Genomic DNA, 72,089 nt, shown 5'->3' with positions numbered 1-72,089 from the left:
TAGGTACATCTATAGCTACCTGATTGAACCTTTTGATATATGCCCGGATGGATTCTTTAGACGTTTGCTTAATTGAAAATAGACTCCATGGGGTCTTATGATACCTTTTGTTGCTGGAGAAATGATGTAGAAAGACTTTCTTGAAATCCTTGAATTTTCTGATAGACTTCTCAGGTAACCTTTTGAACCAGCGTTGTGCTGCTCCCCCCAGAGTAGTGAGAAACATTCGACACTTCACTCCGTCGGAGAATTATTGCAACAAGGCTACATTCTCAAATTTCAACAAGTGATCTTCTGGATCTGTAGTCCCGGTATATTCTCCAATTTGAAGATTTTGATATCGTTTAGGGAGTGGGTCATTTAATACACTTTGTGAGAATGGGGAGATGACCTTCTCTGGTGAACTATCACTAGTTATCATCTTGATCTTACGCTTTTCTCTGTCCGGTGCTTCGCCAGAGGACTCCTGGAACACCGGCCTCTTACCCCCTGGATCCAAAGGGGTGCGAAGGAAGGCTCGTGGTCGTCTGGTCGGAGAAACAGTAGCTGGAGGAAAATACAAATGTTCTTCTTCTTCTAGCTCCTTCCCTTTCCGGTGCTCAGTGGTTGATATTGCTGGATGGTGAGCCGTCGGCAGAGTAGCCCCTGTATGAGCTTGCAGTTGTTGTTGTTGTTGTTGCAGGGCTTTCTGAACATGAGAATTAATGAGGAGATCCAAATCCTCGCGACTGATAGTAAGTAGGTTCGACTTCCGAGCTTCTTCCATCACGTAGTCTCAGATTCAGGTGAAGTTCCCACAGACGGCGCCAAATTTGATCCTGTCTGAGAAGCTGACAGTGACGGAGATCCGAAAGAAAGGAACCCAATGTACTGAGGAAGAACAATTCCGATAGAACCTCGATCCGAGAAACCCAAAGAGGATCGAAAGAAAACCAGGATCACCGAAAGTAATATGATAAGCAGGAAGAAATCGTAATCCAAAAGGGGAGAGAAACCAAACTCCCCAGCTTCGAGGCCCCCTGCACACAAGAGACCAGCCAACACTATTGTCAGTGACCTAAGACCAGGGTGGGAATCCCTGGCTAGGCCCTCCGACGCTCAAGTTAGTGATCTCTCTTGATGTGAAGAAAGAAGAAGAAGAAAGAAGATGAACAGTAATCCGAAAATTAGGGTTGTGAAAGCACACGATGATGTGAACTTACCTAGCCAACGGAGAGGATTCCCCCTTTTATACCACTTCATATAACCTCCGCAGTCATGAAGTGGACCCCGGTTTGTTAGAGTTCGTTATGACATTAGCTGCGTACTTGGGGAAAATGATTTTTAAGGAATCTTTTTTGTACCCCAAATGTACCTTCTTTGTCGTTTAGCGCTTGCAAGACAATCTGAAAGCATATTTCCCGTCAAAATATATATTCTCTATCATGAATTATTCTATTCGATATATTCATGTATGATTCTTCTTCATGCGACTTTTGTCATGTCAAAAAATAATATTTTATTCAACATGTTTCTAAGGTATTCATTGAAGGAACTGTGTGGATTCTTTGCTCGAAAGAACCCTCTTGACCAATATTGGCCTATATTTGCTCTGAAGGTATGTCCCGACCGATATTGGCTTACCTTATGTATCGACCGATATTGGCCTATCTTTGCTCTGACGGTATGTCCCAACCGATATTGGCTTACCTTCATACGGCAGGCATGTATCGACCGATATTGGTCTATCTTTGCTCTGAAGGTATGTCCCGACCGATATTGGCTTACCTTCATATGGCAGGCATGTATCGACCGATATTGGCCTATCTTTGCTCTGAAGGTATGTCCCGACCGATATTGGCTTACCTTTGCTCTGAAGGTATGTCTCGACCGATATTGGCTTACCTTCATACGGCAGGCATGTATCGACCGATATTGGCCAACCTTTGCTATGAAGGTATGTCCCGACCGATATTGGCCTACCTCCTTTAATTCTTTCTTCTTTTTCTTTCCTCATCTGGAGACCCATAAAACCTAACCCATATCAATATCCAATACCTAATATCTAATGTCTGGCATCTGGTATCTGGTATCTGATACCTAGTAATATAGTATCTGCTAAATATCATCGATAGCAACGAGAGACTGTATAGATACAGAAACGAATAGCTCAAAGATTGAGTGGAAGTATCAAACGCAGGAAAAATAAGAGTGGAGTCAAGATAGATACAGCAACTATCTGAACATAAAGCTCATGCACTAGGATCAAAATACTAAAGAGATAAAGCAAGAAGTACCCGCCTTTATATGTCAATCGTGCTAAATAATCCCACGTCGAGACGTGTCTCCGACTAGTATCCTGCAACACAGAATACATTATACTACTAAGTTATATCATAAGCCAAATAGCTAATCTCAATCCTAATCTGATTAGAAAATTGTACTTTAACTCCATTTAACAATCCAACACTCCCTTCACAGCTAATCTTCTTATTAACATGCTCCAATTATCCAAATCAAGACATGGGCTAGCACTCCAACTAATCCATTATCTCTTATCACTATAATCGATTATCCTACCAATAAGAATGAGCTACCAATCCAACTATCGATCATAAACATGGATAGCCAATTAATCAATATAACCTTTTTGTTAATACACCTAATGATCCAAATCACATCTATCATGATCACTTGCTAATCACCCCCATCTGATAACAAATCCCCATCATCACCAGATTTATAAATTCTCAATCAATCCATGGTTATCAACGAGATGTAGATTAATCAACTAATTAATCTGTTCAGATGTAATTCGTTACCTAAATCAAACATTGGATTCCCTCTACGATGGCACATTATTATGATCAGCTGAGACACCCCTTCAGGTCTAGCTGCTGGTGGCTGTTGGACCCCGTGGTAGTTTTGATGTGATCCACCAAGTTGGTTAGGTCCTGCTGTGTTTGATCCCTGTGTCTGAGTGTGCAGGAGCTTAGGAACACAGGAAGTCGAGCGGAAGACGCAGCTAGCGAGAAGGACGGCACGGGAAGGGAGCCGACGGGCTCGGTGCGTCCGAAGGACGAGAAAGCTGCGGAAGAGTACTCCGGTGGGCGTGAAGAGCGTGCGCGGCGTTCGAGGGACGTTAAGCCGGGACGGAAGGCTGCTCGAGGAGAAGGCCGGGAATTGGGTTCGGGTGAGCCCTATTCTGGTTGGTCGCAATCACCCAAAAGAACGGAGCTTCGGAAGTTAAAGAGGAGAAGAAAAGAAGACAAAAGAGGCTGAAATTACTGTAGCAGAAATTACTGTAGCAGTAACCTTGAAGGCGCCTTAAACACATTGAAGGCGCCTTGAATGATTGTTTAAGGCGCCTTGAGCAGTCCAGTTTGACCGTTTGCGCTGCGGATAAAGTTTTATCCGCAGATCGAGTTGGAGGCGCCTTAAACCTTGTTGGAGGCGCCTTGGACCCTCGAGATAGACTTTCCAAGGGCTATAAAAAGGCCCCTGGACCTAGGAATTCAACAACAACTCAAGCAATCATTGTGTAGCCATTCCTAGCAATAGTTCTAAGCTTCCAAAGTGTAAAAGGCTTCTCCGCCTTCAGCAAAGGAGATTTTTCTACTGAGCTTTTCATTGCCCTGGATTAACAACCTCCTTGGTTGTAACCAGGTTAAATCCTGTTTTCTACTTAATTTCTATTTCCTTGCTTGGTTTAATTTTATTTCTGCCTTTACTTATTTACTATTGCATTAATTGAGTTGAAATCCGAGGAGGGTATTTTTATTTTGTGTTTTCAGCAATTCACCCTCCTCTTTCCGGCCTCCGCTGCACCAACAAGTGGTATCAGAGCCTGATCGCCTCAGAAGGACTAACCGTCAACTGAAGCACTACGATCAAGACAATGTCCGGAGCGAACATCCATCCCCCGAAGTTCGACGGAGACTTCGCCACATGAAAGCGCAAAATAGAGGTATTTTTTAAAACTGAATTTGACATTTTAATTAGCAAAGAAAAGTTTCAATGGACAAAGAAGGAGCAAGCCGATTTCGTGGTAAACGACAAAGCAGAGTTCCACCTACTAAGCGTCCTGCCGCCACAAGAGGTAAACCGGATCGGAGCTTCAAACTCCGCGAAGGATCTCCGGGAAAAATTCCTAGAACTTCACGAAGGTACCTCCGCGAAGCTTACAAGACGCGACATCCTCCGGAACCGGTTGACGAACCTCCGATGAACCAAGGTGAGAAGGTAGCGCAACTTTACTCGAGAATCAAGGAGCTGATAATCGAACTAACGAACCTTGGAGAAGAGGTAACCAACCGGGACTCTCTAAGGTATGCTCTCAATGCCTTCCTTAGAACTCCAGAATGGGCCTCCTTAGTAGATGCATACTACATCTCTAAGGACCTCGAAATTGTTACGTTAGAACACTTCACGAATCTCGAGTTTCAGAGCCAAATGGAGTAGAGAAGACCGGTCAGAACATAGCTCTAAAGGCAAAAGTAATCGGTTCTGACTCCGAAGCCTCGGGCGATGAATCCGAAGCAGCACTACTGGTAAAACGGTTCAATAAGTTTTTTAATTCTAATAAATTTAGACCGCAGAAAAAGAGGAATCAACAAAGAAAAAGGACGGTTCGCTGCTACAACTGCAACGAAGAAGGGCACATCAAGGATGACTGCCCGAAATTAAAGAGAAAGGAGAAAGAAAGGGAAAAATCAAAAAGCAAGAAACCAGAACCCTCCAAGCACAAGAATCTGAAGGCCACCTGGTCAGATTCGTCATCCTCTGAATCGGAAGTCAAAGAATTCTCGGGACTAGCACTGATGGCAGAAACGTCCAGCTCAGAGATGAGCATCGATGAAGGGGGAGGAACATCAAAAGAAGAAAGCAGCAGTGAAGGGGGAGCGTCACCAGACCAGGTAAGAAGGTACGCAATCTAACCCCAACTCAATCTTTCAAATTTATCAAGTCTCTTTCTAAAGAATTAGATCAATTAGAAAAAGAGAATGCTGAACTAAAGTTAAACTTAGCAAGAGCATGCCCGTTAGAAATGTATGATCATCTAAAATCAGAAAATGAAAATTTAAAATTAGAAATTGAAAAATTGAAAAATTGAAAAATGATGCATGCTTAAAGAAATTTCCAAAGTCAAAAATTAGAACTTGTGGAAAATTGAACTGGTATATTAGAAACCATCAGGGTCAGCTTAGAAGGATACCCAAAAATTATGTACCCCCTAAGTATCTGAATAACCCTGTAGGTAGGAACCTCTATTGGGTTCCAAAATCTGTGCTTAATTAATTTTTCAAAAATTAAAAGCTTACAGTGAGAAAATTAAATATTGAAATTCTTTATGGAAGCTTTGTCTAAGGAAGTGGTTGTTGCTCCAATAACCAAGAAGGCCTAGTGCCTCGCCACGACCTGGAAGCTAAAATATTGAAAAAAAAAATGTTTAATTAACTTTCTGAAAAAGCATTAAACTAGAATTAAATAATGCTTTAAAAGTTCTTAAATCTTTTTAAAATTCTAAAAAGTCAAATTGTGAAAATTCAAAAATTTAAATTTGACTTAGAAATTTTTTTATTGACTTAGAATTTTTTTAAAATTCAAAACTTTGACTTAGAAATTTTTTTTAAAAAAAAAAATTCATATTGACTTAGAAATTTTTTTTTGAAAATTCAAAAATTTGACTTAGAATTTTTTTGTTTGGAAAAATTCATTTTTGAATTAGAATTTTTTTTTAAATTCTATACATTTCACTTAACTTAGGTTATTTTTTTTAACCCCATTTTTTGCTGTGATCAAAGGGGGAGAGAAAAATACAAGTTTAGGGGGAGTTAGAAAATCTTGAAATTTCTGTTATTATAAAAAGTGTTGCAATTTTACTAATTGAAAAAATTATGCTTAACTTGTTAGTTTAGTAATTTTTTTTTCTTTAAAATTACTGGTTATGTCTATTTTAAACCCTAACTTGAACTTGGGTTGATGCACATCAAAAAGGGGGAGATTGTTGGACCCCGTGGTAGTTTTGATGTGATCCACCAAGTTGGTTAGGTCCTGCTGTGTTTGATCCCTGTGTCTGAGTGTGCAGGAGCTTAGGAACACAGGAAGTCGAGCGGAAGACGCAGCTAGCGAGAAGGACGGCAGGGGAGCCGGCGGGCTCGGTGCGTCCGAAGGACGAGAAAGCTAAGAGTACTCGGTGGGCGTGAAGGCGTCTGGCGTTCGAGGGCGTTAAGCGGGACGGAAGGCGCTTTCGAGGAGAAGGCGGGGTGGGTTGGGTGAGCCCTATTCGGTTGGTCGTAATCACCCAAAAGAAGGAACTGGAAGTTAAAGAGGAGAAGAAAAGAAGACAAAAGAGGCTGAAATTACTGTAGCAGTAACCTTGAAGGCGCCTTAAACACATTGAAGGCGCCTTGAACACATTGAAGGCACCTTGAATGATTGTTTAAGGCGCCTTGAGCAGTCCAGTTTGACCGTTTGAGCTGCGGATAAAGTTTTATCCATGATCGAGTTGAGGCGCCTTAAACCTTGTTGGAGGCGCCTTGGACCCTCGAGATAGACTTTCCAGGGCTATAAAGGCCCTGGACCTAGGAATTCAACAACAACTCAAGCAATCATTGTGTAGCCATTCCTAGCAATAGTTCTAAGCTTCCAAAGTGTAAAAGGCTTCTCCGCCTTCAGCAAAGGAGATTTTTCTACTGAGCTTTTTCTTACTGCCCTGGATTAACAACCTCCTTGGTTGTAACCAGGTTAAATCCTGTTTTCTACTTAATTTCTATTTCCTTGCTTGGTTTAATTTTATTTCTGCCTTTACTTATTTACTATTGCATTAATTGAGTTGAAATCCGAGGAGGGTATTTTTATTTTGTGTTTTCAGCAATTCACCCTCCTCTTGCCGGCCTCCGCTGCACCAACAGTGGCTCTATAGTGGTCTGCACAAGGCTGCAAAAATCCTTAAGCCTGCATAATGAACAACACATCCACTAATCACCTATTAATTGAAGAACTAATCATCACTAGATTAGGTTTAACAACAGAGATTTATTACCCGAGTCAAACATTTGGCTTCCTTTCTCTACTACTGCAACCCACAAAGGTAGAGTTCCTACATCTCACAATCAGGGCAGAAAGCGTTTAGGCGACAATGAAGACCAATTTCACTTGGCACCACCAAAGGGCAACAACACACAAGAGATCAGCGAAAGGGAAATGTGACGATGCCTCTCACCTGGCCATCGGTGTCGCTGTCCTAACCTCCCTCGAACAGGCAAAGTCGGCTGGGGAAGGAAATAAGGGCTGGATGCTGCTCATGACAGCGAGGTTAAGCTCCACCCTAACCTTGACGAGGAATGCCCCAAAGCGGTGGCCAACGAATGATCAGCTGAGAGGGCAGCAAGGTCAGGTGAAGGCGGAATAGGGAGCTTGCTGCGGCTAGCGGCTTCGATTGGAGTGACTTCGGCGAAGAGCGGCAATGAATCTGTGCCAACAACGAAGTGGAAATCGGGAAGAGGAAGGTCGAGTGGCGGAGGTGAGGAACGGTGGAGGAGAAGACCTCCATCGGCAGTGAACTCGCAGGCGGCTGGCGATAGGGCAGGGAGAATCGCGAGAGGGAGAGGGAGGTTCTGCCGGTGCGGGGTGAGCGAGGTCGGCGATCTGCCGACGCCGTTGCGGGCTTCGGAGGGTGGTGCAGCATGGCTTGGTCGGGCGACAGCGCGAGAGAGAAAGGTGAAGGTGTGTGGCGGATCGAGCGAGAGAGAAGGAAAGGGGAGAGGCTCGGGTGGATGAAGACTAGGGCACAAATAATAACGTTAAAACTTAGGTCTTTTCCAATTAAAACTTAGGTTACTTCCTCAATCAACTCCCACTTAAATGGTGTTCCAAACAGGCTTCCAATTAGCCCCACCGGTTCATCCCCTCAACACGTGTCATACGAACTCCGTTTAAATCCCAGAAAATTTCTAAAAATTCCTAAAAATTCCAATAAGATTATTTGTCAAATAACCTTATTATTTAACTATTATTTGGGTACCGTATTTTACATTCTCCCCCACTAATAAAAATTTGGTCCCCAAATTTACTGCTCACCTCAAGTATTCTCATCTAAAGATTTTCAACCAACCCACATACTCATAAACCCCTACATCCAACTATCAAGAACAAATATCCAGTCGTAAAAGATAACTCTATGGGTTATGTGCTCACCCTGCTTCCGCTACTCTCACACTGCTGTCTAGTCAACTGTGAGTAAATCAATCATCCAAAATCCACAACACCTAGCATCAGAAAATCCTCTAACATCCACATTAAGCTCTCAGTCTGTTCATCTGTCTAAAGATGTAAGGCGGTTCTAAAACCGAACTTTATACTCATGGTCTGCTATAAAATCTGCCACTATCGTGATGTGAATCATGAATCTCCATCCAATTCAATACTCAGAGATATACCCTGAGGTCCGGTAATCTCTCCACCGTATAATCCTGCTACTCGATCTAAAGAATCCATCCTACAAATCAATAGCTAGGGAGCAAATTTGTCAACCAATCACTGATTTCCCAACACATCCTATCATCTTTGTGTCTTGGTAATCCCACAATAAAGTCCATCATACATGAGCTCAACTCCATTCCAGTATCCGAATCTACTGAAATAATCTTACTAACCTCCGATGTTCAGCCTCCACTTGCTGACATACTAGACATCAAGCTACAAAATCCGCGATGTCTTTTTTTTCATGTCATTCAACCAATAGAAACGCTCTAAGTCCCTATACATCAGGTGTCACCCGAATGTATCACAAATCCATATCGAGGTGTTTTCCTACAAAAACTCCTCCCGGATAAGAAATGACTCAGGATCACACCTAACCTCCCACAGATATAAAGTATCTCGTAAGTGTTAAGCAACTAGCTCCACACTTTTCCACGTCAGTGGGGGTCATCTATCCAAATGTACCCTCAAGATCATCCTACCAGGTACATACAGTCCATGGTCAAAGTCTCCATAGAATAGGATACATCGATCCTCTACAAACTAGTCAAGCCAGCAATGCCATGCAGCTAACTCTCTCAATTCTTCGTCTGTACAAGTCATGAACTCAAATGTAACTTTTAGGTTATCTAACCAGCACACACAACCCAAGGACCAGAATCTCTATAAAATAGAGTGAGTCGGTCTCCAACTGACTGAACTACTGACCGAACTAAGAACATAAGAATGGATCAGTCCTTTACTAACCAAGTCAACAACTGTAAATCGAACCTCTATAGGCTAAAGCAACTAAAATAAGTCGATCATCTACTAATCAAACCAACAGAGTAAATCAACCCTACTAAGCAAGTCGACAAGGGTACATCGGTCCTCTACTAACCGAAGCAATAAGAGTAACTTGGTCAGTCCTCTACTGTCCACAACAAGAGTAAATTGATCCTCTACGAACCGAACCAACTAGGATCCTCTATTAAGCGCAACAAGAGTAAATTGGTTCTCTACGAACCGAGGCAATACGAGTAAATTGGTTCTCCACGAACCGAAGCAATATGATATTTAGCAGATACTAACCACTACTAAACTAGTGATAGCAGAAATTAATAACACTAGTGGTATAGTAAAAGAAGTCCTATGAGACTGTATTCCTTGATCTCTAGTAGGGTCAACCGTGATCAGTGATTGACCCAACACATTTGATGTATGCTACAAACAACTGGACAGTTACTAACAAAAGCATACTAATACATAACATAACTAACATAACATCTATGCATGCACTAACAGAAATGTAAGATAACAATATTCAAACATACCTCCTATAGCTTGGAGAATCCTATCACTGCCTGGTCCCAAAACCCAAAAAGTCACACCGAGAAACCAAATCACGAAAAACCAAACGAAAATAGGCCTCATAAAACCTTGGCTCTGATACCAATAAATTGTCACACCCCCAGAGGAGTCCTTACCGAAAAATTTCGACAGCATCTCCCCTGTATGGGTGACAATCTGAGGTATACATACATACAATATACATCAGCCACATACGGCTGGAATATATCTACACAACCACGCAGTTATATAACCAGCTCACTCGGCTGGAACAAAAATAAACACAACCACGCAGTTATATAAATATATGAATCAGCCCACACGGCTGTACTCAAATCACACAGCGGAAATCTCAAACAACGACCACAAAACATAAAGTAACTAACTGCGAGCTGGCTCGGCTTGACATAATAATATCAATCCAAATACAAGAGAACTCAAATACATAAACAAGTACAAACCCCAAAATACAAATTGCGTAAGAAATACCAAAATCATAAGGTCGTCCTCGAATGTGACGTGGGACTGGCGGACAGGCTCTCCTGGCGACTCCATAAATCCTTTACCTGCTACCTGGTGAAATTACCAATATACGGGGTGGTGAGTATAAAGACTCAGCGGGTAATAGACAGATAGTGCATGAGTATAGTAAATCAAACTAAAGATGCAAAGGTATACAGTCTCGTATGGAAATAGCAGATACTACAGTGATATCATAATAAGTGTCCATACCTGAAACCATATCCTAGGTTAGTAGTAAAAGGTAAAGTGTAGCAAAGTCCTGCTACAGTACTGCTCATAACTACATGGTATCGTGTGAGGTATATACATGTCAACAGTAAGCAGGTCAGTGTCTAAACACATATCACAGGTATAAATCTCAACCTATGTAAGCATAACAGCATAAATAAACAACAACATAAGCTAGTAACAGCAGCATAGATAAGCAACAACAGCATAAGTAAACAACCAGCAGGTATAATAACAACAGCGTATGTACGGATGGTCACCCCGCCCACCTCTCTGCACCATGCCCCCTGTATGGTCGAGAGGCCGGATCGATGACAACTGTACCACCCAAAGGCCGTCACTACTCTCGAGTGACCGGATGGACAGGTGCATAGTAGCTGAATAGCTACGTCTACGACGGGGGTCCCTGCTGCCCGCGACTCCAGCTATCACTACCCATGAGTGTGCGAGTGGGGGCACGACAGGACATGCGACACGCTCCAGCTACCACTACCCATGAGTGGCCGAGCGTGCAACCTAGGCCAACGACCGCCTCAACCACAAGGGAGACAGGATCGTCAGCAATGCATGAAATGACATGATGCGAACAATGCAACAGTCATCATATATATATAAACAGAAACAGGTATGCTACATGAAGCCAGCATGCTCAGTAAGGTGTGTAAATAAATAGCAATCAAAGCATGTAAACATGGTATCAGGTGTCTATATATATATCCAATACCTAATATCTAATGTCTGGCATCTGGTATCTGGTATCTGATACCTAGTAATATAGTATCTGCTAAATATCATCGATAGAAACGAGAGACTGTATAGATACAGAAACGAATAGCTCAAAGATTGAGTGGAAGTATCAAACGCAGGAAAAATAAGAGTGGAGTCAAGATAGATACAACAACTATCTGAACATAAAGCTCATGCACTAGGATCAAAATACTAAAGCGATAAAGCAAGAAGTACCCGCCTTTATATGTCAATCGTGCTAAATAATCCCACATCGAGACGTGTCTCCGACTAGTATCCTGCAACACAGAATACATTATACTACTAAGTTATATCATAAGCCAAATAGCTAATCTCAATCCTAATCTGATTAGAAAATTGTACTTTAACTCCATTTAACAATCCAACACTCCCTTCACAGCTAATCTTCTTATTAACATGCTCCAATTATCCAAATCAAGACATGGGATAGAACTCCAACTAATCCATTATCTCTTATCACTATAATCGATTATCCTACCAATAAGAATGAGCTACCAATCCAACTATCGATCATAAACATGGATAACCAATTAATCAATATAACCTTTTTGTTAATACACCTAATGATCCAAATCACATCTATCATGATCACTTGCTAATCACCCCCATCTGATAACAAATCCCTATCATCACCAGATTTATAAATTCTCAATCAATCCATGGTTATCAACGAGATGTAGATTAATCAACTAATTAATCTGTTCAGATGTAATTCGTTACCTAAATCAAACATTGGATTCCCTCTACGATGGCACATTATTATGATCAGCTGAGACACCCCTTCAGGTCTAGCTGCTGGTGGCTCTACAGTGGTCTGCACAAGGCTACAAAAATCCTCAAGCCTGCATAATGAACAACACATCCACTAATCACCTATTAATTGAAGAACTAATCATCACTAGATTAGGTTTAACAACAGAGATTTATTACCCGAGTCAAACATTTGGCTTCCTTTCTCTACTACTGCAACCCATAAAGGTAGAGTTCCTACATCTCACAATCAGGGCAGAAAGCGTTTAGGCGACAATGAAGACCAATTTCACTCGGCACCACCAAAGGGCAACAACACACAAGAGATCAGCGAAAGGGAAATGTGACGATGCCTCTCACCTGGCCATCGGTGTCGCTGTCCTAACCTCCCTCGAAGAGGCAACGTCGGCTGGGGAAGGAAACAAGGGCTGGATGCTGCTCATGACAGCGAGGTTAAGCTCCACCCTAACCTTGACGAGGAATTCCCCAAAGCGGTGGCCGGCGAATGATCAGCTGAGAGGGCAGCAAGGTCAGTGAAGGCGGAATAGGGAGCTTGCTGCGGCTAGCGGCTTCGATTGGAGTGACTTCGGCGAAGAGCGGCAATGAATCTGTGCCAACAACGAAGTGGAAATCGGGAAGAGGAAGGTCGAGTGGCGGAGGTGAGGAACGGTGGAGGAGAAGACCTCCATCGGCAGTGAACTTGCAGGCGGCCGGTGATAGGGCAGGGAGAATCGCGAGAGGGAGAGGGAGGCTCTGCCGATGCGGGGTGAGCGAGGCCGGCGATCTGCCGACGCCGTTGTGGGCTTCGGAGGGTGGCGCAGCATGGCTTGGTCGGGCGACAGTGCGAGAGAGAAAGGTGAAGGTGTGCGGCGGATCGAGCGAGAGAGAAGGAAAGGGGAGAGGCTCGGGTGGATGAAGACTAGGGCACAAATAATAACGTTAAAATTAGGTCTTTTCCAATTAAAACTTAGGTTACTTCCTCAATCAACTCCCACTTAAATGGTGTTCCAAATAGGCTTCCAATTAGCCCCACCGGTTCATCCCCTCAACACGTGTCATACGAACTCCGTTTAAATCCCAGAAAATTCCTAAAAATTCCTAAAAATTCCAATAAGATTATTTGTCAAATAACCTTATTATTTAACTATTATTTGGGTACCGTATTTTACACTATTTGTTACCCTAACTTGAACTTGGGTTGATGCACATCAAAAAGGGGGAGATTGTTGGACCCCGTGGTAGTTTTGATGTGATCAACCAAGTTGGTTAGGTCCTGTTGTGTTTGATCCCTGTGTCTGAGTGTGCAGGAGCTTAGGAACACAGGAAGTCGAGCGGAAGACGCTGCTAGCGAGAAGGACGTCACGGGAAGGGAGGCGACGGGCTCGGTGCGTCCGAAGGATGTGAGAGCTGCGGAAGAGTACTCCGGTGGGAGTGAAGAGCATGCACGGCGTTCGAGGGACGTTAAGCTAGGACGGAAGGTTGCTCGAGGAGAAGGCCGGGAATTGGGTTCGGGTGAGCCCTATTCCGGTTGGCCGCAATCACCCTAAAGAACGGAGCGTCGGAAGCTGAAGAAACCAGGCTGGAAAATGAGCTGCCAGCTTGGAGGCGCCTCCAGTAGGCTTGGAGGCGCCTCCAGCTTGAAGGTGCCTTCAACCCTGTTGAAGGCGCCTTCAACAGGTCAAAGTGACCGTTTCAAGCCGTGGATAAAGTTTTATCCACTCACCTCTTGGAGGCGCCTTGGACCCCTATTGGAGGCGCCTTGGACCCTCGAGATCAGATTTCCAGAGGTTATTTAAAGCCCCTGGAGCTAGGAATTCATAACAACTTTGACATTCAACTTTGTACTTAATTCCTAGCAATAGTTCTGAGCCGTTAGTGTGTAAAATGCTTCTCCGCCTTCTGCAAAGGAGATTCTTCTAGTGCGCTTTTTCACCGCCCTGGATTAACAACCTCCTTGGTTGTAACCAGGTTAATTGCTGAGTCTCTTTTTATTTCTGTTGATTTAATTGTTATTATTTTACTATTGCTTTTATGAGTTGAAATCCGAGGAGGGTAATTTTATTTTTGTTTTACAGCAATTCACCCCCCTCTTGCCGGTCTCCGCTGCTCCTACACTTTCGATGGGCAATCCACTATCAATTCTGAATAAGTACAAGAGTGAACTTACAATATTAAAACAACTGTAAAATAAATAATACCGACAACTACAGATCTGAAGATTCTTGTTTTAGGTCATCGGAGCAGCGTTAGGGCATTGAGAAGGTGTTTTCTGATCAGCACACAAGAGCAGAAGTCGTTCTGAATGTTGTGAAGCTCCTGGTCGAAACTTGCTTTAATAGGCTGTTCCGGGTGCTTGGAACCCCTCCGAGCGCCTGAAACACGTGGTTCAGCCAATCAATTTGCGCCACATTAGCTTGCAAATTACTTTTGAGTTCCGAGCACCTGGACCAATTCTGGGTGCCCGAACCAGCTCCGGGCACCCGGACCAGCTTTTTTCGACCTCTTATTTTCTGCAAAATAATATTAGTCCAGGCATAAAATAATGTATATAATATGAGATTTGACAGCCTCTGACTATCTGGTTCTGACTTTGAGTTTCGACGAAATTCTAGGTCGAACGACGTCTACTGTTCCCTCTTCGAGGAACGCGTCCACCTACTCCTCTCAAGAGAAGTTACCTGTTGTCAGACCGGTCCTCCACACCGACTAGACTTTTGCTCAGCGCTCGAGGCTTCCGGTCTTCATGCTAGGCATCCACTCCATGACCCGTCCAGACTTCCACCCGGTCCGCGACCACCAGGATTTCAACCAAGAGTCCCCGACTCTAGGATTTTGCCCGAAGCGCTCAACCCACTAAGACTTTCTGCCTATGGTTACCACCTTCCCCAAGACCTAGGGTTACCTCTCCCTAAGGTTTTCCACCTGCCTAACCACAACTAAGACTTTTCATCACCTAGGGTTATCACCCCTAGGACCTAAGGTTACCTCCTTATAGGGTTTTCCACCTGCCTAGAATCCACTAGGACTTTGCCTAAGATATCTTAGGACTTTCTTGCAAGCTCAATCAACCTTATTAGATAACAAGACATCTTAACTTTTGAATGCTTTACCATTATCAAAACACAGATTTGATCGTCTGGTGCTTCCTGCACCAACATATTACACCATTGGTTTCATTTCTTCATCCTGGCTTCTTACATGAAGATTGGGAGCAAGCCAGGCTATTCAAGAAAAGAGCAGAGTGATTCATCTTAATAGGGGATAATCTCTACAAGTCAGCCTTCACTCAACCTTTACTCAAATGTGTCGGTCCTGAGGATGTGCAATATATCTTACAGAAATTTCATCAAGGGTCATGTGGGAGTCATTCAGGTGGACGTTTGCTCACTTGAAAAATATTGTCGGTAGAGTATTTTTGGCCCACCTTACAAGCCGATGCCGCCTGATTGCTGACAACTTGCCTATTCTGCTAGAAACATCAGAATATCTTGCACCACCCCCATTAAATTATTGAAAACCTCAATAGTTTTATGTCTTTTTAGCTAGTGGAGTATGGACATTATAGAGGCATTTCCAATGACACCCACCCAGAAAAGATTCCTTTTAGTAGCAGTAGATTATTTTTCTAAATGGGTAGAAGTTGAACCATCATCCAAAATAATCGAGCAAATGGTCATCAAATTCTTGTGGTAGAACATTTTGTGTCGATTTAGAATTCCTCATAAGCTCGTTTTAGATAATGGGAGGTAGTTTCAAGGGAGAAAAATTTGAGAATGGTGCTCAAGCTATGACATTACAGAAGCTTTTACCTCAGTGGTTTATCCATAGAGCAACGAGCAGGCAAAAGTTACCAATAGAGAGATCAACAGAGGACTCAAAACTAAACTTGGTCATGTTGGAGGTGTTAGGATATGGCCAATGCGAGTGTATGCTAGAACACGTTTCGTAAACATACGCAGTGGAAAATAAAACAAAAATAATTCCTAATTATTACATTACACACACCACACGCATATAAGGATGCAGCATGTCAAACATGATCGCATAATTAAAATTTTACGTAAAGTAAATTTACATTAGGTATACCTTACGGATGATAGAAGGGCATCAACCGTAGCGACATTGTCGAACCTCACCTCTATTCGTATTCACGTCGAGCTCCTCAAGACAATTCCTTGAGTATAAGCCTTTCATTTGAAAGTTACTAGCCACGAGCGAAGAAGAGGGATTTCTCCCTTGTGGTGGTCACGAAAACAAGAGGGAGCACCCTCTTGTTGGCGGCAGGAGAGAGAGGAGAGGGAGAAGAGAATTGGATTTCCAAAACCCAATCAACCAAATAATGAAACATATTTTTAATTCTCTCCTAATTACATCTATATATAATCCTCTTTAATGAGTTGGATTAGAAAGTCCAAATCTAACCCATTATCCCTTAACTAAAAATTAGCTCATTAACCCCTTGGTTTGGTTCACAACTAAACCAAGTTGGTTCATGACTAATTCATAATTAAACCAAATATGGTTCAACTCTACCATAAGAGATGTAGCTCATTCGCGCTTCCATTATACAAATATTTTCATATATATTTTATGTATGATCCAACCAAATATTTATCTCTTGATTTAAGAATTCTATTCTTTAACTTTTATGTTTTTTAGAGACTCGCTAGTGCGTGTGACCCAATAGGTTCACGGTTTATCTTAGCCGTCCATAATTAACTACTTAATTATAGAACGATCATGAGTGCACTACAAGAAAAACCCTCATAGACATCGGTGGAACAACAACAGTTTTAAACAAAAACCGATGTCTTTGAGTATTTTACATCGGTTTTTCCAAAAATCGGTGTCTATGAGCGCAGATTTTCGCTCATAGACATCGGTTTTTTAGCCGATGTCTATGAGCGCCTTTTTTTCGTTAATAGACACCAGTTTTAACAGTGGTTTTTAAAATCCGGTGTTAATGAACCAAAATAAAATATTTTAATTTTTCCACTAGCCAAAATTTACAATACTACACAAAGTTCCCTCCAAACCTAAACCTATATCGCGCCCCTTCCTCCGACCATCTCTCTCAGCCTAAACCTAAACCTAAACTTGACCATCTCTCTCAACCTCATCTCCCTCTTCCCCTTCCTAGATCGACGCCCCCTTCCTTCTCCATCCAACCACACCGCATCTCCTCCAACTCCTCTCTTTGGGTGAGAAGAGGAGACCTTCTTCTCATTCTGTAGTCCTTCCCCATCTCCCACACATTCCCTTCCCCAATCCACACCCATGCCCTATCCTCTTCCTCAGCGAGGACAGCTCCGATTCGTCGCCACCGCCGCGAAGAAGAAGAAGAACCCTTGGCTCGACCCCTTCGACTGTGGAGAGGACCCCGACATCGAGTACGGATCCCTCTTCACCGACGGAAAGCAGGAGGAGGACCCTCGCCCTCCCGACAACCCCTCCAACCCCTACGGCTTCCTCAAGTTTCCCATGGGATTCAACGTCGAGCTCGCCGAGCTCGCCTCCAAGGTCCGCGGCGACGTGCGCCTCTGCTGCTGCGTCATCTTCGACGGAGTCTATGAGAACCTCCTCTTCTTCCCCGTGATCCAGCTCATCAAGGATAGGTACCCCGGCATGCAGATCGATGTCGTTGCCTTGCCCAGGGGGAAGCAGATGTACGAGGTGAACAAGAATGTGAGGTGGGCGAATGTGTATGACCCCGACGAAGATTTCCCAGAGCCGGCGAAGTACGTCAACATGATCGGTCTGTTAAAGGTATAAATGAAAGGGGGAAAAACACATGATCCTTGAAATGGAATGACAGCAGAAATCTCACTAGCTTTTTACGAATTTGTTGACAGAATTGATACTATGATTTGATCTTGTCGACCAAGCTTGCTGGACTTGGCCATGCGGCATTCCTGTTCATGGCATCTGCTCGGGACAAAGTAAGCTACGTGTACCCTAATGTCAATGCAGCAGGCGCAGGCATGCTGCTCACAGAGACCTTCACTTCTCCAACCATGAACCTCTCCGAACGTGGATACCACATGTGAGGCAACCACCATTGATGCCTCAATTCTAAACAAACAAACAAAAAAATCTTTTGTTGTTGTGGATTGTTCATTTGTGATACTTGTGGTGTTTCAGGTACGATGAAATGGAGGAATGGTTAGGAATGATTGTTCTTTTGTTGTTGCATGTTACATGCTTAGTGATGTATCTTCTGTGTTGTCAAAAGTTTTGTTGTTTTCTAGAGCTTATTCAACTTAGCATCCTTGTTTCTTCATTTCCCTTCTCCCTTATTCTGATCTCTCTAATGCTTCCATTCACATTTCAGCTATTCGGCCATCCACAGTGGCTCACTGTCAAGTCATGTTCACAGTGCTACGTCGACAAGGTATTGCCTCTCCCTGAGTGTTTGAACTCATTCTTTGTAAACTTTTGACTCAAAGTTGATGCTTATTATAAGTAGATAAGAGAAGAATTGGAGAGCAGATCATGTACTATTAGAACAAGGTGTGCTGTGGAATCAGTTTTTAGTACTGATGCAGGTAAACAATGTCAGAGCAAGATGGTCTGAATTAAACCACTAAACATTGGCATCTTAGCTACATTCTATATCACATTTAATCCTCCATGTATGCACATTTCTTGCAAAGCTGCAATTGCATTCTCCTTTGCCTTAGGGGTGCCCCTTTTCATTAACCCTACCAGATTTGTGATTGCAGTATCCTCACTTGCAATTATCTGCGCTAGAATGTGATGCCTCATAAGCAATGTCAGAGCTCCAGCAGCCTCCTCAGCAACAATTTCATCTCTCAAAGCTCCCGCCAGGGCTGAAACTGCTCCCATATTCAACATTTGGGACCAGCTCTCAGGATGGGTCGAAAGATTAAACAAGGCCATCACTGCATCTTTCTTTCCCCTTGGGCTTCCCTGCATCAGCAAATCAGCTAGTGCTGCAACAGCACCATGCTCATCCACAATCATCTTCTTGAAGTCATGGACAGCAGAGAGGCTGAACAATGTAGCAGCTGCATTCTCCCTTGCCTCAGTAGTTAACCCATATCTCAGAACATATACTATTAATTCCAAACAACCATTCTCCTCCATAATCTTTCTCTTGTTTTCATCATGAATAGATATGTTCAATATTGCAATCAGGGCATTCTCTTGAGCAACTGGATTTGTAGACCGGAAAAGCCGGTAGAGAGCTGGGATTGCTCCACCCTCTGCAATGAAAGACCTATTCTCCTTCCCGATTTTTGCCATTAATCGGAGTTCACGGGCTGCGACAGCCTTCACTTCCTGCGAACCAGCTGATAATTGTTCTACTAGCATTAACGCTGTGATTCGGTTAGCTTTGATTGTTGTGATTCGGTTAGCTGCTAACGATGTTTGGAGTTTGAACAAGGCCTCGATGTTTGAAGTCTTGATTGAGTTGCTTCTTTTTTGGAAGACAAATGGTTTATTGCCATTCTTCATTGTTTTAGTAGGTCTTGTGGATGCAGGTTGATAGAGTATAAATATGAACTATTGTGACATCTTTGACTTGAGGAATCATATAATAGTTTTTGGTAGGATGCTATGTGGTATTGTTCTCTGCCACAAGTTATGCGCTAAAAAAGCATGGTTAATTTGTTGTTAACTGTGGATATTGTAGATTTTTTAAGTACATGATGATTTATTGTTGACTTGCATACAAAAGAAGAGAAGTTTATTTACTATGTGTAGTTCTTGTTTGTGTGAACTCTTAATCATTTTCTATTTATTTCAGGTTCTTCATAACATTACTGTTGCAGAATACTTTCACTGGAATATGCTACGTGATTCAATAACTCCTATTTTTCCACTGGACTGTTAATCCCTTTTTGATTTTGTGGATAATTTTGCTGCAAACTATGCTCTGAAGAGAGTTTATTATGTCAACTATGCATTGGGGATATCTGGACGCAGGAAACCTTGCTGGCATCTATTATGAACAAAGTCAACTTGACATGGCAATTCTGCATTACAAGCAAGCTATCAACTGTGATTCTACCTTTATTGAAGCTTACAATAATCTGGTAAGTTGATAATGGTCTAATATGTCAAAATGTGGTATCCTTCTTGATGGTGAGCCAGGTTAGTTAATGATCGACTTTCTTGCACATTAAAAGGGGAATGCTCTCAAAGACGCCGGACATGCTCTCAAAGACGCTGGACATTATAGGGTGACTTTTTAATTTGGATATTTTTATTCTCTTAAGTTTTTTTTCCTTGTTGAATAACTTCATTTTAATAATTTTTCCCAAGTCATGCTTTGCTTTACAACCTAACCATCCACAAGCATTGTCAAGCCTTAGCAACATATACATGGATTGGTAAGCTTTAGAAATGTTTGATGACAACTGTGCGGATAATTTATTTTTGTTCCTTAATGAAACTTCTCTTCATGCAGCAACATGATGAGTGTTGCTGCATCATTCTATAAGGCAACTTTAGCAGTTACAACAGGGATATCTGCGCCCTTCAACAACTTGGCTATTATATACAAGCAACAGGTAGAGTACTATATCTGCCTTTTTCATTGCTAGTTTGAGAGTTACTACATATTGCCTCATTTAATGGAAGAAAGTCATATAATTTTTCTATCATCTTCTTTGTTGTCTTTTGCCCCTAGTTGGAGATTGATAGTTCTCTTGTATTACACCAGGGAAATTATGCAGAAGCGATAGCCTGTTACAATGAAGTTCTTCGCAGACTGCTGCTGATGGTCTTGTCAATAGAGGGAACACATTTAAGGAGATTGGTAGAGTTACTGAAGCAATTCAGGATTATATACGTGCTGTGAATATCATACCAACTATGCCAGAAGCCCATGCAAATTTGGCTTCAGCTTACAAAGATAAGTAATTTCTTCTTTGAATTTGTGTCGGTGTTGGACTATATCAGTATCTTACATCTATGATTCTTCTTTCTATTTATTTGTGGTTGAGATAATTGATGAACGTTTCTCTTTTTAAGCATTCCAATTACTCATCTTGTTACCTGGTGCTCTTACTGCTTTTTCAACTATGATTTTTGGTCTTGATTTACTAATATATTATTTATGTGTTTTTACAGTTTACAAATCTCAAGTACTCCAGAGTTGAAATTGATGAAGTGTGGTTCGAGTGTGCTGAATGCATGCTAGATTACATTTGAAGTGCGGTTCTACCTTGATGTGTTGTTAAAAGAATGTTCTACCTTGATTCTGATATCTATTAGCTTTTGATGTAAAAAGAATGTTTGTGTATTTTATGGATACTGTTGTAAGAAGATTATTTATGTAATTTGTGAATATTTGTGTATTTTATGGATACTGTTGAATGAAGAATATTTGTGTAATTTGTGTATTTTTTTTTTGGTTACTGTCAGTTTCGAAAATCAAATTTGTGCTGTTAAAAAATAATGATATTACATCGGTTTTCCACTGCTGCAAAACTGGTGTTATTAACTAATATTACATCGGTCATATACCGCTGCCAAAACTGGTGTTATTAACATATAATATTACATCGGTTTTACACCGTTGATGAAATGGTGTCGTTAAGTGATACTACACCGGTTAATAATCGATTCGAACACCGGTGTCGTTAAGTGATACTACACCGGTTTTAACCCGATGTCTAAAATGACAGACCTTTTACATTGGCTTCATAGACATCGGTCGAAAATGTAATAGACACCGGTGGAAAACCGATGTCTATGAGGATTTTTGTTGTAGTGGTGACACCTAGTAATACATTATGGTCCTCAATTAGTCGAAAAATCATAGTTGATCTTAAAACTAATTCTAAACCATTCAATAGCTACAGTGAGTCGTATCTTATTTCTTTCACTCGTCTTATACCCACTTGGTTCAGGACATGATCTATGTATTTGTCCCTACTAGACTGACTACATCACACGTAGCCCAAGTAATACTTCCTCGTTCTATGGATTCAAATTACTTGTACATGTGTACAAGAGTCTCGTACTCTTAACATATGATGCTTTGGCCAAAGACTTTGAGTAATAATCCTAACAAATAGCCATATAGTATATGTCTCCTCGCAAGAATCCTCTGTGAGCTATCTAAACATCTTCGGGCATTTCGATTTATGCCCAATCATCCGGGATCCACACCTCATTGAGGTGCTTACTTAAAATGTCAAAGTATAATTTTTCATTACCAAGATGACTTGTATACCTCAAGTGAAACTTGCACTCGAGCTGCAGCAAGAGGTTTACAGATATATCTATATATATAGATAACCATCTAAAGTCTTATAGCGAGTCACTCTAATGAACTAGTTACCATAACTGACATCCACGTTTAACTCTCAACATCTCAATGTCTCCAACCAGTGAGAAAATAGCTGCTTGGCGAACCAAAGAATATAACCCGTGCTAGTCTTACAGAATTAATGATATCTGAATGTATCAATTCAATGACTAGAGAAATTCCAATACATTCATAATTACACATGATGGCAAAAGACGAATACGCTCGCCCCCCAACGCCCCCGCCAACCCATCCCAGGGCCAACACGGAGGAGGTAAATCACGGGCGGCTACTAGCCTTTGGAATAGTGACTAGCACATAAGGGAGACATTTACCTCAGCTTTGTCGAGATTCGAACCCCAGACCTCATGATAGCAACACCTCATGCGCTAGCCACTAGACTCATCCGAAGGGACCATTCATAATTACACATGTAGAGATAATTATTAGTTGTGATCCAAATCATAATTTCTCTCATGCTATGAATTATATTACGGACATTCAGTAAATGAGTTTAAGGCAATCAAACATATAATATGCACTCAAATAGTGAATCTATATTTAATAAAATCATAAGGTGATTACCTTAGGACATCTCTCAAAACTAACACTCTCACTTGGCCTAATGTCAATTGCCACGGTGTCCTAAATCGTAAGTATGGACGTAACTATCAAACTTGCTTTGTGGTAAAGTCTTTGTCAAAGGATTTTCTAGGTTCATTTTAGTGGAAATTTTCTCAAGTTGTATTTATTTCTTACTAACGATCTCCCTTTAATATGAATACGAATCCAGACTAGGACTTAGAATCATCCTTGTCCATGTGGAAACTGGCATCCGTATATCCGCGTATGATCATATCATCATCTCTATAAACTAAGAACATATCCTTAGTTCTTTTTAAGTACTTAAGGATCTTCTTGACAGCCGCCCAATGATCCAATCCTGGATCCGATTGGTATTTGCTCGTAACACTTAGAGCATACTATACATCGGGCTTAGAACATAATATAGCATACATGATAGATCCTATTACGAACGCGTAAGGTATCTTATCTATGCAAATCCTCTCGTCTTCTATGTGTGGGTACGCATAGACTTCGAAAGGTGAATTCCATGCATAGGTATGAATATTTCTTGGATTCAGACATGCTAAATGATTTTAGCACTCTGTCTATATATGTCGACTGTAAAAGACCAAGCAATATTTTCGATCTATCTTGATCCCGTCCGGAAGCTGAGTCGGATGAAGGCAGGCCTTGTTGTGCTAAAAGTTGACGGAGAGTCGTTGAGATGCTGAATCAGCGAGGTACCCCCTGGAAAGGTTCGCACGGGCGGTCCTTTGGAGATAAACGATCAGGATGATGATGCTATTACTCTGCACACACTCAGACGAGTCCACCGGCCGTTAGACACCAAAAACCACGGAAAAAGTCCCCGGGTCCTGCCCTCCGACGCTCAAGTCAGGTACTTTTTCCCCAGAAATCACAGAGAAAGGACGAAAAGTAAAAGACTGGTAAGAAATGACGAGTGAGCGTACCTGCGTAAGGGACAAAGCATCCCTTTTTATACTGCAACTGAGGCTTCTGGAACCTGGCGAATGTCAGAGAATGTCGGAAGTCAGGCTCTGTCTGGCGGTGGTCAAAACGTAGCTTTTTCTTATAGGCTGGCGGAGGAACCAAGAGGAGTATGAGCTTCCCACCGTTAGAATATTCCCTGACATGTGATGATTGTTCTCTGACAGGTGGTTACGATTCCTTGCAGGCCTATTTGTCCTGTAGTGTCTGGCCTCCTAACCCACCTTCGTTTGCATCATTCGAAGTATGTACATCCCGACGACCTGCTGATTCTCGACCCGCATCTGCTTATTGCTATCCAAGGCATGTATGTTCCGACCTACATGCTGGGTCTAATTCCCGACCCACATCTGTTTATTGCTATCCAAGGCATGTATGTTCCGACCTGCATGCTGGGTCAAATTGCCGACCTGCATCCGCTTATTGCTATCCAGAGCATGTACGTTCCGACCTGCACGTTGGGTTTAATTCCCAATTCGTACCCGCTTATTGCTATTCAAGGCATGTACGTTCCGACCTGCACGCTGGGTCTGATTCTCGATCTGCATCTGTCCGTTGTTATCCATGGTATGAACGTCCCGACCTTGACGTTGGATCGGCTCCCCGACTTGCGTCTGTCCACTATCATCTATGGTATGAACGTCCCAACCCGCACGCTGGGTCGGTTCCCTGACCTGCATCTGTCCGCTGTTATCCATGGCATGAGCGTTCCGACCTGCACGTTGGGTCTGTCCGCCGACCCACATGTGTCTGTTTTTTATCCATGGCATGAGCGTTCCGACCTGCACGCTGGGTCGGTTCCCTGACCTGCATCTGTTGGCTGTTATCCGTGGTATGAACGTCCCGACCTGCACGCTGGATCGACTCTCCAACTTGCGTCTATCCACTATCATCTATGGTATGAACGTTCCGACCTACACGTTGGGTCGGTTCCCTGACCTGCATCTGTCCGCTGTTATCCATGGCATGAGCGTTCCGACCTGCATGTTGGGTCTGTCCGTCGACCCACATGTGTTTGTTTTTATCCATGGCATGAGCGTTCCGACCTGCACGCTGGGTCGGTTCCCTGACCTGCATCTGTCCACTGTTATCCATGGTATGAACGTCCCGACCTGCACGCTGGGTTGGTTCCCTGACCTGTATCGCTTCATCGGAAGTCTTATTCGGTATACCCATCCAATCAATAAGCTGGCCCCCTAGTCGCACCCAATCCCTGGTTATACCTGACTCATGGGTCCGATCCTCAATTGAATTTGGCCCTGTGGGTCAGGTCCATTTTCGATTTCCTTTGAGATCAAATCCGACCCAACTCGTAAATACTGTCCTTTGACCAGTCCATCAACTGAAGCTTTGACTTTAGCCACGTGGGCCGGAATCTTGACCTCCTTGTAATTCTAATTCCTGACCTCCACGATGGCGTTGCCACGGCGGCTAGACTTTTGACCTCCAGGCTGGTGTGACTTCTTACTAGCCACGGGGGCTAGACTTCTAACCTCCAGGCTGGTGTGACTTCTGACTAGCCACGGGGGCTAGACTTTTGACCTCCATGCTGGCGTGACTTTTGACCCTTCTGTGGCTTTGACTCCATGCCATATCATCTCACAGACCCCACATTCATGCACCATATCACAAGCCTCCCCCTCAAGTCTAGTCGAAGGAGGCTCTAGTCCGACTGACTAGACCCCAGTGTTTTGAATACCAGATCTGGTTCTTGACTCCTTTGCCGACCTATTTGGCGTTCAGCAGACCTGTGCGACAGCCGGGCGCCCCTCATGCTCACACTGACTCCTTGACTTCCGAGTCTGGTCCGTCTTTACTGTTACACTGGTTTCCAAGTGTCTTCTCCGGTTCCGAGAGAGTCCTTTCACCTTCCTCTTCTGTATAAAAGATTTGGGGCACTTCACCCTTCCTATCCACATTTTCTCTTTATACCTTCTCCTTAACTTGTTCATGGAATCCCTTGAGTTGTCTGCTCTGCGTCGCCGGCTGGCTTTTACCGAGAAGGCTTTACATGATATGACCTTGAGCCGGGATCTATAGACCTCTCTTTGCAGGGAACTGGAATAGCTATGGCGAGCGGCCAAATGCAAGACCCGGACCGAAATGGCCCTGAAGATGAAAGCGCAAGCAGACTTTCACACCCAACTCCATCATATCCTCTATCTGAAGCTGAAGCATGAGGATGAGGTAACGTCTTTAAAGGAGGAGAATTGACTACAAAACGCCACCATTGATCAACTGCGGACCACCCTTGATCGTGTCCAGATAGAGATGGCTTAAGCGAGAACTCGCTTAGAGGAAGGACCTCAAGTGTCCGGGTCCGATAGCAATTGATAGCGCTATTAAATGTTCCTTTTTATGAATCCTGCTTTATGAAATGAAGCCTATTTTCTGCTCCATAACTGTATTCCTTCATTCTAGTGTTTGTGTTTGTATTGCTATAAAACATTTGCATTCTTTTAACCTTTCTAGAAAACATAACAAAAGCACTTTGCGTACCTCGCTTTCCTCTTACCCCTTGCCCACATAGTAGTAAGCAGCAATACCTGTAAGGCGTGTTGTATTTCACTTCATATGTATGTAAAAGATACTGACCGAGAAAGTGGTTGAGCCAACCGGGAAGGTTGTTGTGCGTGAGAGCAATGCTCATGTAACGCCCGAAAATTCTCAAATTAATTTTAGAAATATTCTATGATTTTCTGGAATTTTAGAATATTTTTATGGAATTTTTAGAGTAGCGGAAGTACCAAAAATAAATAGAAACGTAAAATAGCCTACGTGGGAATTGAACCCGAGACCTATGAGACCCTATGTCTTATAGACAACTCTAGTAACCAGGAGGCCCCAGCAGGGGTGTGCTGAAAGAAGAGGGAAACAGTTATATTTAAGGTTTAGTTGGCCGAATAAACCACTTAATATAAATAGGAAAAATTAAGTGAGGAGTTATTATTTTTCATCGGAAGCTTTTCCTCTCCTCACCCTAATTCCACCGAACCTCTCTTCTTCCAAACGTCACGGCATCTCAACCTCCAAGGAACCTAGGGTTTCATCCCAAGGGCTATAGGAGCACCTTCCGGCGACAACTCCGGCACGAGAACGCTCCTCTCCGAGAGAAGAGCACGTAGACGCAAGGAGATCGACGAAGGGATCTTCTCCGCCGGAAATCTAGCGATCAGATCGTAAGGAAATCTAGCGCAGGAAGTAAGAAACCCCTCACCTGCAGTATAAGTAGCTCTTTTCATGATTTTATGCCTTAGTTTAGTTGTATACAGATTTTCAACACATAGGGTGTAAATTAGTGCACACCAAATGTTTGATAAAATGTTTAGCTCAGTTAAATGCAACATAGGCATTTTTAATAGCTTAGATAAATGCAATAGGAGCATTTTATAGCATACTCAGCCTTACTACAAATTATATGGGACTACAGTCCAATGGGTGGGCTCCCACAGTCGCCTCTAGGTTCAGATAACCTAGCTCTAGGTTCAGATAACCTAGAAATAGCAAGATAAGATAATTTAGTTATAAAATAGTATTTTACTTTTATCAGTGGCACTGTACTGGACTTCAGTTGTCCTTGGGTTGGGCTCCCATAGTCGTCCCTAGGTTTAGATAACCTAGTAAATCCTACTAGATTCGGGACTTGCTACCTCGGGTTTAGTTAGGGATGCGCGCATAGCAAGTACAGTTGTTGGGCCCATCAGCAGCATGATTAGTATTTTTCATCTATTTATGATAAATAGTTTTTCAAAGCTTCACAATTTAGTAATGTGATTACAGTTCAGAATTTGTATCAGCTTAGCATTAGTTTAGTTAACTATTGTATCAGTTTAGTTCTATCTTGTTGACACTAGAAGATATTGCCATGATCAGCTTTCGATTTCTATGTTTTGTATGATAGTATGCCATGCCATGCTCTAAAATGTTCAGTACATATTCCAAATAGCATGTTTTAAAAGCATAAATTGCATCGTATGCATGTTTTGTGAGGTAGATGGTTTCTTACTAAGCTCCCAAGCTTACAGATACTTCTTTTCCTTATACTACAGATAAAGGTAAAGGAAAGATGGATTAGCGGAGGCTGGAGGACAATGCAATGAAGATGTGTGTGGATAGGAACTTGGAATAAAGATCTTTGGAGAAACTAGCAACTTAAGAACATAGTATTTTTGTAGTGTTACTTTTCTGCACTTCTAGTTAATTAAGCGTCTTGAATTGCGATAGTTATGCTTAGATTACTGATTGTCATGATCTTAGTTAGCTAGCCATGTGTAATGATAGGTCTAGTAGCTTTGTTTTTTCTTATAGAGTTGATATATGTGATTTGAGCACGAAACAGGCTGAAATCAGACTTCTGATACGAAATCAGAAACCCCAATCGATCAGTCGATCGATTGGAGGCTCCTCAATCGATCAGCTGATCGATTGGGCAACTTGTTCCGCGAACAGTAAGCTCCTGGATCGATCAGCGGATTGATCCGGTAGCGTTCTGTCGCGAACAGAGAGCTCTGGAATCGATCACTGGATCGATCGGCCAGACTGGATCGATCAGCCGATCGATCCAGACGGGACCCCGTGCACAGTAGCAAGCTGAATCGATCAGTGGATCGATCCAATAGCTCCAATCAATTGAGTGATAAGCTCAATCGACCGGGAAGCTGGATTTTGACTGGAAACCTTTAGTTGTAGCTCCTTGACCATGGGGGATGAAAGATATGTCATGTATACCTTAGATCACATCCCTTAGCACATGTAGAACAAAGAAATTGCATTAATATAAAGAAAATTTAAATTAGATCAGTTTTCCACACATTAAGAATAGTTTAGCAACAACATAATGTAACCCCCGGCCTTACAGCTTAGCGAGTAGAAGGTGGGGCATTACAGAGTGGTATCAGAGCAAGTTCCATACTTCCTCACACACACATCAACATTGAACCTACAGCTTCCAAGTAAAAATACCTCTCACTTTATTTATGCTTTGTTTGCTTTCATGTTTATAGATACTAGAGTTTGTTCATATATGATAACAGTAGTTATGTACCTATGATTGTATTAGTTATGTATGTCCTCTATTTCTCTAGAAAATGGTACGAGGACGCCCAGCTAGAAAGGCACCAGCTACTGAGCCCCAGCATGAGGCAGGTAGCTCAGTGCCTCCTCTAGACCTTGCAGCAGTAGTGGCTCAGTTATAGAAACAACTAGCTGAACAGCAACAGGAGATAGCCACCCTAAGGGCTAATCAACAGAACACTCCCACTGTCACTCCAGAACTGAATTTAGCAACCCCAGTAGTGATAGAGGTTCCACCAGTCCAACCTGCAGCACCAGTAGCCCCAGCAGCAAGGGCAAAGAGAGAAGCCTATCTGATCCAGTGGCAGAAAATCAAGCCAGAGAATTTCTCAGGCACCAGTGAACCATGGGATGCCCAAGCCTGGTTCAAAACACTGGAGAGTATGATGGAGCTTCTGGACTGGCCAAAACATGAGAAAGTGAAGTGCGCCTCTTTCTGCCTGACAGGGGACGCACGTATGTGGTGGGAGCGAATTAAAGCGAAGCGTCCTGTGAACCAGATGACATGGGCCGACTTCGAGAGAGAATTCTTTGAGGAATTCTTTCACATGCGGGTCACAAACCGCCACTACGACGAGTTCACTGAATTTCGTCAGGGCAATTTTTTAGTTGAGGAGGCCATGAAGAAATTCAACAGATTAGCTCGTCTATGCCCAGAATTAGTCAGCACTGAAAGAGAACGAGTCCGGTTGATGCTCAAAATGCTAAGGCCGGAAATAGCAATGAATGTGGCTAGCGGTGTTCATAGGCCGCAAACCACAGAAGAATTGATAAGTAGTGCTCTGACCACCGAACACTACCAGAACAGCATCAAGCAGCAGAAACAAGCCATCTCAGAGTCTAAAGGCCAAGGAGGCTCAGGTACTCAGAAACACCAGGTCCACAACTCTAAATGGAAAGGGAACTCCAGTAACAAACGAAAGCCAAGGAGTTACCCAAAAGGAGGACCAGCTAGCAAACAACCTAGTTATCCCAAGTGCGCTACTTGTGGGAAATTCCACCCTGGAGTTTGTCACAAGGGCACACGAGGATGCTTTGAATGTGGCCAGGAAGGGCATATGGCTAAACAATGTCCAAACAAGACCAGTCTCCCTCCACCACAACCGATCCAGTACGAAGTTAACCCAGCACAGTTACATCAAATGCAGGCTGCTTTAGATGGTCCACACATCAGTCAGGGCAGACTAGAAGCCCCCTCAGCCACGACGAACGCGAGGATCTACTCACTCACCAGAGAGGATGTGGTGAATGCCTTGACAGTTGTTACAGGTCAGATTAATATTTTACAGCAAAGTGCAACTGTCTTATTCGATACTGGGGCAACCCATTCATATATATCCAGGGCATTTGCCGAAAGGTTAGCAATACCTCCAGATGTACTCAGTGGCCAATTTCTGACGACACTATCGTCAGGAGAAATTATGGCATCCACGCACTGGCTCCGAGCAGTGCCAGTCATCATAGCAGACAGAGAGCTTTTTGGTGATATGATAGTGCTAGATATGACTGACTACGACATCATCTTGGGAATGGACTTTCTGAACAAGTACGGTGCCTCTATAGAGTGCCATAAACAGAGAGTTGTATTCCAACCTGAAGCAGGAGTATAATTTGGGTACACCGGAGAACCAAAGAGAAATGCTAAGAAGTTTCTCTCAGCTCTGAAAGCACAGAAACTATTGGATTCAGGAGGTACGGGGTTCTTAGCGCATGTAGTCAATACCAGTCAGAACAGGGACCAAAAGCTAGAAGAGGTCCGAGTTGTACGTGACTACCCAGCAGTTTTCCCTGAGGAGTTACCAGGCCTAGCACCATGTAGGGAGATTGAATTTGAGATAGAACTCATTCCCGGTACAAATCCCATCTCCAAAGCACCCTATCGCATGGCTCCAGCAGAACTGAAGGAACTTCAGGAGCAACTACAGGAGCTGCTTGACAAGGGCTTCATACGCTCTAGTCACTCACCATGGGGAGCACCTGTATTATTCGTGAAGAAGAAGGACGGGAGCATGCGCCTGTGTATAGACTACCGAGCACTAAACCAAGTCACGATTAAGAACAGGTATCCTCTTCCCAGGATAAATGACCTGTTCGATCAGTTAAAGGGAGCAGCAGTGTTCTCTAAAATAGACCTCAGATCGGGATATCACCAAGTGAGAGTTAAAGAAGGTGATATACCAAAGACCACTTTCAGGACCAGATACAGACATTATGAGTTCGTAGTCATGCCCTTTGGCGTGACGAATGCTCCAGCTACTTTCATGGACCTCATGAACAGAGTATTCAGGGATGCTTAGATAAGTTTGTCATCGTGTTCATCGACGACATTCTTATTTATTCCAAAACTCAGGAAGAACATGCAGAGCATCTGAAGATAGTACTGCAGATCCTCCAACAGAACCAGCTATACGCCAAGTTCACGAAATGTGAATTTTGGCTTGATCAGGTATCCTTTCTGGGTCACATCATCTCCAAGGATGGTATTATGGTAGACCCCAGTAAGATAGAAGCTGTGAGTAACTAGAAAAGACCTAAGAACGCCAGCGAAATTAGGAGCTTTTTGGGACTAGCAGGTTACTACAGAAAATTTGTAGAGGATTTCTCCAGGATAGCCTCCCCACTGATAGCTCTCACCAGGAAAAATAGAAAATTTCAGTGGACAGAGGACTGTGAGAACAGTTTCATGGAGCTCAAAAGAAGATTGACCAGTGCACCCATTCTGACTCTGCCAGAAAACACAGACAGCTTTGATATTTACAGTGACGCCTTTAAATTGGGACTAGGAGAAGTACTGATGCAAGAAGGTAAGGTGATCGCCTATGCCTCCAGACAGCTCAAGGACTATGAGAGGAACTACCCTACTCATGACCTTGAGCTTGCAGCAGTTGTGTTCACCCTCAAAATTTGGAGACGCTATTTGTATGGAGCTCAGTGAAGAGTATATACAGATCATCAGAGTCTGAAGTACTTTTTCACTCAGAAGGATCTGAATATGCGACAGCGCAGATGGCTCGAGCTGGTCAAAGACTATGACATAGACATCTTCTACCATCCAGGAAAGGCCAATAAGGTGGCAGGCGCACTTAGCAGGAAGTCCAGCGCTACCTTATTATCCCTATCAGCCATGTCACCGCCCCTACAAAAGGAGATTGCAGATTTCATACTCGAGCTCATAGTTGGACAACTCTCTGCTATGACATTAGCCTCTACCCTACTTGGTAACATCCAGACAGCTCAGGATCAGGACCCTGAAACTCAGAAAATCAAGCAAGGGTTAGCAGAATCAGGAAGTGGAGAGTTCAGAGTATCTGATAGTGGGGTGTTATATTTTGGTGACAGACTATGTGTTCCGGATCAGGAGGAACTACGGAGGAAGATCCTAGATGAGGCTCATAGGACTCCTTATGCGATGCATCCTGGCTCCACCAAAATATACCAAGACCTAAAGAAATATTTTTGATGGACTGGGATGAAAAGAGACATCGCCAGGTATGTTAGTACCTGTCTGACCTGCCAGAGGATCAAAGCAGAACACCAGAGACCAGGAGGAGTTCTGCAGCATATTCAGATTCCAGAATGAAAGTGGGAGGATATTTCCATGGATTTCAAAGTGGGATTACCCAGAACCACGAATGGTTTTAATGTCATCTGGGTAATAGTCGACAGATTGACTAAATCAGTCCACTTCTTAGCTATCAGGATATCCTACTCCATGGAGCAGCTAGCCCAGTTGTATCTCAAGGAGATTGTCAGACTGCATGGAGTCCCACGGACCATCATATCAGACAGGGACAGTAGATTCACATCACACTTCTGGGAGTGTGTACAGTCAGCATTGGGCACCAAGTTAAAGTTTAGCACAGCCTTCCATCCTCAGACAGATGGTCAAACGGAGCGAGTAAATCAGGTACTCGAAGATATGCTCCAAGCATGTGCCCTAGACTTCAAGCGAAGTTGGTGCAAATATCTGAGTTTAGCAGAATTTGCATACAACAATAGCTATCAGGCCACTATCGGTATGACACCTTATGAGGCTCTCTATGGGCGGAGGTGTAGATCTCCAATTTGCTGGTATGAGAGTGGTGAACAGAAAGAGCTAGAACTTCAGACAGATCTAGTAGCAGATACCACAGCAGCTATACAGCAGATCCACTAGAGGATAGAGACAGCTCAGAGCCGCCAGAAAAGCTATGTTGATACACGGCGCATGCCCTTAGAGTTTTTAGTTGGGGATACAGTATTTCTCAGAGTAGCTCCCATGAAGGGAGTGATGCGTTTTGGGAAGAAGGGCAAACTGAGTCTCAGATATGTGGGACCATACCTTATCACTAGAAGAGTAGGCCAGGTAGCATATGAGTTAGAGCTACCTCAGGAGATGTCAGCTATTCACAACGTATTTCATGTCTCTCTGCTAAAGAAGCATATCCCAGATGCCACCCAGGTGATTGAGCCCCAGTTGGTACATATCCGCGAAGACCTCAGCTATGATAGTCGGCCTATTCAGATAGTAGACCGAGCAGTTAAGTTGCGGAACAAGGAGGTACCATTAGTAAAAGTAAAATGTCAAAGTCATACAACAGAAGAGGCAACTTGGGAGACAGAAGCGAGTATGAGACAAAAGTATCCAGAATTATTCTAAGTTCGAGGACAAACTTTTTATAAGGTATGGGGGATTATAACGCTCGAAAATTTTCAAATTAATTTTAGAAATATTCTATACATTTTCTGAAATTTTAGAATATTTTTATGGAATTTTTAGAGTAGAGAAAGTAGCAAAAATAAATAGAAACGTAAAATAGCCTAGGCGGGAATTGAACCCGAGACCTATGAGACCCTATGTCTTATAGACAACTCTAGTAACCAGGAGGCCCCAGCAGGGGTGTACTGAAAGAAGAGGGAAACAATTATATTTAAGGTTTAGTTGGCCGAATAAACCACTTAATATAAATAGGAAAAATTAAGTGAGGAGTTATTGTTTTCATCGGAAGCTTTTCCTCTCCTCACCCTAATTCCGCCGAACCTCTCTTCTTCCAAACCTCACGGCATCTCAACCTCCAAGGAACCTAGGGTTTCATCCCAAGGGCTATAGGAGCACCTTCCGGTGACAACTCCGGCACGAGAACGCTCCTCTCCGAGAGAAGAGCACGTAGACGCGAGGAGATCGACGAAGGGATCTTCTCCACCGGAAATCTAGCGATCAGATCGTAAGGAAATCTAGCGCAGGAAGTAAGAAACCCCTCACCTACAGTATAAGTAGCTCTTTTCATGATTTTATGCCTTAGTTTAGTTGTATACAGATTTTCAGCACATAGGGTGTAAATTAGTGCACACCAAATGTTTGATAAAATGTTTAGCTCAGTTAAATGCAACATAGGCATTTTTAATAGCTTAGATAAATGCAATAGGAGCATTTTATAGCGTACTTAGCCTTACTACAACTTATATGGGACTACGGTCCAATGGGTGGGCTCCCATAGTCGCCTCTAGGTTCAGATAACCTAGCTCTAGGTTCAGATAACCTAGAAATAGCAAGATAAGATAATTCAGTTATAAAACAGTATTTTACTTTTATCAGTGGCACTGTACTGGACTTCAGTTGTCCTTGGGTTGGGCTCCCATAGTCGTCCCTAAGTTTAGATAACCTAGTAAACCCTACTAGATTCGGGACTTGCTACCTCGGGTCTAGTTAGGGATGCGCGCATAGCAAGTACAGTTGTCGGGCCCATCAGCAGCATGATTAGAATTTTCATCTATTTATGATAAATAGTTTTTCAAAGCTTCACAATTTAGTAATGTGATTACAGTTCAGAATTTGTATCAGCTTAGCATTAGTTTAGTTAACTATTGTATCAGTTTAGTTCTAACTTGTTGACACTAGAAGATATTTCCATGATCAGCTTTCGATTTCTATGTTTTGTATGATAGTATGACATGTCATGCTCTAACATGTTCAGTACATATTTCAAATAGCATGTTTTAAAAGCATAAATTGCATCGTATGCATGTTTTGTGAGGTAGATGGTTTCTTACTAAGCTCCCAAGCTTACAGATACTTCTTTTCCTTATACTACAGATAAAGGTAAAGGAAAGATGGATTAGCGGAGGCTGGAGGACAATGCAATGAAGATGTGTGTGGATAGGAACTTGGAATAAAGATCTTTGGAGAAACTAGCAACTTAAGAACATAGTATTTTTGTAGTGTTACTTTTCTGCACTTCTAGTTAATTAAGTGTCTTGAATTGCGATAGTTATGCTTAGATTACTGATTGTCATGATCTTAGTTAGCTAGCCATGTGTAATGATAGGTCTAGTAGCTTTGTTTTTTCTTATAGAGTTGATATATGTGATTTGAGCACGAAACAGGCTGAAATCAGACTTCTGATACGAAATCAGAAACCCCAATCGATCAGCCGATCGATTGGAGGCTCCTCAATCGATCAGCTGATCGATTGGGCAACTTGTTCCGCGAACAGTAAGCTCCTGGATCGATCAGTCGATCGATCCGAGAGCTCTGGAATCGATCACTGGATCGATCGGCCAGACTGGATCGATCAGCCGATCGATCCAGACTGGACCCCGTGCACAGTAGCAAGCTGAATCGATCAGTGGATCGATCCAATAGCTCCAATCGATTGAGTGATAAGCTCAATTGATCGGGAAGCTGGATTTTGACTGGAAACCTTTAGTTGTAGCTCCTTGACCATGGGGGATGAAAGATATGTCATGTATACCTTAGATCCCATCCCTTAGCACATGTAGAACAAAGAAATTGCATTAGTATAAAGAAAATTTAAATTAGATCAGTTTTCCGCACATTAAGAATAGTTTAGCAACAACATAATGTAACCCCCAACCTTACAGCTTAGCGAGTAGAAGGCGGGGTGTTACAGCTCACTTATAACTCGCACTGAGGCGAGAGTCTGGAAAAGTCGACCGAGCAGCTCGGTCGTTGGGCATGAGAGCAAAGCTCACTTATAACTCGCACTGGGGCGAGAGTCTGGAACAGCCGACCGAGCAGCTCGGTCATTGGGCGTGAGAGCAGAGCTCACTTATAACTCGCACTGGGGCGAGAGTCTGGAACAGCCGACCGAGCAGCTCGGTCGTTGGGCATGAGATCAGAGCTCACTTATAACTCGCACTTGGGCGAGAGTCTGGAACAGCCGACCGAGCAGCTCGATCGTTGGGCGTGAGAGCTGAGCTCACTTATAACTCGCACTGGGGCGAGAGTCTGGAACAGCTTACCGAGCAGCTCGGTCATTGGGCATGAGAGCAGAGCTCACTTATAACTCGCATTGGGGAGAGAGTCTGGAACAGCCGACCGAGCAGCTCGGTCGTTGGGCATGAGAGCAGAGCTCACTTATAACTCGCACTGGGGCGAGAGTTTGGAACAGCCGACCGAGCAGCTCAGTCGTTGGGCGTGAGAGCAGAGCTCACTTATAACTTACACCGGAGTGAGAGTCTGGAACAGCCGACCGAGCAGCTCGGTCGTTGGGCGTGAGAGCAGAGCTCACTTATAAGTCGCACTGGGGCGAGAGTTTGGAACAGTCGACCGAGCAGCTCGGCCGTTGGGCGTGAGAGCAGAGTTCACTTATAACTCGCACTAGGGCGAGAGTCTGGAACAGCCGATCGAGCAGCTCGATCGTTGGGCGTGAGAGTAGAGCTCACTTATAACTCGCACTGGGGCGAGAGTCTGGAACGCCCGGCCGAGAAAGCATGTTTCGATCAATATATATATATAAATATATATTGCAAACATGAGTAGTAAATTTTTGGCCCAGTTAAATGTTGTCAACCAGGGGCTCGATCACGTGATCGGGATATATACTGCTGACCTGGGGGGTCGACCTCCCGCTCCGTATATACGTCGCCAACCTGGGGATTGAACCACCGACCGGGCATCATTCGAAGAGCTTCGACTTCGTCTGTCATTAAGAAATATATTATTAGTGGTGCCATGAAGATAACCATATTAATGCCCTACTCAGCCTTGGCCTTGCTGTATTTAAATTTCTTTCCCGCTACTTTTCTTCCACGGTTCCCCAGAAAGGCGTGTGGTAAGTGTTCTCGTACTTTTGCTTCATATCATGACTTCCTTATCACGTTCATCATTAATACGGCTCCTAGGAGGTCGACACCTGTCCTCTGCCTTGATTGCTTATGTAGAATGACGCCGCCCACTCCACTCCTTTTTGTACACGCTTCCCCATAAGGGTATGTTCTTCGACGATCGGACGGTTTTAAGCGCTTCACCCAAAAAGATACTCTTCTTTTTGATATTCCCTAGGAGAACTCCCTTTATAAACCCTAAAAGTCGTCCACAGTCATTGCCTTGCACGTTTTGACTGCTTGCTTCTTGTTGCTTCGACTTCTCCGGCGTCCGCACCTTTCCTCTTCTAAGCTCCTCCGTCTAGCGCTCTTCTCCTTCCCGACTAATCTCTTCCTCAACCCTCTTTATCCTGATAATGGATGATGGTAAGATCACTCTTTGGTATTCCTGCTTCATTTCATATATAGATGACCATGACCTATCCGTGATTCGCTCGGACCTGCACCTTAGTGACGCTTATGAACTCCGAGTTCCCACACCGCAAGAGCATCCTGCTAACCCTCCGGAAGGTTTCGTGACCATTTTTAGAGACCAGATTTTAGGAGGTCTTCGTTTCCCCATCCATCCATTCATTTCTTCCCTGAGTGAATACTTTGGCATTTGCATCTCTCAGTTTGCTCCTAACTTCTTTAGGGCAGTTTGTGGCACCGTGATTCTTTGTCGCATATACCAACTTCCCTTGACTGTTCATCTTTTTCACCACTTCTATTCCTTCAAATGCTCGGAACCCGAAGTGTTTATGGTACAAGCTAGGCCCGATTACAAGTTCTTTTCGGACATGCCTTCCTCGAACAAAGGGTGGAAATCCCGTTTCTTCTTTGTCAGACTACCTAAGCCACTGGTCGGGCCCATACAATGGCGCCCCGACCTCCCTGCCGACCTCCCTACACATCAACACCAACCTTCTTGTGTCCCCGCCTCCGAAGCACTTCAAGGCATACTTGTTAACTTTTCTGTGTTGTTGTTGGAAAGCTTTCTATATTTGTTTGGGCTCATCCCTGTTCAGAAGGACATCGGGGCTCCGTTTGGTAAGACCCCGTTTTCCTTTCATCTATTATTCACTAACTGAGGTATCTTTCTTCCTTATCGCAGAAGCTGCCATGTACAAAGCCTACTCCTCTGATGTTAAGCGTCGGTCTGCCTCTTATTTGAAAAATCTTGGTGAGGAGCTTAGACAAGGTGTAGCAGCTTCCTCCTGATCCGGTCTTTCTGCTTCGCAATCCGTTCCTTCTACTCCACCACCCATTCCTCCGGCAATGAACCAGGAAGGAACTTTCACAGCGCTTCCCTTGGATGTGGTTCCCACAGAAGGCCCGATTGCTATAGAACAGGCTAATCTGTCCATGGCAGGGCAGATTGAAGAAGCCTCTGAAGAACAGGCCAGGGAGGCCGTTGGAGAGCAGGTTGAGGAGAGGCAAGTGGCCTTCCCCTGACCGGCTGAACGCTTGAAACTCCAACGCAAGAGGAAAAGAGTGACTCCAGCTATTCAAGCGTCACCCCCACCTATCCTTTCCAGTCGTCGCTCTTCTGCCGCTCATCGTCCTTTGGAAATCCCGGCTACATCTCCAGCCTGGGAGAGCACTATGGGGCCTGAGGTTCCTGTCGTGTCGCCCCGCATATCAGTCCTGGCTCCCGGTCTAGATATAACTCCTGAGCAGGCTTCTTTGCAGCGCCAGCTTCTTCTCCCGGTCGGCCACCCTTACCTTTAGTGGACCAGCCCGGGAGCTCTGCCACTCCATCTGCCTCCCTTCCCTTAGATGTTCCCTCGTCTACCTCTAGATCCCGGAGGAAAACTTGCAAGAAATATTCCTTTACTGATTTTTGGCGCGTGCCTTCCTCCACAGGCTCGGGGGTCGCCGCAGAAACTACTGATGGGGCTCCTCCCCTTACTGCTTTGATCGAGTTAGAGGGAGACCTAGCGGCCTCCTGCCGCTCCGGCAATCGTAAGTTTTGGAAGAACGCTCCGCTGGAGGGGCTAGACCATGCGGCTTGGCAGATGGTTGCTGTAAGTCTTTCTTCTACACCCACACTTCTTTGCTACAATCTTTTATAACCTTTCTTCTTATACCTAACACAGGCCTGCTCCGCCAACTTAAGTGGCCTTCAGCATGTCTGTAGCTTGCAGAGGGAAAATGAAGTGCTTAAGGCTCATCTGGAGGAAATAGAGCTGCCCCTAACTCCCCGTGATCTGCTCAACCCAACTCCTAGAGATCTGGCGCACTATCTTCGCTTAATTAGAGAGTCTGTCGAATCGGCCCGCAATATTTCTCACGCGGCTTTTGACAAGATAAGGGCCTTGGAAGCAGCTTTGTAGACGAGTGAGTCAGAGTTGGCCTCCGAGGCAGAAAAGCGCCAAGAGCTAGCGGCTGAGCTAGAGAAGAAGGATGCTCAATTGACTAGCTTGCAAGAAACCCGGGAGAGTCTTCAAAAGACCTTGGCAGAAGTCCAAGGTCAACTGGCTTCTAGCTCCGACCGGGAGAAAACTCTTCAGAGCCAGTGGGAGGCTGGCCAAGCAACTCTTAGATCTGTACAGGCCGACCTTCTGAAAATTCAAGAGGATGTCTCCCAAAGTCAAGAAGCTCTTACTCAAGCCCGCGCTGACAAGGAGAAAGCAGAGACCAAGCTGACTGATTATCTAGCAGGCGAAGTGGGTCGGCTGAGGGCCTACAAACAAGCATATGTTACCTCCCCCTTCTTCATGAAGAAAATGGGAGATCTAATGAATTTCATGGTATGCTGCGGCGTGGGCGGAGGAGCTCGTCAAATGCTTGAACAGAATATGATTCTAGTTGTCCCTTCGGAAGATTTTTTAGATATAGGTCGCATCATGAATGAGATTCCTGATGGGTCCTTCCCCTCTTTTAAGGATGATGACGACTTCTTCCTTCTGCCCGAGCCTCCGGCTGACTCTTCATCTTGCCCTGCTGAACATCTAGCTGGCCCTATCGAAGATAATCCTCCTGCCGACGAGAAGCCCTAAGTTGGATATATGTATTGTACTCTTGAACACTTTCTTTTGATGTAATGATCAACTTCTTCTCAACTTATTCACTGATTGCTTTATTTCAACGTGCTTATCTCCCTCGTGATACCATTTGACAGCAGATTTTCGTTTGTTTTTTGGCCTTGTTTGTAATTTGGCTTTATTGCTGATAATCTTACCTATCTCCTTCCAAAAGTGACCTCAAGGCTCTGTTTGTAATTTGGCTGCCTATTTTAGGTCTCATTTATTCTGGACCGGGGATCCTTCTAATTTCCCGATCAACACCCCTTGTCCTTAGCCAATCTTCTACCTTAATCTCGCTCCTGCCCTGCGTCCTATCCTCGATCTAGATAACCGATGACCGAGAAATTAGGAGTCACACCTAGACCGGGGTCCTTCATGATCCAGGTCTGAATAGGCGTAGACCGAGAAATCTAAAAATTATCCCAGTTCGGGCAAGTGTGGGCACTTTAATACCTGTCCATATCTCTTCCCGAGATCCTCCTCGTATATCGCGCTAGTGCTCTTCCGAATATGCCCCTTGGGTGTTACTTCCGAGGCGGATCCCACAGCTCTCGTTGTTCCCGCCCATTATTTGGTGCCGATAGATGATGGTCTGACGAAATTGCCCCTTCGCTAGGTGCCTATAAATATCGTTCTCGCTTTCGACTTGCACCGCTTGACGTGCTTTTCTTCTTCCTTTTACTTGAATCCCTCCTGCTCTTGCTACTCTCGCCTCGATCCTTTTTCACTTGATCCTTCCTTTTTTCGTCTCCGCTTCTCATGGCATCCCCCTCTTTTCTTCCTTCTTTGGCATCGATACTTTATCCCGGCTCTTCCTCCTTCGATGAATGTGCTCGAGATGACCTACGTTACATCTACGGGGTTGAAGATGACGTGCAAGTGATCATCCCTACTGGAATACATCGATTCTTCAATCCCCCTGTTAGCTCTAGCACCTTCTTTAGAGAACAATTTGTGGCCGACCTTCGTCTTCCTATCCATCCTTTCTTTACTGACATAGGCCGCTATTTCCAGATTCCTTTGGGTCAACTGACACCCAATTCCATAAGAATCCTTTGTGGCTTTGTAATTCTGTGTGAAGTGTGCGAATTATCCTGGTCCGCCTACTTATTCCATTGCTTCTTCACCCTCCGACGCTAAGAAGAAGGCACATTTCGTTTTTAGCCCCGTCTCCGAACTACTTTTTTCTCATACTTACCGCCTTCTTACCCGAGCTGGAGGGACCAATTTTTCTTCATTGCCTTTCCCCGCGACGTGGAGTGGCCCTTGCAATGGCAACAGTTACTTCCTTCCTCTCCCGAACTGGGAGAATTTCATCTTGACTCTTCTTACTTGGAAGCTTTGTCTCGCCTGGCCGGCTAGCAACTGAATTTAACGCGTTTACTATCTGAGGAGCTATTGTCCTATTTTCGCCTGAGCAATCTGACCCATGAAACGTCTCACTCCTTGGGTAAGCTTCTCTTTCTGTTCTGTCATCATTTCATGGGTATTTTATTTTTTCTAGGGAAAGCAATTTCACACTTTATCCGGTGCAGCCGAAGTCTTAACCCATGCTTCGGAGGTTCATCCCCTTCCTCTGAGTGACATGGAGATAATGAGGCGAGGCCGGGTTATCCTGCAGAGAAGAGCACTCCCCCACTCGTCTTCAACTTCAATCGATGGGGCTTCCTCGGCCAATCCTCTGCCCAGACCTGTTCGGCGAGGGTCTCCTGCTGCCCGACCTACTTTATTGGCTCGTCCTACTCGCTCTCGGACTATTCGTCCACCTTGACCGACCACTCCTGCTCGCCCCCGAGCTACTCGTCCACCTCGACCAGCCACTCCTGCTCGCCCCCGGGCCCCACGTACGGCCTGGCCTACTCCCCCAACACCACTACCCTCAGTTAATCCTCCCCGAGCCACTTATATCCCCGGTCGGGGCCTTGGTGAAAGATTGATGGGCCTTGGTGGGGGCACAGGCAACGTTCCCTTCGCCAACCCTGCCTCTCGAGAGGCTTACCAAGCAGCTCGTCGGGCCCATGCTGCCAATGACCGCCTGAGCCGGAATGTCTCAAATCCTTCTAGACGCAGGGCTCGGTCGCCCTCCGATGATTCTGACTCTGATGATCAACCGCTATCTCAGAGGTATTGGCGTCGAAACCCTCGCCCGATGTCTGACTCGGGCCCATCATCTATCCCTTCTCCTCCTCCAACTGCAGCTGCCTCTCCTCCATCTCCCCATGTGACTCCTCCTCCAATCCCCGGACTTGTAACTGATCCCCCTAATTCATCCAATACTCAAGCCGACCCCCCATTGGCTCAACCTTCCACCTCGCAGCACGCTCAGGGAGATGAAGCTGGCCCCTCAGAGTGCCCTTCAGTTACTATTTCTGTTGCACCTCCTCAGGGTCCGTCTTCAGCTCCTTCTGACCCAACCAATGAGCCCCTAGCTCCTCCAGGCTCAGACGCGGGTCCCTCAGGAACATCCCCGCTCACTTATCATAACTATTGTACTACTTTCCCTTCCGAGGAGCAATCATGGTCTCAAACAGATGTTCCCACCAACTCCCTCAAGATAAAAGGTCATCTCGCCACTTTATGGGAAGAAAGCCTGCAGCATATGAATTCCTTGCCTCCCTCGGCCCAGATGGACCAATTTGCCGAGCTGTATATCAAGGTAACCTTTAAAGGTTTCCCAACTGTTGCTTTTCCCGCTCTTATCAGATACTTTCTGTATATTCCAGGCCTGTGCAGAATCTCTGATAGTGAACCATTCCTTCCATACTACTCATTATCAGAATAAGATGTTGTGCTATCAAGTTGCTGAACTGGAATTGCAACTGAATGATCCTGCCCAGGCCAGCCATGCTTTGCGAGCGGAAATAAAAGATTTGACTAGCAGGAAGAATAGTCTAGAAGTGTCCTTAGCCCTAACCAACCACGAACTTGAAGATCTCCAGGAAAAGCAAAGTCAAGCTGATAATGTACACCAACAGAGTATGAATCAGCAGGCTTTAGAGCATCAAAGAGCTATGGACCAGTTGGTTCAAAAACTGCGTGCGGTCGAGACTCTGGTGCAAGATCAGGACCAAAAGTTAAAATCGCAGGAGGCCCTTTTGAAATCTCAAGAGACCCAACTGACTTCCCAAGCAACAGAATTGGCCACTGCCAGAAGTGAACTGGCTTAGGCTAGGGCCACCACAGAGGGCGTGTCAACAGCTCTGGCGATCTACAGAGAAGGGGAGAACAATCGCTGCTTGCAAAACTGTGCTATGTATCTGTGTTCACCAGAATTTTGTGCACAGGTGGGACATCGTTTTTCCACATCTGCTATCTACGGGGCGGGCGGGGCTCTGCGACAACTTCACGAGCAAGACTATTTAAAGTCTCTTCCACCTCCTGAATTCTTAGACCATGATCGGATCCTCAAAGAAATACCGGATGAGATATTTGCTCCTTTCGAATGACATTTTTGGCTTCTTGTACATAATGACTTGAGAATGGCTTGTAAAGTATTTTACTGTTTCTCCGTTTGCCTTCCAAGGCTTGCTTTATTAATATTGCTTAGCTTCGTTATAGAAAGTATTAGGACATACAGTTTCTGCTTTCACATCTTTCGCTCTCTCCTATCTGCCTTTCCCTGGTCTGCTAACCCCCATCTGTTACATGTCACAACCCGGCTTATCACTCGGTCTGCACTTCTTGGCCTATCTCTTCAAACTCGATAAGGTCGCAGGTAATTAGCGCTCCAGGGTCGATCCAGCCTCTTGCCCCGTTCATCTTGTAAATAATAGGCTCCGGATGCCAACTTTTTAATGACTTTATAAGGTCCATCCCATTGTGGTGCAAGCTTAGTCACATCCCCCACTAGCTTGATTTACTTCCAGACTAGATCTCCTTCTCCAAAGAATCGGGGAACTACTCTTCTATTGTAATTCTGTCTCATTCTTTGTCGATAAGCCTCCAGCCGAGCCACCGTTTGTTCGCGGGTCTCGCTAATAAGATCCAGCTCAGCTAACCGCCGCTCCGTGTTTCCTTCATCGTATAGTGTCCTTCTGACCGACGGTACTCCAATTTCTATGGGTACTACTGCCTCATTGCCATAAACCAGGTGAAATGGTGTCAGACCTGTGCTTTCCTGAGGTGTTGTACGATAGGCCCATAGAATGCTTGGCAGCTCTTCCACCCAATTGCCTCCGACATGATCCAGCTTGACCTTCAAACCTCTCACTATCTCTCTGTTGATTACCTCGGTCTGACCATTGCTTTAAGGATAAGCTACTGAAGCGAAGGCTTGCGTTATGTCAAATCCCTTGCACCAGACCTGGATTCTTTGTCCTTGAAATTGCCTTCCATTGTCAGACACCAGCTTGTGAGGAATACCAAACCTACAAAGGATGTTCTTTCACAAGAATTGAATGATCGCATCTTCTGTGATCCGGGCCAGGGCTTCTGCTTCTACCCACTTAGAAAAATAATCCACGGCCACCAATAAGAAGTGCCTCGGACCTGGTGACATTGGAAATGGTCCCACGATATCCATGCCCCATTGATCAAAAGGACAAGACACTATAGACGTTCTCAACAGGGCTGTAGGTCGATGTGTCAGGTTTTGATGTTTCTAGCAGGACAAGCATGTGTTCACCAACTTGTGAGCATCCCTCTGTAAAGTAGGCCAGAAATACCCGGACAGGAGCACCTTGCGAGATAATGTTCGACCGCCTACATGATTGCCACAGCATCCCAGATGTATTTCTCGCAAGGCCTGATCGGCTTCCTCCATACTCAAGCATTTAAGTAAGGGTCGAGAGAAGGACCTCTTGTAGAGCTGGTCCCCAATCATGACATAAGCATGAGCCTGCCTCCTTATCAATCGAGATTCTTCAGGATCTGTAGGTAAGATACCTTGCCTGAGATAACTGATCACGGGTGCACGCCAATCGATAGTTGCTTCTGCATTATTTTGCAAATCTATCTGGGCTATCAGAAAGGTTTGTACCATTGACCGATTTAGCACCCAAGTAGTTAAGGAACTAGCCATCTTTGCTAATTCGTCTGCTCGCTCATTCTCTAACCTGGGTATCTTTGTTACAGTGACCTTTGCAAATTCTGCCTTCATCTTCTCATAAGCTTCCCGATACATTTGCAATTTATCACAATTTATAACAAAGTTATCGGTAACCTGCTGAGTCACCAACTGGGAATCTGAATAGATGATTACCCGAGCTGCCCCGACATGCCGGGTTGCTTGCAGTCCAGCCAACAAAGCCTCATACTCTGCCTCATTGTTAGTGGCTCGGAAATTCAATCGAACCGCCAACTGAAGTATATCCCCTTGAGGCGATATTACCAAGACCCCGACCCCGCTCCCATGATGATTAGTAGACCCATCCACATAGATCTTCCACGTTTCTTCAGGGCTGGCTTGATGTATCTCTGTTAAGAAATCTGCCAAGGCTTGTGCCTTGATAGCGGTGCGAGGCTGATACTGTATGTCATATTCTCCCAACTCTGTGGCCCATTTAATAAGCCGACCCACCACTTGTACATTAGTTAGAGCTCTTCCCATGGTGCTATTGGTTAAGACTGTAATAGGATGCGATAAAAAGTAGGGTTGTAACCGCCGAGCCATAAGAACCAATCCATAAACCAACTTCTCGAGGGTTGTGTATCGAGCCTCGGCTCCCTTCAATAAATGGCTAAAAAAATATACTAGCCGTTGTACATTGTCATGTTCTTTAATGAGTACTGCCCCTACAGCCTCAGGGGTGGCTGACAAGTAAACCCATAAGGGTTCTCCTACAACTGGCTTAAAAAGAGAGGGAAGAGTCTCTAGATACTTCTTCAGCTCTTCAAAAGCCTTAGTGCATTCTTCATCCCACTGGAACTTGGAGGCCTTCCTTAGCACCTTGAAAAAAGGAGCAGCTCGATCTGCGGGTCTGGAGATGAATCTTGACAGGGCTGTTATTCTACCGACCAGCTTCTGGGTTTCTTTTAAATTCTGAGGAGGCTGCATATCCTTGAGCGCTTGAACTTTTTCAGGATTGGTTTCTATTCCTCGCTCAGTCACCAGGTAACTCAAGAATTTTCCTCCTTTAGCCCCGAATAAGTATTTCAAGGGATTGAGTTTCAGCCCATACTGTCGGAGAGTCCTGCATGTTTCCTCCACATCTTTGATCAGGTTTTCGGCCAGCGGGGATTTGATGAGTAAGTCGTCTACATAGACCTCCACATTTCGCCCGATCTGCTCCCGGAAGATTTTATCCATCATTCGCTGGTATGTGGCTCCGGCGTTCCTGAGGCCAAAGGGCATGACAGTATAACAGAAAGTACCATCAGCCGTAATAAAACTAACCTTCTCTTGATCTTCCTGGGCTAGAGGTATCTGATGATACCCCTGGTAGGCGTCCAGCATACATATTCTTTCGCATCCGGCTGTGGAATCTACCATTTGATCAATTCGTGGCAGAGGATAGCAGTCTTTGGGGCTGGCCCAGTGGAGGTCCCGGAAGTTTATACATACTCTCCACTAATTGTTGGGCTTCTTTACCAAGACTACATTGGAGAGTCAGGATGGGAACTGAACCTCCCGAACATGTCCTGCTTTTTCGAGCTGATCCACCTCGGCTCTTATTATTTTATTCTGGTCAGCTGAGAAATTTCTTTTCTTTTGCTTCACGGGCCGGGAGTCAGGTAATAGATGCAACTTGTGCTTAGCCACCTCTGGCTTGACCCCAGGAAGTTCCTCAGTAGACCAGGCAAAGACATCCCGATTGCGGATTAAACACTGAATTAATTCTTCTTTGAGGGGAGAAGGAAGGTCGCTCGCCACCCGGGTCAGACTTTCAGGTCGCTCAGCGTGCAATTGTACTTCTTCCCAAGGGATGGGCTCCTCAGCTATAGGGAGAGGCTCCTCTTGAACGACATAAACACCTCCATCCTATATCCTTTGATTTTTCCGAGCTTCAACTCGGACTATGTCAATATAGCACCGCCGAGAAACCTTCTGTTCTCCTTTAACTTTCCCGACCTGCTCACCCACAGGAAACTTGATTTTTTGGTGAAAGGTCGAGACAGTAGCCCTAAATTCATGCAGGGCGGGCCTCCCTAGGATAACGTTATAAGAAGAAGGGGAGTCCACTACTATAAACGTGCTCCTCCTTGTGTGCACCAGTGGCTCGGTGCCCAAAGATATAGCCAGCTTAATCTGACCCATAGGCTTCACTTCATTACCTGCGAATCCATATAAAGATGTAGCTACTGGCTGAAGTTTAGCAGCATCAATCTGCATCTCTTCAAATGCAGCCCTAAATAAAATGTTGACCGAGCTCCCAGTGTCAACAAAAACCTGAGCCACTTGGTTATTGGCAATGACGACTTTGATGATGATCACATCGTCATGAGGCAACTCCAGGCCCTCCAGGTCTGCTGGCTCAAAGCTAATAACAGGGCCAGCAGCTTGCTCCTTACTGCATACGACGACATGAACCTCTAAGCGCCGAACATGAGACTTACATGCCCTCCCTGAATCTCCGTCAGTCGGCCCCCCAGAGATCATTCCTATCTCTCTGACAGCTGCATTGCCTCTGTTCTCGACCTCCCGTGATCCTTCTGGCTCTTTTCCCCAGCCAGGCTGATGAGTGCTAGGTCCTGTGAGGTCAGGGCGAGGTTGTCCAACCTGTCCTGCCCCTCTTTGTTCCTCCATCATTTTGATCAACTGAGGAGCTAGCTCGGGCGGAGGCAATCCCATCTCGGCAGCCCGCTTGGAGTCTCGAGCGAACTGAAAGCAACGGTTAGTATCATGCGTACGTGACCTATGATAGGTACAATACCGATTACTCCCCGGCCCTGGTCGGGGGATATGTACAGCAGCAACTCGAGGGGCAGGTCGAACTTTGGGCCCGTGATGAAAGGCAAGTCTGGCTTCCCGGACTCGCGGTAGAGGTTGAGGGGGTGGTTGAGGCGCTCTTCTTTCTTGCTTGTTGGTGGAAGGAAGTGGTCTTTCAGCCTTCCTTCGAGCTGCTTGTGCTTCTTCCACCTTGATGTAGGAAGCAACTTTTTCCACCATCTCATCAAAATTCCGAGCGAGATTTTTGATGAGATCCCTGAAGAACTCTCCCTCCCCCAATCCATGGGAAAAGGCACTCATCAGAATCTCTGAAGTGGCAGTGGGGGCATCTTGAGCCACTTGATTAAAGCAGTTGATATAACTTCTCAAGAGCTCAGTCGGCCCCTGCTTTAGAGCGAAAAGACAATGATCTGTCTTCTGATATTTCTTACTGCTAGCAAATCGGCGCAGAAAAGTCATTTTGAAGTCCAGAAAATAGGTGATGGACCCTTGAGGTAACTCATCGAACCATTTTAAGGCTGAACCAGATAAAGTATTCAGGAAAACTCTGCATTTAACAGCATCGCTATATTGGTGCAGCAGGGCTGCGTTTTTGAATTTTCGCAAGTGCTCTTCCAGATCCTTGCTCCCGTCATATTCTCCGATCGACGGGGCTCTATAACCCTTTGGCAGTCTTTCATTTAGAATCCTGGCCGAGAAAGGTACTTTCTCGTCCGGATCTTCGGGGAACACCTCAGGTATGACAAGGGCCTTTCCCTTCTTCAAATCCCGTGGCTGTGAACTCTCAGCCATAGATGCTTGAGGTTGCTCCTTCTTAAGGCTTTGTGCTTGGGGCTTTGGCTGATAATATCCTATACCAGGATCACGATAAGGATGTTGAGGAAATACCTCAGGCTGCTTTCTTTTGGAACCCCGATCTGAAACAGGGAGGGGCTCCTTGGAAGCTTCAGCAGGGGCTTGTCATGGTCTTGAGACAGTTGCCTGTCTCTCAGAGGCTGCCAACCTTTTGGCCTCCTTGAAGAGCTCGTACTCTCCAGCGGTCATAGTGACGTGAATGCGGCCAGACTCCTCCATCGTCACGTTCCGGAACAGGTTGTTGTGTTCCCACAGACGACACCAAATTTGATCTCGTCCGGAAGCTGAGTCGGATGAAGGCGGGCCTTGTTGTGCTAAAAGTTGACGGAGAGTCGTTGAGATGCTGAATCAGCGAGGTACCCCCTGGAAAGGTTCTCACGGGCGGTCCTCTGGAGAGAAACGATCAGGATGATGACGCTATTACTCTGCACACACTCAGACGAGTCCACCGGCCGTTAGAGACCAAAAACCAGGGGAAAAGTCCCCGGGTCCGGCCCTCCGACGCTCAAGTCAGGTACTTTTTCCCCGGAAATCACAGAGAAAGCACGAAAAGTAAAAGACTGGTAAGAAATGACGAGTGAGCGTACCTGCGTAAGGGACAAAGCATCCCTTTTTATACTGTAATTGAGGCTTCTGGAACCTGGCGAATGTCAGGGAATGTCGGATGTCAGGCTTTGTCTGGCGGTGGTCGAAACATGACTTTTTCTTATAGGCTAGCGGAGGAACCAAGAGGAGTATGAGCTTCCCACCGTTAGAATATTCTCTGACATGTGATGATTGTTCTCTAACAGGTGGTTACGATTCCTTGCAGGCCTATTTGTCCTGTAGTGTCTGGCCTCCTGACCCACCTTCGTCTGCGTCATTCGAAGTATGTACATCCCGACGACCTGCTGATTCCCGACCCGCATCTGCTTATTGCTATCTAAGGCATGTATGTTCCGACCTGCATGCTGGGTCTAATTCCCGACCCGCATCTGTTTATTGCTATCCAAGGCATGTATGTTCCGACCTGCACGCTGGGTCAAATTCCCGACCCGCATCCGCTTATTGCTATCCAGAGCATGTACGTTCCGACCTGCACGTTGGGTCTAATTCCCAATCCGCACCCACTTATTGCTATTCAAGGTATGTACGTTCTGACCTGCACGCTGGATCTGATTCTCGATCTGCATCTGTCCGTTGTTATCCATGGTATGAACGTCCCGACCTGCACGCTGGATCGGCTCCCCGACTTGCGTCTGTCCACTATCATCTATGGTATGAACGTCCCGACCCGCACGCTGGGTCGGTTCCCTGACTTGCATCTGTCCGCTGTTATCCATGGCATGAGCGTTCCGACCTGCACGTTGGGTCTGTCCGCCGACCCACATGTGTCTGTTTTTATCCATGGCATGAGCGTTCCGACCTGCACGTTGAGTCGGTTCCCTGACCTGCATCTGTCAGCTGTTATCCATGGTATGAACGTCCCGACCTGCAGCTGGATCGGTTCCCCAACTTGCGTCTGTCCACTATCATCTATGGTATGAGCGTCCCGACCTGCACGCTGGGTCGGTTCCCTGACCTACATCTGTCCGCTGTTATCCATGGCATAAGCGTTCCGACCTGCACGCTGGGTATGTCCACCGACCCACATGTGTCTGTTTTTATCCATGGCATGAGCGTTCCGACCTGCACGCTGGGTCAGTTCCCTGACCTGCATCTGTCCACTGTTATCCATGGTATGAACGTCCCGACCTGCACGCTAGGTCGGTTCCCTGACCTGCATCGCTTCATCGAAAGTCTTATTCGGTATACCCATCCAATCAATAAGTTGGCCCCTTAGTCGCACCCAATCCCTGGTTATACTTGACTCATGGGTCCGATCCTCAATTGAATTTGGCCTTGTGGGTCAGATCCATTTTCGATTCCCTTTGAGATCAGATCCGACCCAACTCGTAAATACTGTCCTTTGACCAGTCCATCAACTGAAGCTTTGACTTTAGCCACGTGGGCCGGAATCTTGACCTCCTTGTAATTCTGATTCCTGACCTCCACAATGGCGTTGCCACGGCGGCTAGACTTTTGATCTCCAGGCTGGTGTGACTTCTGACTAGCCACGGGGGCTAGACTTCTGACCTCCAGGCTGGTGTGACTTCTGACTAGCCACGGGGGCTAGACTTCTGATCTCCATGCTGGCGTGACTTTTGACCCTTCTGTGGCTTTGACTCCGTGTCATATCATCTCACAGACCCCACATTCATGCACCGTATCATATCTCTATATAAATTTTCATTCCGAATATGTAAATTACTTTTTTCATATCTTTCACGGATAATATTTTAGACAATTATACTTTAACTGATGATAGAACTAGTTCATCGTTTCATATAAATTTTATAATAATAAAACTTATAGAACAAGGTTTACAGAGCAATAAAGCTTTGTAAATACAACTACGTAATTAGATTAAAATAATTAGGTTTATTATGATTACTTCGAAATACGCCCTTATGATCCATGCATATAGATAATCAAAGCTGGACAGGTTCGATCAACAACGACATGACTTGTTTCTGGGTTTCTCCATCCGAATGCGCATATCCATCTCCTTTTCCATAGAAGAATTGCGCCGCTCGAGGGACATTGATCGCCACATTCTGGAAATATTCTTCGAAAGACGACGTAGCCACCCTGTTCCCGTTCAGCTCCCTCCATTTCGCCTCCATCACTTGCTTGATATGCTCACGGGCAACTGCCTCCGGCACCTTCCTCTCGTGCATGCAGCACTGCACCGCCTTCTGCACATCTCCTCTCGCTAGCTCATCCTGTACGTAGTGCTTAATTACTCGATCAAGGTTAATTATATTAAAGCCAGTTAATTTTGATATATATATTAATTAATTAATTAATTCGTTGGAGAATTTTAGCACCGTCGAGGTTCCAAAATCGTCATGGAGTCGGAGAAGCATACAGGAGGGGTGCACGATGGAAGGGTAAGTGGAGAACTTATCCAAGTCCTCCTTCGTGAGATCTTTGCCCATGCAGTAAGCTGTGGACAGTATCAAAGCGCCTGATATCGATATCCATGCGCCGTCTAAATACTCATCCAGCGTCGGTGTATGCCCTGCGTGATACCATCTGGCTTCCCTCATGTATATTTTGCACAATTCTGCCCACTAAAATCAACCAAAAATAAAGATAATATGCATATATAGTGACCTAGCTAGCTATAAGTATATTAATTTTTAATTAGTGAATCACGTACCGCCCTCTTGAGGTAAGGTATTATGTCTACTCCCTTGTCTCTCATGACTTCGTAGCCTGCATCATTTACCGTGTTGAAGACGGCTAGAAAACATATCTTCATGTACTCTGGGAGCTTATCAATTGCGTTAACATCCCATCTGACACGAGTGTGAAAGTATATATGATTGAAGAATGTAACTGAATTTCTAGAAATTATATTGATTAAATTATTAGTTATTAATTAATTAATTAATTAATTACCTCTCCATTATATCGGTGAATAGTTCTAGCTCATCGAGCGTTCCATACACGTCGTAAACGTCATCGATCATTGTTATGAAGCAATTGGTCTTTGTTTGCAACTCCCTGAAAGCCCAGCAATCTGGCTCCATTGCCCAGCCGACGGTCCATAAGTAGTTCTCGGTCAGTCTGTCTCTGAAAAATGGCAGCTTCTGGGGAAGCCCGAGATCCGTCCACCATCTAATAATTGATTTTAGTTTTTCATTCTAAGGATTAAATAACAAATTAATGATGAATTTATAAATGAATAAATGTATATATGCATGTACCTTGAGACTTCTCTAAGTTCTCGCTTGTAGATGTTCTGCAGTGCGTTGAAGTCCAACTTGGCCAGCAAAAGCAGAGCAGGATCCATGGCGGGATCCCTTTGCCATGCCCCAATGAACCACTTCGTGTGCAATCGCTGGAATCTCCAGTTCAGCGGGAGCTCCAACGCGTGGGCCACTTGCTCCCTGATCAGACCAGGTTTCAAAGATCTTTCTTCCTCCAAGAGGTTCTTGAGGTGCTTGGTTGTGAACTCCCTGGCCTCATGCAATAACTCCTCGCCGTCTTTTTCAAGGTAAGAAGCCTCGTACAAACTCAGTAATCCATGGGCCTGGCTGCGGAGCCGGTCTTCGAACTGGCCTTTCTCGTCTTTAAATTTCTTGAATATATCTTAATATATCATTAACAAACAAGGTTAATTAATTATTGGAATTGACGCGCGCAGTAGATATTCATGGCTCACCTTCGGAAACAGAGAAGCCGTTTTCTCTGAGAAGCCTAAAGAGCAGCGCTGAGGCGTGCAGATTGTCCTTGAGCTGGGAGCCTATGTCCCCGAAAGAAGCGTGAAACCCTCGCAAAGTGTCCTTGATCTCATCCTTGAAGTGATAAGCCACTCCGAGCTGTTGCAGGTGGTCGATGAGCTGAAGCTGCTCCTCCAATTGACCTTTCTTCTCTTCCATCAGTTTGCTAGTTTGATTCTTGAGTAATTTAATTCTCTCAGCCTGGTCGTCCTCATCCGCCTACAATCAATTATATACTCAAATTAAGAACATTATAAAAAAAACAAGAAGAATTAATATTAATGAATATTAACTGTGTGGCTAAGAGTGAGAGATTGAATGCGCTCATGAGTCCATATGCTGGGCTGGTAATTCCCCGACCTCCTCAACGTCGTCGACGGAGATTGAGATTGCTCGGTCGTGTGGCATTGGATGCGTGGAAGGCAGCGCCACTGCTTGATGGCGGTGGCTGGACGGGAAAAACCGCCGAGGTCACCGCGAGAACCGAAGGTCGCCGAAGCTGCGAAAGAAAGGGAGATAGACATCTTAATTCAATGGCTTTTGTGTGAGTGTGTTTGTACGGTGAAATGTGGGATAGAAATTACTAAATTTGGTATGTTATTTATAGAGCAAATCGAAAGGGTTTCTTCATTATAAGCTCAGTGTTCAAGTCTCGTAGTTTTGTGGTTACGGCATTACGAGCATTATTCATATTTCCATATTCCAAGAGATTTTACCAAAAGCATGTGTGGTGTTTTTTAAATAAGATAAAATCCGATACTACGACACTTGTCTTTGACTGATAAAATTTCCATATTCCTTTTAATAATTAGGTCAGTATTTAAAAGGTGTATATATATATATAGACCTTTTAAAACCCGCCAGCATTTGGATTGCTCTGACTTTAGGCATCTAGATTCAAGCAAAAAGTTTTTTTTTTATTTATTTTTTAGGGTATATTAGATATATTTAGTGTTTAAAATTTTAAAATTTAGAAGTTGATTATCATGAGTTTAAACCAGTAAAGTTTTAACTCTAGAATTCAGTTTCATCTATATATATATATAAATTACAAACCCTTCAGATATACATTAAGACTACGTCAAATTCCTCTCTTACTCCGTCTATCTCTAACATTATCATACTGAATTAAGCTGTGTATCAAATTTCATAAAGAGTCTGTTCAATATTTATATAATATTTAGATATCGGGATACAATGCAAATAAAATTTTAAAAATTATTATCTTAATTTTATAAATAACTTGTTTCAAAGATAGCGGGTTTTTTTTGTTCATCGACCTTTTATTGCACAACACCTTTTATTTCCATACCAAACTCATTTAATAAATGGCTACTGTAATCCAATACTAATACAAATAACCTCCTACTAATAATAATAATAATAATAATAATAATAATAACGACAGAAACGCAAAATCATGTCAGTTCTAATGATCTTTCTAATTTAGAAAAAGTAACAAAATATGTGGATTAATTTATGAAAATTAAGAATCCTTTGTCAAGCTCCAAGAGTTTAATTTTTACAAACCTCATACATATAACAACTTTTCTTTCCATTCCTTGACGCAAATAAAACTAAAGTAGAGAGAAGTGCAATTAGAGAATAGAATCGTGGATACTGAGTCACAACTTAACATCTTCCTACTATATTATGGCTCGAGGATAAAACTTAATACATATTTTTAAAAAATAAACCCCACGAAATTATCCACTAAAAGAATTAATTAATAAATCACATTGGATTACGTTGAGCGTTGCAGGTTATCGTAGGGGTGGAACCACCCTTAGCCTAGGGTGGGCTTCAGCTCCATCCATTTTTATAATTGAAATTTTATTTTATGTCCATGGTCATTTTATTTTAGCCCATATTTTCATCATAATTTTATTTCAATTCTTATTTCTCCCTGGTGTATGGATGTTTGGTAAAAATTTTAATTAAATCTAAATTTCTTTTTATTAGCTGCTTCGCCTCCCTACGTGTATTGCTCTATTTGTCGTATGAGTAGGTGGTGTCACTGCCTTCCTTGTCCCTACTCACAATCGTCCAACCACGACTTTGATTAGTATAATTAAGATAAACCTTCTCCATATTAGCGTACTATATCTATGAGATATTGTCGTAGCCACTGACCTCACCCTTGTCGTCGCTACATTCCTCCCTGACCACTACGATATCACATTCATTGTTATCCCCATTGATAGTTTTGTCATCGTTGCTCTTCCTGCCACTAGTGACGTCGACGTCGACTCCACTCTGTCATCATGACCCAATCATAACTATCATTGCTAGAACACTAATACCGACTATCAACCTTAAATAATTTTAAATCTTGGCTATACCCCTACTTGTCGAACAATGGATAAAAATATAGTGAAATAAAAATTAAATTAAATCAGAATTTAACTGATAGAGTTCTGGAATATTGTATGTATTAATTGACATCAACTAAAAAATAATTGAAAATTCTAATGATTAAAGTTGAAAATATATTTCTCAAATCAATTAAGGCAGGTATGGCCCATTAAAGAATCGTATTGAGGTAATGGAATTTGAAGTCGTTCCAGCCGTTTGTACTTTAGTTTGTCAGTCTTCATTGTGACTTTATTTTTTTTATTGTTGTAGAAACATGCTATTAAAATATATATCCACCTAAAAGAATTGATTAAGAAGTCACATTAAATTTATTTGATAAACGAAGCATGAATTACCGATAGCAATTAATCAGATTTCATTTTAGTATAATTTATTTTTTTTATTTATTAATAGGACGTTTGTAATTTCTAATTAAAAAAATTAATAAACTCAGCTAGTTGAATCATAAATATTTGAGTAATAACCTAGTAAGATGTTACACCATAATCGGTATTGTAATTGTAATTTCTAATGAAAGAATATTGAAAAAGGATACATAAAATGTATATTATCAAATATAAACCGTGCCATGGTATTGCAATCGATCAAGATATATGTGATCGGTAATTTAGAAAAAGGTTGAGAGTTTATATTGAAAAATTAGTTTTAGTAAATAGCAAGATATAACGACTATTTTATAAATAAATCATCTAAATCAATTTTTAAGTGAATAAAAAATCAATGCATAAGATTATTTAAATAATGAAAGCTTAATTTATTATGATTAAATAAAATATTAGTAGCTGTTATACTAGGTGAGTTCATAAAAATGAATATGAATGTGGAATCATTAAGCGATGAAAAGGTTAATTAAGAAATTGGAATCAATTTTAAAATTTGATGAAAGAATGAAAAAATAATCAATTATTTTAATTAATCATTGAGATCTAATTAATTAATTAAAATATCAATTGACTGATTATTTGATTAATTAAAAGATTAATTGATCGCATGATTGCTGCGCGTGCGTGCGACTGAAAAGAAAATATAAAAAAAGAGTCATTTAATCGAGTAATTAGTCTACTAATTAATTAATCAATTAAACCATTTCCACAGTTACAGGTTTACTGAATTGAGTTCTTGGAACAAAGCTCAAACAAGATAAGTGAGAGGGATTTCTAACAAATTAAAGTAATAAATTCTCAAAACAATGACTGATTCCTGGAAATCTTAGAGTTAAACTCCAAGTTAGTAATTTTTCTTATATGACAATTTTTCTCTATAACAGATTTCATATTCATCTGTCATGACTCCGTTTCTGTCTAACCATTTCAGTACCAAAGGACAAGTAGCTTTCAGTTTTATGAACTTGCTTCTCTGTTACTCTCTTAATGGCTTCTTCTACCTAACAGCCGATGACCGTTCTAACATCAAGATTCACTCGTGGAACTTGGCAAAGCTTCATTTATACGACCAGAGGCAGAATTTATGGATGAATCATTAGTCATACGACCAAAGCTACAGAAGTGAACATGAGGCAATGAGATAGTTTCAATCTTTAGCTGATTCCAACTGCGATTCTGCCTCTAGTTGTTGCAAGTTTGTAAAGCACGAAACAAATTCTATAAAGAAATTGTAAATACTTACAGTGATTTTCCGAGACGATATTGAAGATGACGAGCCAAATTTCTATAAGTTCTTCTTGCTTATTGTCGGAAGAGCGATCACAGATCGAAAAATTCTTCGCTAGATCACAAACCAAATCCCGAAGGGATGTTCTCCTTTGCTCCTTTGCCCACCGTCGCCTTTTAGCACACCTCTCGATTGCTCTTGGTTACATAAATATATAAGAAGAAAGCATTGATTTGTAACCGATGCTTTGATGATTCTTAATTGAAATAAATGTTGAGGGAGATGAACCAATTATCTTCTAAACATTTAATGTTGCAAATCTTTTGCAACGTCTATAACGCCCAATATCTTCTACTTGTCCAAATCAATCCATAAAAGTTATCGGGTCACATAGATCATGTCAATCACATAAATTATAAGATAATCATGTCACAAAGGTCAGACCAAAAATTAATTCATAAAGACCAAATAGGTCACATAAACTATATGATGATCAAGTCACAAAAATCAGAGAAAAATTAATTAGTCACAAAGACTAAATAAGAACATCCATTACCATACTTTAGGGAAAATGGTTCGTGCGCTAGCAAGCACACTTAGTAATTATTGTTAAAAAAATTATTATACCTTACACAGCTGTTCTATAGAAAGAATCAAAAACATCAAAAACTTACCTTTACCCCATATTAAATTATTTATATCAATATGAGCATATCTAATCCTCCATAATGACTATTATGCCAAGAGCATGTTCAACATCTCCAATCAATATAATTATTCATAATTACATTATATGTACTGAGCAAAAATATAATTAGTACAAGTGATAAATGTCACAGATGTAAATCAATCTTAATCTTTCTTTTAGCTAGAATCTATTTATTTTAATCAGTCGTTTTCCCATTTATGCTCTATAGACTAAATCATCTATAGCCAATATGAAACATGTTAAAGTAGCAGACACTGATCAAAACTTCAAGTAGACAACTAAATAGTCACTTAGGGTAAGAGTGGAATTAACTTATAATCTCAAGGGTCTCACATAATAGAGAAGCAGAGATCTATTATCCTATTACCCTTCTTATTGTCATAACACATGTGGTATGAATCACATGCTACAATGTTATTTTCTTTTAAAAAAAACACATATTTTTCACAAAAACCTAACATCGTACAACTTTTGATCTAGATATGCCTAATGTCTAATCATGAATTTAACATATGAATTCGAATATGGCTCTAAGCAGATTTAGTAAATAGTGGATTCATTTACTTTAATCATTATATAAATGATCTTATCATGACACAATTATCAAGACGATCTTAACTTCTGAGTATGTCACTATTTACAGTTACATAAGTTGTCTCATAAGCAACGACCTTACCTCTATTCATACTTAACATATAAAGATGATTGTCCATGTGAGTGAACCAATCTCAATCTGCCAATATGCTTATCGAGATTTTTTTTTCAAATGTAGCAAAGACATATACACTAAATAAATCATGACATTTTCATTTATCTAAATGTCTTTATGATAAGTTACATTCTTTGAAGTCCCATAGAATTGGCATGTCCTTGAAATTACTCTTTAGTCAATGAATTAGTAAAAGGATCGGTAAATATATTACGTGTAGAGAAGTACTCAAGAACTATCTTTTTTATCAACAATATCCTTTATAAAATTATACTTAATTTCTATATGCTTGCATTTACTGTAATATTTGGAATCTTTAGAAAAAGCTATAGCAACTTAACTATTACAATACATTGTAACAAGACTCCTACTATCCTCAACAATCTTTAGATGTTTCAAGAACCTTCTTAATCAGACAACCTCTTGCACAGTCGCTACACAAGACACATACCCAGCTTCCATTGTTGACAAGGCTACACAAGCATGCTTCTTGCTGCTTCATGAGATGACACCACCATTCAGCAAGAATGTATAGTCAGATATGGATTTTCTGTCATCAAGGTCCCCTGCCCAATTTGCATCTGTATAGCCACTCAGGCTCATATTTGATCCTTGAAGACAAAGGTAATAATCTGCTGTCTTTTTGAGATATCTGAATATTCTCTTCACCATTTTTCAATGTCTCGATCCTGGGTTTGACTGGAAATGACTAACTAAGCCAACTGTATAGCTTATATCATAATGAGTATATAACATAGTGTACATTAAACTACCAATAGCACTGACATATGAATTTTTCTTCATTTTGGCTATTTCTTCAGGAGTCTTGGGATATATACTTTTACTCAGAACAGTGCCTCTTACTACTGGTGTCTGTTTAATGTTGTAATTTGACATATTGAAGTGTTGTAATATCTTAGTGATATAAGCTTCTTGAGATAAACTCAAAAACCTTTTTGCTCGATCTCTAATGATCTTCACTTCTAAGATGTGCACAGCTTCTCCCATATCTATTATGTCAAACTGTGATGAAAGCCATGATTTGACTTCTATCATACACTTTATGTCACTTCCAACTATTAACATATCATCAGCATATAATGATCAAATGATAAACTTTCCTTTTTTCCTTTCTTAGGTAAACACAATGATCTTCATTGATCATTTTGAAATCATAAGTTAAAATGACTTCATTAAATCTTATGTTTCATTGTCTTGACGCCCGATTTAGCCCATATATAGACTTCTTAAGTCTACATACTCTATTTTCTTGGCCTTCAGCAATGTGACCTTCTAGTTGTACCATATAGATTTTTTTCGTCAAGATTACCATTAAGGAAAGTTATTTTTACATCCATCTGAGGTAATTCTATGTCAAATTGTACTATTATAACTATGATGACACGTATTAATACAAACTTCATAACTAGGGAGAATGTGTTGGGGTTGTAAGGTTGTAAACATAGTCCCACATTGAAAACACATGGGAAAGTTCATAAGTTTATAAGAGAAAAGATATTTTCATTGGAATTAGGCCTTTTAGGAAGAGCCCAAGAGCAAAGTCATGAGGGTCTAGGACCAAAGTGGACAATATCATATAATTATGGAGATATCTAAATTCTTTTCGATCCTACAGAATGTCTCTTCAAAATCAATACCCTCTATCTGGGTATATCATTTTACAACTAAACAGGTTTTGTATCGATTAATCATTCCATCTGCTTTCCTCTTTACTTTAAGAATCCACTTATTCCCAATAGCCTTCGGTTCGGAGGATGATTGATTAAATATCAAACATAATTCTTTCTTATTGACTTCATCTCCTTATCCATTGCAATTTTCTATTTTGCTCTTACTGAGCTTCTCAAAGTTTCCTCAACTATTTGTGGTTCCTCATCGTCAACTAGGAGAATCATCAATAACTCATTCTCAATGTCAAACCTTCTCTGAGAAATAATCTGATGATTACTTTTTCATAGGTTAGACTGTTGAAAAACTGACTCATTCAGTGGTAAATTACTCCCACTATGTTGACTAGATTCAGGCATCTCCTGATTTATTGATAAAGGAATTAACAATATCCTCCTCCTCTATCTCATATAAAAGAATTATATTATTAACTTCCCCTCATGTTGGGAACTCAGTTTAAAAAAAAGTAGCATCTCTTGACTCTATTTCAGAGATGATCTCATCTTGTTGTTTACCAATGAAGGCATAACCCTTAGAAGTCTTAGAATACCTTATAAAGATACACTTCGTACCTCTGGGTCCTAATTTTCGATATTCGTGTGTCTTATCATGAACATAGACAGTTGACCTTTAAGGTCTTAGATTACTCAAATATGATTTTCTGTCTATCCAACGTTCATAAGGGGTAGATGAAATTGACTTTGAAGGTACTTTGTTAAGTATATAGGCCGCAACTAATAATATATCTCCCCAATAGGAGATCGGCAAATTAGCCTGTACCATTATAGACCTAACCATTTCAAGAAGATTCCTATTTCTTCTTTCAATAATCTTATTTTGCTATGGAGTTTCAAGGATAGTTAGTTGTCCAATAATCCCTTTATCATTACACATTATCTTGAACTGATCAGACAAATATTTACCACCATGGTTAGTACACAAGCTTTTAACCTTACGTTCTAATTGATGCTCAATTTTATTCAAGTAATGATTGAAGCAATCTAATGCTTCAAATTTGTGAGAAATCAAATGCATATGACCAAAACGTGTGAAGTCATCAATACATACCCCAGTGGACATCTGGATGTGACTATTAGCGAACTCCCCTGGAGAGATGACCGCTGCACGGGCCCGAGCATCGGCTCATATTTGTGCTAGTGGTCCTTGGATCCTTATCTGGTGCTTAGGGGTGCGAGACATCACGTCGTCCGCACTGCGCCACTCGTCGGTCGACAAATGGATAATCATCGTTATTTGCCTTTGGCTGCTATGGGCTAGAGGGTTTCGAGGTCGCCCAGTTCGTAGACCAAGACGTGGGGACCGGTCAGATACGTGAGATTTGGGTCATCGACAAGGATTGAGGTGACATGAAGGCGACTGGTGGTGCACAGATTGTCCCCAGCGGCAGCCCGGACAACGATGGTGTCCGATTGAAAGACATGGAGGTGTGGAGCGTTGCAACTTCCTGCTCGAGAGGAGGCATGAATGTCTTGCCCCGCTTGGAGGAAGGTCGTGAGACGGTTGGCGTTGTAGTCTGCAGGGCAGAAGTTGCAGATCGGGAGGACTCTTCTGCGCGGTGCCTCTTGTGCTGTTACAGGGGTTCGCCGGAGGTGATCGACTCAGAAGTCACAGTGATTGGCAACATAGAGGGTCGTTCGGGAGAAAGGTCGACTATTACGACCGCTGCATCACTTGCCGTTGTCTGACTTCTCCCACCATGTACTTACCGGCACTTGTATTCCTTCGGTCTTGCTGAACGAATCCTCAAGAAAACCAACCGATTGTAGGTCGCAACTATCCAATTCAGCCACTGCCACCCTTTTGAAAGATATGGATAAATATATAATGAAATGAAATTAAATTAAATTAAATCAGAAATTAACGGATAGAGGAATAACCATATGTATTAATTGAAATCAACTAAAATATAATTGAAAATTCTAATGATTAAAGTTGAAAATATATTTTTCAAATGGCAGTATGGCCCACTAAACAATCGTATTGAGGTAATGGAACTTGAAGTCGTTCCAGCCTTTTGTACTTTAGTTTGCCAGTCTTCATTGTGACTTTATTTTTTTATTGTTGTACAAACATGCTATTAAAATAAAGATCCACCTAAAAGAATTGATTAAGAAGTCACATTAAATTATGTTGACCGTTGCCCGTTCTTGCGCTGCATGCATGGCTTCTTGCGTACCTTATTCATTTAACATTTTTTTTAAAATTGTTATAATTATAATTTATTTGATAAATGAAGCATGAATTACCGATAGCAATTAATCAGATTTTATTTTAATATGATTTATTTATTTTTTAGATTTATTAATAGGACGTTTGTAGTTTCTAATTAAAAAAATTTGATAAACAATTAGTTTGAGATGATTAATCTGATCTTATAAAATTTTTGGATAAATCAAAAAATACTTATGGGTGGCTAAGAAGATGAGCATGATTGCACGTCATATTTTAAAAAAAAATTCTATAAATTTATTATAATTGAGAATCAAATTGTGGATATCTAAATAACAATTTAGATATCTTACTGCTAAACTACAATGGGACATTGAAATTGTAATTTCTAATTAAAGAACATAGAAAAAGGATACACAAAATGTATATTATCAAATATAAAACGTGCCATGGTATTGCAATCGATCAAGATATACATAATCGATAATTTCAAAAAAGGGTAGAGAGTTTATATATATTGAAAAATTAGTTTGAGTAAATAGCAAGATATAGCGACTATTATATAAATAAATCATCTAAATCAATTTTTAAGTGAATAAAAAAATCAATGCATAAGATTATTTAAATAATGAAAGCTTAATTTATTATGATTAAATAAAATATTAGTGCTGTTATACTAGGTAAAAATGAATATGAATATGGAATCATTAAGCGATGAAAAGGTTAATTAAGAAATTGGAATCAATTTTAAAATTTGATGAAAGAATGAAAAAATAATCAATTATTTTAATTAATCATTGAGATCTAATTAATTAATTAAAAGATCAATTGACTGATTATTTGATTAATTAAAAGATTAATTGATCGCATGATTGCTGCGCGTGCGTGCGGCTGAAAAGACAATATTAAAAAAGAGTCATTTAATTGAGTAATTAGTCTACTAATTAATTAATCAATTAAACCATTTCCGCAGTTACAGGTTTACTGAATTGAGTTCTTGGAACAAAGCTCAAACAAGATAAGTGAGAGGGATTTCTAACAAATTCAAGTAATAAATTCTCAAAACAATGACTGATTCCTTGAAATCTTAGAGTTAAACTCCAAGTTAGTAATTTTTCTTATATGACAATTTTTCTCTATAAGAGATTTCATATTCATCTGTCATGACTCCGTTTCTGTCTAACCATTTCAGTACCAAAGGACAAAGAAGTAGCTTTCAGTTTTACGAACTTGCTTCTCTGTTACTCTCTTAATGGCTTCTTCTACCTAACAGCCGATGACCGTTCTAACATCAAGATTCACTCGTGGAACTTGGCAAAGCTTCATTTATACGACCAGAGGCAGAATTTATGGATGAATCATTAGTCATACGACCAAAGCTACAGAAGCGAACATGAGGCAATGAGATAGCTAGTTTCAATCTTTAGCTGATTCCAACTGCGATTCTGCCTACTTGCGCCGGTTAAAACATTGTAATAACCGTTTGAAATATAAAGATACATGTCATTACAACTGAACATGGGGAAACTTGTTATAATGTAAATAATCCGTCTCACATAATATATGTATCACAGTCAATTAATAGTATGATAAAAATTAGATTTTTTCTTGACCATATGAATTCTAAGAACGGATAAGAACTTAAATAGAAAAAACATCTAGAATAAGGATCTAGTTTCATCCTTAAACTTAGCATAATAATTACATACGAAATATTGTAATTATGAAGAATCTGAAAGCTGTAATTATGAAGAATCTGAAAGCAGTAGAATTGTCATTGTTCTTCGTATAGAGCTCGTCGATCCGATAATCCTATAGAAGAAGAAAAAGGAGAAGAAGGTTTGTCTTCCGGAGGAGTTAGGATTGACGACACCGAATCCTCTTCGTCAATAAGGAACGAAGAGACATCTCAGAAGATACCTTAATCCTTTGGGGACCAACCTATTATACAGTACACATCCATTATCAGCTCATAGATGATAATGGATGCGGGTAATGGATTTTACATATATAAGATCCACATCTAATAATCCGAAAATCCAATAACTTTAAGTTAGATCACTTAAACGGGTTTAGTTTGTATTAGCATATATAAATTACAATTAAGCCCACATAATAGAGATAAAATCCAACAATCTCCCACTTGGCTTATTTGTGACTTGCATAAGATATACGAGTAAACTTTAGTTGATATCAAACTTTATGGGTACAGAATACCCTGTAAACAATCTGCCCATTAACTTCATTGGTATACGACTAAAAAGGTCATAGCTACAGTATATGATCGTTACAAACCTCAACAGTAATCACAATACCAATATCATTAATAATATAGATCAAGATGTGGATGTATAGATGGAAAATATATGAAATGTGATCAACACATGTTAATTTCCAAACTGATCCTAAGGTGACCTCAAAAAAAGGTTAGAATTTATAAAATACTTTATGCTAAACTGCAATAGCAAATCATGATCAACTTTATGATTCCAAAAGGGATCTATATATCATATTTATAATCATTAAATGCTAAACAACAGTAGTAAATTATAACATATTTTATTTAGAGTGTTAAACAAACAAGATACCCATGGATGTTTTGAACTTTAAGTACGTACGATAATCAAAATAAATGTTTGTCTTTATTAACATAGAACAATAAAATAAATACAGACTCACACTAGATAAGTTCTTCTTTTATAAGGACTCTCATAACCACAACATACGCGTGAAATACCTTAGGCACCAAACCTTTGGTGAGTGAATCGACCAACATAGAATCTGTGCTGATGTGCTCTACCATGATCTGACAACTTTGAACCCTTTCTTTACCTCTAGAAACTTAATGTCGTTGTGCTTGGACTTCGATGAACTACGGTTGTTCTTGGCATAAAGTTCTGCGGCTTTATTATCACAGTAGATCCTCAATGGTCTGTCAATATTATCAATGATGTACAACGCTATGATAAAGTTTCGCAACCAAATCCATGATTGGATGTTCATACCATGCAATCAACTCTGCCTCCATAGTAGAAGTAGCTATTAGCGTCTGCTTGATCCTCTTTCAAGATATAGCTCCTCTAGCCAGTATGAAATCATAGCCTGAAATGGACCTCCTACTATCCAAGCATCCAGCAAAATCGGAGTTTGAATATCCAATCACCTCTAGGTGATTTGATCTTCGATACGTGAGCATATGTCCTTTAGTTCTTTACGAATATCACATCACTCTCTAAATGGCTTTCCAGTATGACGGTCCTGGATTACTAACATATCCGTCTAACATTCCCACTATAAATGCTATATCTAGTCAAGTACAAAGTTGTGCATATATGAGACTTCCCACTGCTGACACATATGAGAATTGTTCCATCTCCTTTATTTTAAGTTCAAATCATGGACACTGTTGTAAGATGAACTTATTACCTCTTAACACAAGTGTGTCACTAGGTGTATAGTTTTACATACCATACCTTATAAGAACCTTTTCAATATAGGCATATTGTAAAAGTCCAAGAATGTCTCTTAAACGATCATGATAGATCTGTATGCCTAAAACAAATGATGTTTCACCAAGATCTTACATTTTAAAATTACTAGATAGAAATTATTTGGTTCATGTAGCATATCCTTATTATTGCTTGCAAACAATATTGCCCACGTACATAACAAATATAACAAACTTGCCCCCACTAAAATTGACATATATGCACTGATCAACAGAATTCTCTTTAAATCTAAGTAAGGTAATCACTTGATCAAATTTTTGGTACTACTGACGGGATGCCTGTTTTAAACCATAAATGAACTTCTTTAATCTACATACTAGGTGTCTTGAGTCTTTAGACTCAAAGTTTTCTAGTGGCACCATATATATAGACTCCTTTATGTCTCCATTGAGGAATGCAGTCTTTACGGCCATTTGATGCAGCTCCAAATCATAATGAGCTACAAGTGTCATGATTACTCTAAGAGAGTCTTTCATCGACATAGGTGAAAAAGTCTCCTTGTAATCAATATCTTCTTTCTAAGTGAATCCCTTAGCAACAAGACGAGCCTTATACTTTTCAATATTGCCCCTTGAATCCCGCTTGATTTTAAATATTCATTTACAACCAACGAGCTTCTAACTTTCAAGCAATTTGACAAGTTTCTAAATGTCATTATCTGTCATAGACTTCAACTCTTTTTGCATGACATTAATCCACCTTCCAGGGTAGGAGCATTGTTTGACTTTTTGGAAAGATGTAGAATCACTTTCCAATCCTATGTTAAAATCATGTTCTTGAATATAAACATAATTACGAGAATTTGTGGTTCTCCATTTCCTCGTGAATTACCTTAAAGGCACTTGTGTTTGAGGTACTTGTTCATCAATATGAGACAATATTTCAATTTCAGTGGTAGACAACTCCAATTGCATTGGAGATTTCATGGGAATATCTTGATTTACTACTCACTGGATATGTGATACTCATAATGTATGGTACGGTAACCGCACCGCTACTGATTGTACTAGTAGTGACCATAGGAGGAGTGCTAACATATTCGTCAAAAGATACTTTCTTGACTTTATCACTCTTACTATCCTCAATGAATTTTGCATTTCCTATTTTGAAGATGGATCTATTAGAGGGATCATAAAATTTATACACTCTTGACTTCTCAGAGTAACGTATAAAATTACAGCTAACTATTCTTGAGTTCAGTTTTCTTTCATTAGGTCTGTAGGGCCTACCTTCAGTTGGACAACTCTAGACATGTAAATGCCTAATGCTAGGCTTCTTACTTATCCACATCTCGAATGAGGTTTTAGTTACTATCTTACTAGGAACTCTATTAAGTTGGTAAACTATAGTCTTGAGTACTTCACCACGTAAAGACTCTGGTAAAGAAGTGAAAATCATCATACTTTTTATCATGTCTTTTAACTTTCATTATGTTGTAGGTTCTAACTCTATGTGACTCAAAAAGCTTGCCTAAAGGATGAATTAGTGAGATCCAAAGTCAAAACATGGTAATTTGGAATATGAGGTACTATATTGAAGTGAATAGCTGATGTGTTTAATCAAATAAATTTCCTACTTGGATTAACAGTCAATATTTGCTTGAAAAAATGTCGAAGAGTTGTTTTCACTGTACCATTATTGATCTAGTTTTTGTACTGTGATATTTTCTTCTTCAATTGCTTTTACTTGTCTAATATTTTCAAATTAGAAGGCAAAGGACTTCCTGAGGTGATGTAAAATCGTTTTTGTTCCTACCTTGTTATTTGTTAGTATCATCTCATTTATATCTTTATTTCTACGTTGTACCTTTACAAGTTCACATTGATCCAGATGGTGGATATGAGTTTCGGTTCATAAAGGATGTGTTAGAGTGTATACTAAAAGCCTAACTTTTTGTAAATATTTATTTTGAAATAAAAAATCACATTGGTCAAATGTCTACATTTATATACTAAGTGTAGTTGTTCAATCAACTTATATTGTAGATAACATGGTGTGTGGTGTCACACACAGAAGATCATGTTATCAGTTCCTTATAAGTTATAAATAGTAGCTCACGACTAAGATGGATAGGAATAAACCATTGGAATAGTCGTAGTGTAATTTGGTATTAATTTATCTTGACTATAAAATTACACTAGTACACTCTGAGTGTATTGAGCAGTACTATTTGAGGTAGTTTCTTTTTATACTGACTATATAAAAGAACAATACCTCTGTTATTATGGAAGTGTGTACTCTTAATCATGATATAATAACAAGCACATATACTTAATACTTATTTCTTTAATTTATCAAAGGGTGTGATTTAGCTCGTTAAATCAATATGCCTGATAAGTTGGGAAATGATATTATCTATATGGTGTGTTGTTGATTATAGAATGAAACTGTGTCCTAGTAATCTAGGTTGATGATATCCCCTTGAGGAGCTCATAAGGATTGTCATGTAAACCCTGCAGGTGGACTTAGTCCGACATGATGATAAGGTTGAGTGGTACTACTGTCGGAGCTAGATATTAATTAAGTGAGTTGTCAGTAGCTTATTTAATTAGTGGGCATTCAATATCTTAAACACAGGGAGACTAACACATTCATGATAAGAAGGAGCTCATATAGTAATATGGGATTGGTGCAATAGTGCAATAATAACTCTTTAGTGGAATGAGATATTATTGATGAACTCAAGTTAGGTGTTCGGGGCGAACACGGGAAGCTCAAGTTCATCGGAAGACCAAAACCAATTCCTCCTCTCGATCCCTGTCATAGCCTCTTATTTATAAAATCTTATACCCACCCAAACCCAACTTCTTACCCACCTTGAGGTGGTCGGCCAAGCCTAGCTTGGAGCCCAAGCTAGGGCCGACCAAACCAAGACTAGATGGGTTCAAGTGGTGGTCGGCCCTAGCTTGGAGCCCAAGTTTAGGTGGCCGACCACAATAAATTAAAAGGGGATTTTAATTTAAAATCTTTCCTTATATAGAAGCCATGGTTTTAAAAGAAAGTTTAAAATTTAAATCTTTCCTTTTATAGCTTTCTACAAAAGATTAAAAGAAAGATTTGATATCTTTCCTTATTTGTAGTTGAAAAGAAAGATTTTAATTTTGGAGAAAACTTTCCTTTTGTGTAACCATCTACATGTTTTAAAAGAGAAATTTTAATTTATAAAAGTTTCCTTTTATAACCAACCATGAAGGAAATTTTAAAAGAGAAATTTTTATTTTAAAAATTTTCAGAAACAAATTAGGAAGTTTTAATTTTGTTTTTAAACTTTCCTTATTTGGAGGACTTGTAGGGGTCGGCCACAAGATGGGTTAAAAGGCAATTTTAATTAAATTTTCCTTATTAGTCATTGACAAGGAAAATAAGGAAGTTTTAATTATGTTTAAAACTTTCCATATTTGTCAAGACTAAGGAATATAAAAGAGAGGGTAGAGGTGTTTCACCTAACAACAACACATCTATTATTTCCTCTCCTCTCTTCCTTGGTGTGGCCGACCCTCTTCCATTGCTCTTCCTCTTCTCTTCTTCTTTGGTGGCCGGCGGCATCTAGTCTCTAGGAGATTTTTGGTGGCCGGATTTTGCTTGGAGAAGAAGGAGAGATAGGAGACATTGTTTCTTAGCATCCCTTGGAGCTTGGTCGGTGGCCGAAATTCTTCATCTCTAGGAGATTGTTGGTGGCCGAAACTTGCAAGGAGAAGGAGGCTTGGGTGGATTCTCATCTTGGTAGATCGTCGCTCACACGACGTCCTAGATTATAAGAGGAATACGACAGAAGATCGTGAGATCTATAAGCTACAAAAGGTATAACTAGTTTTGTTTCCGCATCATAACTAGTTCATCTTTTGTATGGATTTAGAAATACCAAACACAAGAGGTAACGATTCTAGGTTTCAGATTTATGATTCAATTTTGTGTTTCTTTTGTTTTTTCAATCTTGTGATTCGATTGTTCTTAATGGTTAAACCTAGGGTTACTATAAGGAGATTAAATATTGAATTTCGTTGAAAGACTTTGTCTAGGAAATGGTGGATGATCCCATACCCAATGATCCGGTAGTAAGAGTGGGCCCCCCCCTTTTTCTTGCAAAGTCAAGGCCAAGGGGAAGTCACCGGAACAGCCGCCCACCCAGAGGAGAATGTGGTCCGACCGGACGGACGGCCGTAGACGGCCGGTCCGATTGGACTGCCGGCCGGTCGATGGAATCGAGTACCCGGAGGGGTCTGGCCGGCTCGCACTTATAGTTGGGAGGCACCCTGTCAAATCGAGGTTCCGACGCTCAGTTAAAAAGGTCATGGACCGAGCTGACCTTTTGACCGACCGCAGTCATAAAGCACCCCTATTAGTCTCCACAAAGCACAAGTAAACCACTGCGGATGTCCGGTCGGATGTTTAGGTATCTGTCCGCTCGGACTACAAGTTTGGAGCAAAGGAAAAGGCCAGAGGATTTCTTCCTTTGACAACCTGTAGGTTTCACGTGTGTGCCATGCTCCAAATCTTGTGACAGGGGATTCTGCTGTCCCATCGAGGGCATGCTTTGACTGTAGCGATATGGGTCAGGTAAACTTTCTGACAGCCGCGTACCTAGGAAAGGACAGGTAAGCTTTCTGACAGCCGCATACCTAGGATAGGACAGAGGACACTTATGCACCTTGGTACGCGTGCCCAAACCTTTCACAGCTCTATATAAAGAACCTCAGGTTTCATCGACAGAGGATTCTGGTACGTACTCTGAGACTTCTGGAGCCACCTTGTTCATCGTGATTTACCTGACTTGAGCGTCGGAGGGTCGTCGCTGGGAATCCCCTTCCCGGCTCGACTTCTGTGCAGGATAGCCGGAGCATCTCGACACTAGTTGGAGATCTACATCAGCGAGCCTTGGAGCGCCACGTGCCCAGCGTCTGTTGACTTCTGGTTCGGACAGGATCAAATTGGCGCCGTCTGTGGGAACGCTCCTGCATCCGATCGGAGACAATGGACGAGGCTGGACGACAACACACGGTGACGCTTTCAACAGAAGAACTCGACGCCCTGGTCGAGATAAGGGCCGCCAAACTCATAGAGCAAAAACAAAAAGCATCCGCCGAGCGGGCGGAGCAGCAAGCAACATCTGCGTCTCATGGCCGAGCGGAAGCACCTCAAGCCACCGTCGCATTCCCCCGAGCCTTGTTTCGCACTCCTGAAGCCGCACCAGCTCGAAGAGATAGAGGCTCCTCTTCAGATGAAATGCCAAGGCGGGATGACAGAAAAGGGAAAGCCCCCCGGGCAGACTCATCTCCCGAGCGGACCAATCGCCAATTCTCGGAAGATATTTTACGAGACCCTCTGCCCAAGCACTACGTGCCTCCGACGATCGGCGAATACAATGGAACAACGGACCCGGATGATCATCTGGGTAAGTTTGATAATACAGCCACGCTCCATCAATACACCGATGGAGTAAAGTGCCGCGTCTTTCTTACCACTCTCTCGGGATCGGCTCAACGGTGGTTCCGTAGGCTGCCGGACGGATCCATCACAAGCTTCAAGGACTTCCGAACGGCCTTCCTCCACCACTTCGCTAGCAGTCGGCGTTATCAGAAAACAAGTGTTAGCTTGTTCGCCATCAAGCAAGAACCAAAAGAATCGCTTCGAGCTTACATCCAGCGATTCAACCAAGTGGCGATGGACATCCCAACGGCCACATCGGAGACGATGATGAATGCCTTCACGCAAGGCCTTGTGGATGGGGATTTCTTCCGGTCGCTCATCAGGCCGCCCGAGATTATGATCACATGCTACATCGGGCCAACGAATATATAAATGTGGAAGAAGCGCAAGCCGCTTCGGAAAAACTCCGGTGCCTGCTTCATCCGAGCGGAAACAAGACACCGCTCGTGACCACCCGGAGGACCGAGGAAGCAATTCGATCCTCACGTCGGATCGCACGTACAAGAAGTGGCTGCCCAAGCCAAAGAAGAGGTGGACCCCTATGTTCTGCAAATTCCACCAAACGGATACGCACAACACGAGGGATTGCGAAGTCTTCCCTTTGTGTCCAATCCTGTTCCCCGGAGAGCCGAACGACGGTCTCCTCCCCTCGGCAGGAGGCAAAGGACCCAGGAAGCCGACCGGACCCGCATAGAGAGGCGACATCACCGACGTCCGATCGGCATAGATCCCCAAGACAGGAGAGTCGCCGGACGTCCAGAGAACGGTCCGA

At 42.3% G+C, this 72,089-nt stretch overlaps 2 protein-coding genes and 1 long non-coding RNA gene across 3 annotated transcripts; 1 reads left to right on the top strand and 2 right to left on the bottom strand.

Moving 5' to 3' along the window:
- The first annotated feature begins 17,797 nt into the window (after window positions 1–17,797).
- Window positions 17,798–18,233, top strand: LOC122030965. Its single transcript, XR_006125685.1, has 3 exons — window positions 17,798–17,826; window positions 17,913–18,103; window positions 18,202–18,233. It is a non-coding gene; the product is annotated as an uncharacterized LOC122030965 (long non-coding RNA).
- A 436-nt stretch (window positions 18,234–18,669) lies between these two features.
- On the bottom strand, window positions 18,670–19,539 carry LOC122031641 (U-box domain-containing protein 4-like). The gene has a single exon (XM_042590731.1). It carries the CDS (start codon window positions 19,537–19,539, stop codon window positions 18,670–18,672), a length of 870 nt encoding a protein of 289 aa, XP_042446665.1.
- Window positions 19,540–52,269: 32,730 nt separating this feature from the next.
- Window positions 52,270–59,004, bottom strand: LOC122031640 (terpene synthase 10-like). Its single transcript, XM_042590730.1, has 6 exons — window positions 58,954–59,004; window positions 55,236–55,353; window positions 53,391–53,596; window positions 53,040–53,316; window positions 52,582–52,966; window positions 52,270–52,492 (listed from the first exon to the last, which is right to left on the bottom strand). Exons 1-6 carry the CDS (start codon window positions 59,002–59,004, stop codon window positions 52,270–52,272), a joined length of 1,260 nt encoding a protein of 419 aa, XP_042446664.1.
- Between the last annotated feature and the right edge of the window lie 13,085 nt (window positions 59,005–72,089).

This window comes from Zingiber officinale, chromosome 11A (assembly GCF_018446385.1).
Source record: "Zingiber officinale cultivar Zhangliang chromosome 11A, Zo_v1.1, whole genome shotgun sequence".
NCBI classification, from domain to species: Eukaryota; Viridiplantae; Streptophyta; class Magnoliopsida; order Zingiberales; family Zingiberaceae; genus Zingiber; species Zingiber officinale.
The sequence above is the reverse complement of the archived record's forward strand: the minus strand, read 5'-3'. Positions and strand labels throughout refer to the sequence as shown.

What these genes read in the sequence shown, in the direction of transcription:
- LOC122031640 (XM_042590730.1), bottom strand. Translation starts at nt 59,004, where the DNA reads ATGAAGCAGCAAGAAGCATGCTTGTGTAGCCTTGTCAACAATGGAAGC. An exon ending in CGGCTTCTCTGTTTCCGAAG is followed by an intron (nt 52,967 to 53,039) that starts GTGAGCCATGAA and finishes TGATATATTAAG; the next exon opens with ATATATTCAAGAAATTTAAA. An exon ending in GAACTTAGAGAAGTCTCAAG is followed by an intron (nt 52,493 to 52,581) that starts GTACATGCATAT and finishes ATCAATTATTAG; the next exon opens with ATGGTGGACGGATCTCGGGC.
- LOC122031641 (XM_042590731.1), bottom strand. Translation starts at nt 19,539, where the DNA reads ATGAAGAATGGCAATAAACCATTTGTCTTCCAAAAAAGAAGCAACTCA.